Raw genomic sequence first — 60,948 nt, 5'->3', positions numbered from 1 at the left:
CTCCCCAGCCCCGGGCGCTCCCCGAAGCCGCCGCCCCGGCCCGGGCTGATGGTGTTGGTGGGGTCCCCTCGGCGGTGAGCACTGGGGCGGGGCCGGGGCTGCCGTTGCTCTGGTCCGAGGGGCTCGAGGGGATGGAGGGGCTCCCCTGCGGCCGGGAGGGAGCGGGGAGGGAGGACCCGCCCCGCCGCCGCAGGGGCCGCCCCGGGAGAGGCGGGGCGGGAGCGACGCGCCCCGAGCCCGGTGCTGCGGGGTCGGCACGGGCGGAGCCAACGCGGCGGGGAGGCCGGAGCGCGGAGCGGGGAGGCCGGAGCGCGGAGCGGGGAGGCCGGAGCGCGGAGCGGGGAGGCCGGAGCGCGGAGCGGGGAGGCCGGAGCGCGGAGCGGGGAGGCCGGAGCGCGGAGCGGGGAGGCCGGAGCCGGCGTCAGCCGCGGCCGCACCATGGGGGCCTGTCTCGGCGTCTGCTCCCTGCTCAGTTGCGTGAGTGCCCGCCCGGCCGGGGCACCGGGAGGGGAGTGGGGGCGCACCGGGTGGCGAGGGGGTGGGCACCCGGGGGGGGAGCGGGGCTGAGCCCGCTCCCAGTGCTGCAGCGGCGGGCGCGGCCCGGGGGCGGGCTCAGAGGAGGCCCGGGGGTCTGAGAGACACCCCGGGGCTGTGCCCCGGGTCCCAGTGGGGCGGAGGGGAGGCCGGGGGTTCCAGGGGAAGGCCGGAGGTGTGCTCCATGCCGCACCCATGGGCATGCAGGGACCCACGGGGGATGCACCCTCTGTGCCTGGGGGGATGGAGGGGACCCCTGGAGCAGGGCATCCAGCTGCACCTGGGGGTGTCCGGGGGAGACCCAGAGAACTCTGGGGCTCATGAATGTGATGGTCGAGGGGAACATGGGGTCTGAGGCACCTGAGTGGTGCACCCCAGCATGCTTGGGGGATGTAGGGAGCTGGAGGAGTGGTGCCCTGCCACACTGGGGGGACTGGGGGGGGTCCTGCCTCCCCTGTCCTGATGCCAAATACACTGGGGGGGTTCTGCGATGCTGGGGCACCAGAAGTCCTGCCTGTTTCTTACTGCCGAGCCCTGAAGTGGGGGGGATGGGCATGGAGAAGAGGAGGCAGGACAGGGGGTGCAAGTCTGTGGGTGGAGGGGCATGTGTGGGGTGCCATGGCCCAGGGTAGGCACAGGGTGCATGATTTGGGGTGCTGTGCCCAGTGACGCAGGCATCTGCCCACGGCCGGCGTTGCCTTCCTGGCGTTGCCTCACCTGCGGGCACGGGGCCAAGGCAGGGCTGTGGAACCAGCCGGGGAGCCGCTGGCCTGGAAATGGGGCCCATTTTGTAACTTGACCTCAAAGTTTTAGTGGTTTAACGAACAGGAGCTTTTGAAAGATCGGATGGATGGCAGTCTGCAAGGCCTCTGTCTGTAACACACATCTGATGCTTTTCCTTATGGGCATGTATTGGAAAAGCCAGGAGTTACTCTGGAGCAGGGCTGGGAACTTTGTGGCCTAATTCTGGATTTTTTTTTGCCCAAAAAGCTTGCCAGACCATGGTAACGGGGTAGAGTGGCTATATAGGTTTAATTCTCCTGTTCCTTCCTGGAGCTGGTTGACTAAGAGGGTGTCTTAGCTCAAAGCTGAACTGAAAAAACCCAACATGGAAAAAATCAAACCAAAACTAGACAAACCCCCTGATCTCTTTTTTTTTTTAATTTTTTTAACAAGAAAATCTGAGCTAACTTCTTCTGGTCAGCTTGTATCATTTGAGTCAAAGCAGCATCAGGTTGCCAAGCCATCCTTAATGCTTTCGCATTGCAACTCTACAAGCCGTTCCCGAGTGAAATTTTGCAGCACATGAGAATAATTTCCCTTTCTCTGCCCCCAGTGATTTGCCAGGCTCTGCCCACCACTGCCACGAGCAGTGTGGTCACCTTGAGCTGCCTTCCTTGAGGGACAGGGCTAGGTGTTGCCAGCAGAAGCCTGCCCAAGCCAAAGTGAGCGCCAGGGGCTGGTGCAGCCCTCCGGCATGGTTTGAGCACCCCGTGGGGACTGTCACCCTCATTGTGCCAGTACCAAGCTACTTGCCGGCCATGAGAGCCACCAGCCTCCCAAGCCTGTGCCAGACCCTGCAGGTTTGGTACTGATTAACCTGCTGAGTCATTAATTTAACAGGAGATAAAGACCAGTTGCTCAGCATTGCTTTTGGTTGACTCAGTCTCTGCCTTCCTGGGTTTGCCAGGGCAAAGGCAGCTTGCAGAAGATGTGTTGTTGGGGTTGTGGTGGTGGGCTGGTGTAGGTGGGCTAGTGTACTTCAGTTCATGTTGTTGTGTTTCCCTGGCTGGGTGGACAGTCCTTGTCTAGCTCTGGCCATGCTCTCCCAGCCTCCAGGCAGAGGAGGAAGCACAGCAGCCCTTACGGGCGAGTTGCACTGGAGGTGAGCTGGATTAATGAGGAAGTCGATAGTGAAACTGAAGAGATTAATCTTTCATCTGCAGTAGCTGAAAACTGATGCTTCCTCATTACTCCACCACTCTCGGGCTGCAGTCACTTCCCTTGGTTGGCTTTTTCCATCCTGCTGTTTGGCTGTTGGCCATGTTCATACCTATGGGCACCTTTGAGAGTCTTTGAAAGGAGGTGTAGCAGAGCACGTCCAGTGCTGCCTTAATGTGGGAGGATTTTCCTTGCTCTTAACCCACTTGCTTTTTAAAGAAAAAGGCTGAAATCAAGAGGTGCCCAGGCAACAGGCTGGGTTAGCGTGTGGCACAGGGTTCCTTGGCCAAGGAGGTTAGAGGGGGGGTACCCCAGAAGGGCACCAGGAGCCATGAAAAAAGGCTCCCAGTGACATGGGACTCTTGCATTACTGCTGCACGAAGCAGGTCAGTGGAACGGGGCTGCTGCACCAGTTACCTCAGCGGCTGCCTTCCTGTGGTTGCAAGAGGCTGTAAAACCTGAAATACAGCCACAGAGATTGGGCTCCGCAGATGCTGTGGGCTCCTGAAAGCCTCATACTAGAGACTAATTCATACACCTGCAGCTTTCCTAGAGGTCAGCCACAGGGTTTGGGGGCTGCACGTGGAGCAAGGGTTTCCCTTCAGCCCAGCTCCATCATGGCCCTGGGGACACCCCTTTACCCCCCAGCCACCTGCACCGACCCCCAACAAAACATGGTACCCAAGGCCATGCCTTCTGCCAGCCTTTGGTGGTGCTTGGATGTGGAGCTGAACCCCCAAATCCAACAACTTGCTGAACAACAACAAACCTCATGATTTGTTTCTCATCATGAAACAAACCTCAGGCCAGTTTCTGTGGGTTTGGGACTTGGTGCTTTTTGTTTCAGTGGGCAGTGAAAGGAGAGGAGCTGGAGGTACTGGTGTGCTTAAAGTTAAGGGTACAGTAAGGTGTTTTACTAGGTCAGGTCAAATAGTGCAGTAATTCTGCATTAAAAAGGATTTTTGTTCTTTTTTTTTTTTAAATATTTATTTGAAGGGGAAATACAGGAACGCTGGCACATTTTAAGTGCATTCTTGTGCAAGTGGTGCATTTAATGAGCCTGAAAGGAAGCAATCTTTACTGAAGGCCATTTTCTTCAGCTTTCAAGTTTAAAACATGAAGTGATGTCCCTTGAGCAGCTCCTGGAGAGGCGGGATGAGGGTCCCCGTGGGATGCAGGGGCTCTCTCACCTGCCCCAGGTCCTGTGGGTACCATCAGCTCAACACAGCCTCTGGTGGGGCTGGGATGTGGGTAAAGAGGAATAAATCAGGAAGGAGGTAATTTTTCTCAAATAATGGTGTGCTTATGTTTAAAAAAAAATTCAAGACCACCTCTAGTGACTTGGGGTCATCAAAGTGATTGCTTATGAGCATCCCTGATGAGGGGGCTGCAGGTTTCACGTCCTGCTTGCACAGCAGCTCAACATCTGGTTTTCTTTTCTTCCACATCCATTTCTTACACTACTTTTAGCAACGAGAAATGTATATTTACGTTGATACTGAGCAATATTTTAATTAATATTGATCGTTGGGCATAATTAGGAAGTCCGTAGCCATAATAAACACTTAACAAATGCACATCCCTTAGTACTGGGAGAGAGCTGAACCCTTCTGCTTGCAAGTGCATCTGGCTGGCTGATGTGTCTCAAGTGCGGGAGAGGAAAAGCTGTTCAAAGAGAAGGCGAAATAAATCAATGACGTTAGCTTGTAAATAGAGGGGAAAGCAGTTTGTTGCTAGGGCCTGAGGTGGTCGCAGGTTTCCTAGGAAGAAGCTGTCTCTGATAAAGGAGTGAAAAATGCCCAGTGCTGTAAATTTTAAAAGTGGATTTGGGAATGCATTTTAGCTAGAGAGAGGTATTTGGAAAGCGAAGCAGTAGTATTTTAAACAAATTTCAGATATTTAATTCCCATTGGTCTCTAGGCAATACCTGTAGCTGGAAGCTTGCCAGCACCTGCCTACAGATTTCTCATTGCTCCCTGGGCTGGTGTGTGGGCCAGGGGAGGCTGTGGGCTTGTGAGAGCTTCAGTGAGGCATTTTTTTTTTTTTTAAAAAAAGGAACTAGCCTGTAGGTTCCTTGTTTTAGAGGACTTGAGGTATATTTTGCTGTTGCATTGCTTGGGCTGTCTGTCCTGAGAGCCCCGCTGTTCCCACTGTTCCTGCTTACACCATGGGGAGTGGGTCACAGTTGGGAATTTAGTTTTAATTTAGGTTTTGGGTCCTTTGAGGCTTTGTTTAGCACTTTAGCCCATCTGTTCACTTACATGGGGTCAGCGCTGTCTGCTGGCTCAGTGGCCGGGCGGCATTGCCACCTGCTTTGCCTTGATGTGAGATGTTGGTTTTACTTCCCTGGCCAACCCCAATAATTCCTGAGGGTGCAGAGTCTTCAATGCAAACCTGAGAGACACCTTATTCCCCTATTTTTTCCCCAAATATTTAACATGGGGCCTTCTGCTTGCATGACATGGTGGATTAGCGACCCAGCAGTGACAGGCCATCCCAAAAAGCTTCTTAAATTCTCTTGCCTGAATATGCCCTATTCATTTGCCAGCTTCACCCTCCTTTGGGAACATAGGGCTTTCAGAATGTGGCAGTGAGTCAGGAGATACCGGGGCTGGCATGGGTGATTAAGAGGCTGAAAATCTTTCCTATCCCGATCAGGGATGCCACAGTCAGGGCTGGCTATGGCTGTATCCAGCATTCCTGCCCCATCGTGGGCTTTAAAACCTGTTACGCAGAAGCCCCGCAGCTGTTCTTCCTCTAAGGCAAATGATGGCAGCACTCCCCCACCTTGTGGGTGTTAAATAGGTGGGTGAATATCCAAATTGTTGGACAGATTGGTGGGAACAGTGTACACCGGAGCAGCAAAACTCAACTCAGCCCAGCCCAGCCTGACTGCTGGGATGCGAACAGCATCTCCCTATTGCTCCTCTCATGGCTTACAGGAGCCAGGGAAGTCTAAGAATATAAATATTCTAAGAATAATAAGTTCCTTTTTCTCCTTGCAATCCTTGTGCAGGAAACCTCTGCCGATATTTTGCTAGGCAGTAAGGTTGGGTTTTGCTAAGCTGGGGTTTCCCTGGTTCCCTGCTCTGTACCCACCTCTGGCACAGCTATGGGAGCCTCTGCCCTTGGGCTGAGGGTGCACCTGGCAGCACTGCCAATGGTGGATTTGGAAAGCCAGGATCCATTGTGGACTCCCAGGGATGCCATGCCTCAGTTTCCCCACCTGTAAAGTGGTCTTTGGTGAGGGGAAAGGATGGCAGAACAAGCTAATTTCCACATAATGCTGACATCGGTGTTTTCCCCACACTGTATTAGATTGGAAAGGCAGCCTTAAATTATTTTGCAAATTATTATTTTTTTTTTTTTTTTAAAGAAAAGAGGCTCCTGCAGGGCAGTGCTTTGTTTTGACAGGAGCCTTTTTTTGCATGCAATTGCTGGGGAGCAAAAGAGAAGATGAGGGTGTCTCCAGAACTCTTGGTGTCATTTTCCAAGTTGGTTTGTTATTGCAGTGAACCCATTCCTGTGGCTTTTGGTCTTCAGCAACATTTTTGGGGGATTTAGAACCTTTTCCATGAGGTCTCGCGGGCTGTGGGTTTTGATATTGGCTGGTGAGAAGCTCTAAGCAAAGCCCCCAGTACAGCAGTATGGATTCTCGGGCAGATCTCCTTATGGTTCAACCTGGGCACGTGTTTTGGGGCCAGTTTCAACACCACCAACATGAGGATGCTCTCATTGCAGTTGTCCTGTCTCTGCGGATCTGCGCCATGCCTGCTCTGCAGCTGCTGCCCCTCAGCCAAGAACTCCACCATCTCCCGCCTCCTCTTCACCTTCTTCCTCTTCCTAGGCACTCTCGTGTCCATTATTATGATAATCCCCGGCGTGGAGAAGGAGCTGCACAAGGTAAGTAACTCCTGGAGATTGCTGGTTGGTCACCATGGGGGAGATGTTTAGCGCATGCTGGGTACATGAGGCTGAATCAGACAGTGAATTTTTGGAGCATGATGTTGCTTCTGTTCCTTTTTTCTGAGCATCCCACGGGCAGAGGGTGTTGTTAACCCTGGTTTTCTATGGAGAGGAAATGCAGTGGGATAATTTCATGCATTATTTAGTTTTGTCAAATGTCTCCCATGGAAAGTTTCCTACATCCCATTTTTGGGGTTCAATTGGCAAAGTGACTTGCAAGTGATGGAGGTGGGACTTCAGATGCAGAGACCTGAGATCTGCCAGCTGAGCTAATGTGAAGGCTGTGCTAAGCGTTTTGGGAAATGCTGGTTTCATCTCAGCTTTCCACTGACCTGCAGGGTGGCTTTAGCTGTGCCACTCCACTGCTGTCCCCAGGCAGGCCATCCGATTGCTTTACGGGTGGCATTGGAGCAACCATGGGCTGGCCCATCTTTGGTGGCACCAGGGCTCACGGTGGGTGTGGGATGCTGGGGTGATGCTCACCCTCCCATCGCTGTTGCAGCTCCCTGGCTTCTGTGAAGGCAGCGGATCGGTCCTGGGGGTCCAGACCCATGTCAACTGTGACAGCTTCCTGGGCCACAAAGCTGTGTACCGCATGGGCTTCGCCATGGCCGCCTTCTTCTTCCTCTTTGCTGTGATCATGGTGTGCGTGCGCAGCAGCAAGGACCCACGAGCCGCTGTGCAGAATGGGTGAGCACTTGTCCCTGGGGGTATGCTGGTGTGGGGACAGGCCAGACCCCCCCCTTCCCCACTGGGTTCCCTCTTGCAGACCATGCCTCCTCTCTCCTCCTGCAGCTTCTGGTTTTTCAAGTTCCTGGTGCTGGTGGGGATCACAGTGGGGGCCTTCTACATCCCCGATGGTGTCTTCACGTCAGGTGAGGAGCTGCCCATGCTCTCCTCTGCACCTCTGGGTTAACCCTCAGCACAGGATTAAACCCATGACTGGAGCTGGCATCCCTGCAGCTGTGTGCCCTTGTGCCAAAGTCCTGCTTTCCCTGCTCTTAAGTGGGTTTTCTTTTCCCCTCAAGTCTGGTTTTACTTCGGTGTGGTTGGCTCCTTCCTCTTCATCCTTATCCAGCTTATCCTCCTCATCGACTTTGCCCACTCCTGGAACCAGCTGTGGCTGCACAATGCGGGAGAGAGCAATGCCAAGGGCTGGTATGCAGGTTGGTATGACGGGCACTGCAGAGAGTTTAGGGACGAGGAAGGTCATCCTGCAGCTGGATGACGCTGAGCTGGGGGTACTGGGGGCTTTGCTCCAGCCTCCTTCCTTTTTGTTCTCTCCCCCAGCCCTTTGCATCATCACCTTCATCTTCTATGCCACCTCCATTGCGGCCATAGTGCTGCTCTACATCTACTACACCAAGCCTGAGGCCTGCACGGAGGGCAAGGTCCTCATCAGCATCAACCTTATCCTCTGCCTCATCATCTCTGCTGTGTCCATACTGCCCAAGATCCAGGTGAGGTGGCAGGGGACACCTGGGAGGCCGGCGGCCGTGTCACCGTGGGGTACAGGACCAGCCCTGAGCACCTGCCGTTGCATCTGCAGGATGCTCAGCCACACTCGGGGCTGCTGCAGGCGTCCCTCGTCACCCTCTACACTATCTACGTTACCTGGTCTGCCCTGGCCAATGTACCAAGTAAGCAGGATGCGGCCTGGGGTTTGGGAGGGGGTGCACAGGACAGGACCACACACTGTGGAGGGTGCTTTGCCCCCCTGGGTCTCAGGGCTGAGGAAAGGTGCTGAACCCCCTGCTTGTCCCCCCCAGCTCAGACCTGTAACCCCACGCTGCTGGTGAGGAACAGCACCGGCTCAGTAATGGCCACCCAGACACTGACAACCTGGTGGGATGCCCCGAGCATTGTGGGGCTGACAATCTTCATCCTCTGCACCCTCTTCATCAGGTGAGGACTTGGCTTGTGTCCCTGGGGACTGCACCGTCCCTCTGCCTGCCCAGAGCAGGGAGTCATCAGGAGGCTTTTGGGGAAGGGCGATGCTGGAGGGGAGGTCACAGCTTGGGTCAGGGCTTTTGTCACTAAGTGCCTCTTGCAAAGCCATCCCAGTCCCCAGGGACACAGGCAGGCTGCCCTGCAGGGTCACGCTCACAGCTCTTGGGGATTCCACACAAGCTGCATCCCCCAAACTGCCCTGCCTGTCATGGGGACAGCCCCCAGGGCATCCCCAGGTGGGCAGGCTTGGGGGGGCTGAGCTGGGACTGGGGGGCAGCCAAGGAGGCAGCAGGCAGGCAGCCCTGAGCCTGTGCCCCTCTGCCCGCAGCGTCCGCTCCTCGGACCACCTGCAGGTCAACAAGCTGATGCTGACGGAGGAGAGTGCGGCCGGGGCTGGAAGCGAGGCAGCAGCCACGGAGAGTGGGCTGCACCGTGCCTACGACAATGAGCAGGACGGCGTGTCCTACAACTACACCTTCTTCCACTTCTGCCTTCTGCTGGCTGCCCTCTACATCATGATGAGCCTCACCAACTGGTACAGGTGGGCAGAGCTTGCGTGGGGACAAGGGACTGTCCCCCTTCCTCTGCATCCCCTTCTCCTGGTGTCCTCCCTGCTCTTGCACCGGGAAGAGCTGTTTGCTGAGATGCATCTGTGTGCAAGTTCACTTAATGTGTACCCTAATCAGCGTTAATTAATTTTAGGTAGCATAGGGCTGCCTATGGCAGGTTGTGCCTGGGCTTGCCAGCTCCCTGCTGCAGCATCCTCTGCTGCAGCCCGGGATCCCTTAAGATGTGTGGGGAGCGGGGACCCAGCCCTTGGGGTGCTGTCAGCTGCAGTGGTGGGGTCACATTCCCTGGGCGACTGCAGGGAGCTGTGTGGTAGCAAGCATGTGGCTCCTCTGCTCCCTCCTCTGTGTTCCTTGCATTGCACCCGTGGCTGGGTGCTTGCAGCCTCCATCCCTCCCTGGCATGGTTGCTGCCCACCATGCTTGGGGCACACAGTGAGATGCCACCCCATGGGTGCAGCGCAGTGATGGGTGCTGTCTGCTTCTCTGCTGTTTCAGGCCAGATGAGAGCCTGCAGGTGCTGACGAGCCCCTGGACGGCCGTGTGGGTGAAGATCTGTGCCAGCTGGGCAGGGCTTCTGCTCTACCTCTGGATGTTGGTGGCTCCACTGGTGCTGCTGGACCGGGACTTCAGCTAAGGTGGCCCTGGGCATCCTCCTGCCAGGTTGGAGCCGTTGTGGCCTTGTCCCTTGATGCTGGGGACAGCCCCAGCTCTGCCTTAGCCTCGGGTTCTGCATGCAGGAGTGGCTGTGCTGGGTAGTGCCTTCTTGTAGGTCTTCTGTTTTAATTTGAAAGGGATGAAGTGCCAAGCAGGGAAAATCAGCCAGGGCTGAGAAAGACCTGAGGATGTTTTTAAAACTCTTGGCTTCTCCATGTCTGTGTCTAGTGCCTTTGGCAGTACCTCCATACCTTCTTCTAGTGGACACCACCACTTTGCCTTGGGAGGGTTTGGTTTTTACCAGTGCCCCAGGACTGTGGTGCCTTTTGGAGGGGCTTTGGGGACTGGCTGTATCCCAGGACCCAGGGCCAGGCTTATGTTGCGTCCACAAACAGCCTGGAGGGAAACAAATCCGGGGGGGTTGGGGCTGGAAGCAGCTGGCCAGCTGCATCCCCCCAGCCTTGGCGGTGGCCCCAGCTCCTCAAGGGCTCTCCTGCCCAGCTGTCCCCACAGGGAATGGGTCTCTGGGCCCCGCCAGAGCCCAGGTCACATTTCCTGCAGGCTGTGCTGGCCTGACCCCAGCGCCTTGCCTCATTAATAAAGTCTTGTTTGGAATAAACCTGGCAGATCGGTCCTTCTGGAGTCTTCTCTGATGCCTGTGCTGGGTGCATGGGAGGTGGAGAAAGGGGGGTGTGACAAACAGACCCAGCGCCAGAGTGAGGGCACAGTCGGCTGCCCTGTGGGTGCAGGCAGGGTGGCATCAGTCTGGGGCATAGCGGCTTGGAGCCCTGGACCCCACTGCCAGCCTGTGGCACCCTGAGAGCTGCTGCTGGAGGGGGCATGTTGCAGGGCAGGTGGTGGTTAGCAAAGCAGAGAGCAACAAGGTGGGGTGCACAGCACGGGGGGGTGCACAGAGCGTAGGGGCGCCCTGCATGCCCGGGGGCACCTGGAGCTGGGGTGAGCACCACGGGAGGATGTGCTGTGCTGGGGTGCAGGGATCACAGGCGGGGTGTAGCTTGCCGGGGGTGATCCCGGATGGGTGCACAGGCTGGCGGGGTGTGTGTGTGGGGGTTGTTCTGCAGCAGCCGCGGGAGGTGCCCGTGGCCCCTGCGCGCCGGGGAAAGTGCCTCCGGCCCGAGCCCGCTGCTGGAGCCACCGCGCAGCCCCGCGCGGCGGGGGGTGGCGGGGGGCAGGGGCGGGCGGTGCCCGCTCAGACGGAGGGGCTCGGAGCCACCAGGGGGCGCTGGCAGCCCGCGCTGCGGCACCCGCCTGCCTCCTGCACCCAGAGCCTGCTCCCTGCACCCTGCCTCTTGCACCGTGCACCCAGTGCCTGCTCCCTGCACCCAGTGCCTGCACCCAGTGTCTGCACCCTGCCTCCTGCACCCAGTGCCTGCACCCTGCACCCTGCACGCTGCCTCCTGCACCCAGAGCCTGCACCCTGCACCCTGCCTCCTGCACCCAGTGCCTGCTCCCTGCACCCTGCCTCCTGCACCCTGCAGCCAGTGCCTGCACCCTGCCTCCTGCACCCAGAGCCTGCCCTCTGCACCCTGCAGCCAGAGCCTGCACCCTACACTCTGCCTCCTGCACCCAATGCCTGCACCCTGCAGCCAGTGCCTGCACCCTGCCTCCTGCATCCTGCAGCCAGTGCCTGCACCCTGCCTCCTGCACCCTGCAGCCAGTGCCTGCACCCTGCACCCTGCCTCCTGCACCCAGTGCCTGCACCCTGCACCCTGCCTCCTGCAGCCAGTGTCTGCACCCTGCCTCCTGCACCCTGCAGCCAGTGCCTGCATCCTGCCTCCTGCACCCTGCACCCTGCCTCCTGCCTCCTGCAGCCAGTGCCTGCACCCTGCCTCCTGCAGCCAGAGCCTGCCCCCTGCCCCCTGCACCCTGCCTCCTGCACCCAGTGCCTGCACCCTGACCCTGCCTCCTGCACCCTGCAGCCAGTGCCTGCACCCTGCACCCTGCCTCCTGCACCCAGTGCCTGCACCCAGTGTCTGCACCCTGCAGCCAGTGCCTAAACCCTGCCCCCAGTGCCTGCACCCTGCCTCCTGCACCCTGCAGCCAGTGCCTGCACCCTGCACCCTGCCTCCTGCACCCTGCACCCAGTACCTGCACCCTGCCTCCTGCAGCCAGTGCCTGCCTCCTGCACCCTGCCTCCTGCACCCAGTGCCTGCACCCTGCACCCTGCCTCCTGCACCCAGTGCCTGCACCCTGCCTCCTGCACCCTGCAGCCAGTGCCTGCACCCTGCACCCTGCCTCCTGCACCCTGCAGCCAGTGCCTGCCTCCTGCACCCAGAGCCTGCATCCTGCACCCTGCCTCCTGCACCCAGTGCCTGCACCCTGCAGCCAGTGCCTGCCTCCTGCACCCTGCCTCCTGCACCCAGTGCCTGCACCCTGCACCTTGCCTCCTGCAGCCAGTGCCTGCACCCCGCCTCCTGCACCCTGCAGCCAGTGCCTGCCTCCTGCACCCAGATCCTGCACCCTGCACCCTGCCTCCTGCCTCCTGCAGCCAGTGCCTGCACCCTGCCTCCTGCAGCCAGAGCCTGCACCCTGCCCCCTGCACCCTGCCTCCTGCAGCCAGTGCCTGCCCCCTGCACCCTGCCTCCTGCACCCTGCAGCCAGTGCCTGCACCCTGCACCCTGCCTCCTGCACCCAGAGCCTGCACCCTGCCTCCTGCACCGTGCACCCTGCCTCATGCACCTTGCACCATGTGTCCTGCACCCTATGCCCTCTGCCCTGCCTCCTGCACCTGGCACCCTGTGCCCTGCATTCCTCACCCTGCACACTGTGCCCTGCACCCTGCATCCTGCACCTGGTCTGCAGAATCCTGCACCCTTCATCCTGCACCCTGCATCCTGCGGCCTTCAGCCTACATTCTATATACTGTACCCTGCTCTGGTACCCTTTATTCTGCACCCTGTGCTTGGCACCCCTCAGAGAAGGTTCTGGGGAGGTCTGAATTGTGCAAGGGTCCGCTACAAGATTTATTTTTATGTCATGCCTCCTATCCATTATTTATTTAAATAAGAATTATCTTTGCTCACTTTTCTTCAGGAGATATTTCAAACCACTAGCAAATACACCTCAATGTAATGATCATTGCATCCCCAGAATGGCTATGGAAACTGAGGCAGGGCAAGCTGGGGTGACTCAGGCTGTGCTGCTATGGCTGCCAAGCTGTGCCTCCTCCAGCATCCTTTGAGTTTGGAATTCAGCAGAGAAGACCGTCCCCATGGTAGGTTATTGCCTGTATGATGCGACTGTCCCTTCTGACTGTGTCTATCCACATTTGCCCAGCTGCAGAGCCATGGGGAAGCCTGGCTGCTATTGCAAGCCCTGACTGTATATTTTAATGCAAATCAAGGTGGATTGATGACAAAACCCCCCAGGCCTAAGCATGACATGAGTGAGGCTCATGGGCAGCGATGCCAAGTCCAGTCTGGGCCTTTGTAGTCCCCTCCCCGTGCTTGTCGTGGGAACAGAGAGCTGTGACTGTTCTGCATTTGCTTGTTAGCAAGTAAGATTCGTTTCTGCATCCAAATATCCTGTTGTCCGCAGGCAGGGAGGATGGGAAGCAGTATCCTGCCAGCTGGGCATCACCGCTGAGCTCTCCTGAGTCCATGGGAGAGGTGCAGAGGCATCCCGTGACGGCTGCCACCCTGCAGTGCAGGGTGACAACCTGAGGCACACTGTGCAGGGCAGCCCCACGTTATGCCCGGGATTCCCCAGCCTTGGCATTGCTCATGGCTTTGATGGAAAAGGGATGCATCAAGGAGAGCTTGCGTAGGCGAGGGGTGCGTGACTGGCATAGAGTCAGTGAGGGTTTAAAAACTTCCTTTTTTTGGTGTTTGTCACTTCCAAAGGGAAACATCCCCAGGCTGTGCACACACCCTGCAGCAGCAGCTATGCTTTTGGGAGGCTAGCTAGGTATTTTAAAAATATCCAGCAGGGTCTGGTTGCTCTCTGCTAGTGGTGATGAGCTACAGGGTCTCTCCAAAGCCTGCCCGGATCAGACAGTATTTTCAGCCTCCAGATCCTGGTGGCTTCAGTAAATGGTCTATTGGCAGGCATGGGCCAGCCCGTAGCACTTGCAGCCACCTTGTTTCAGAAGTGGAGTGGCCCTTTTCATTTTCATTTTCTGGGTGAATAATTCATCAGCAAACATCTGCCATCTTTCGCTCAGCAGCAAACACAGCCCTGGGTTGGGTCCCCTCCCTGCCTGTCCCTCCCCATGGAGCAGCCAAGTCACAGACCCAGCCTGGAGAGCAGGATCAGACCATGCACGTGCCAGTAAATGCACATGCCCCACTGGTACTATCTACTGATGTGGCTTTAATTGCGCTAATTTGTTCTCCCTGGGTGGGGGGCACCTCAGAATGATGGATACGTGGTATATGTGGGAATCTGGGGAACCCAGGCAAGTCAGGCAGCAGTTTGCTTTACAGAAGATAACCATGATCACTGTGTTGCTGAAATAAACTGAATTTAAACCCAGGGATGGGGACAAGTACCCTCCTGGAGCTGCTCAGCTCATCAAGGGGTTTTAGGACCACACAGAGCAGGGACCCCCCAGCAATGCCCAGGTCTAGGGTGACTGGGGGCAGCTGCAGCCCCATCCCACTCCCCTGCCCCCCAGGTGATACCAGTGCTGCCAGGGGCTCTGCAGCACCGTTTTATTCTCTTTAATGTGTGGTGTCCCTTGTTTTTTATTTTATTCATGGGATTAACACATCGGGCAGCAGCTGGACTGGCTTTTGCTCAAAAGAGGAGGGGAAAGCGTTTACATAATTCATTTAAATGAGGCACCCAGGGAAATCCAAATTGGACTTCCAGCATGTTTACAGTGCCACGCAGAGCTCTGTGATCCGCATCCGGAGCCATTAATGCCTCCCAGACAAACCACAGAGCATGTATAATTAATTGTGGAGTAAAGCCATTGCCCAGCCTCCAAAGATAATGCTCAGGGGCAGAGGCAGCATTGCCCAGCGCTGTGCCCCCTGGGGTACAGATTTATTTCAATGGGCTTTTTCTCTTTCCCAAGATGTTCAACCAAACTTCCTTGGGGTAGATGGATGCTGGGGAACCGGTGGGGTTAAAGCAGCAGGAGGAATAAGCCAAGCTGGGCTGTGAAATCATGGATGCTTGGCTGGGCTTGTGGGCAAGCACCATCTGCAAAGAGTTCTTGGCATGTGTTTGAGCCCAGCAGAGCCCTGTGGCAACAGGCAGGCATCACGGCTGAGCCCTGCCCTGGGGAAGGGGTGAGAGGACCCTTGGAGGGGAGAAAACCCATTAGTGTGGAGCAAATGGCCCAGGACCAGTTAGCCCCAAATATCCCTGCTTTGTTTTGCAGATGCATGGACCAAGCATCCCCTGGTCTGGTGCATGGTGGGGTCTGCTGCTGGCTGAGACAGTGGGGGTGCTCTAGGCTCCATGCTCAGCACCCTCCCTGCCCTCAGAGAATCGCTCCCTGCAGTTTTCACCCAGTGAAACGGGGCTGGTATCGCTCCCTTGGGTGCTCTCCAGCTGCAGCGCCTGGAGGCAGAGCCCGCACTGACCCAGGCTGGCTGCCAGCTGTGGTCTGGGGTGGCGGTTTGTGGGTTTCTGAGAAGGTGCCCCTGGCCTCACATGGGGACACAGGGGCACCTCAACCCACTCAAACACTTTATTTCTAAAACCTTGGGGTGGGGAATGACTCTTCTGCCTCCCTGCTGGTTTCTGGAGCTGCTTTCTCTACCTTCAGTATTGCTCTGAAGAGCAAAGGAGGGATGTGAAGGAAGACAGGGAGTAAAAAAAAATAAAATAAAAAAATCAAGCTTGAACCCTGCTGCTAAAGAAACATCTGTATCTATAAATATCTGCCGATGTGAGTGGGAACAGACTGTATCTCCAGCAGCTCCCTAAGGCAGTGGAGCAGCCTCGCCCCAGCTAACCTCATTCCAGCACATGCTCCTGTAACACACACAAGTCGCTGCAGCTTTGCAGGCTTTTTTCAGGGACAAAACCCCCCTGAAACGGGTCTTAAAAAAAAAAAAAAAGAAGAAATGAGTGTTGTCTTCTTGTCTGCATCTCAGTCACAGGGAGGGTGAGCCATGGCCCTGAGGGATGTCACTGGCTCTCTGGGGTGCAGCAGGGGTCCTGCTGGTCCTTGCTGGGACACAGTGTCCCACTGTTGGTCCCCAGCCTTCTGTCACCCCTTTCCATGACCTCCATCCCACCAGCCCAGCTCATGTATGCTCAAAGAAACCCCTATCAAGCGCAGACTCTCTTCATCACCACACACAAACCCTCCTGCAGTCATGGCGGCCCTGGGGCAGGGAGATGCTTACTCAGATGGGAAACTGCTGAGCTCCTGGATGGCTCCATCCCTGCCCTGGCTCTCTGCAGGAGCCCAGCACCAGCCCTGGGGCAGGCAGGATGGGATGGCAGCTGGGAGGACACAGTCTACCATAGGCTCGAACTGGCCCAAGGGCATGCCAGTGCTGGAGAACTTTCTCAGCAAGGTTTTGCTCTGCAAGTGCTGACCATCACTGCCCCAGGTTGCCCCCATGGGGGAGATGTCCCTCACTATCCGGCCACGGACAGGAGGTGGTTGTTGGAGGCCACCACTGCTGCCACCTGCATTAGTCGGTATTTCCCATCAGAAGTGCTCTTCAGACAGGTGCTTTCCACACCCCATACAGCTCACACCGTACAATGCTTTGTGGCTCCCAGGGGTCTAAGCCTTTTCCAGATGTGTATGTGACCTCCTGCTGCCCAAAAGCCATGTCTGCTGGTGCAAAAAAGGGAAGGAGACAGGGACCTTTCCCTGGTGTGGGAGCTGCTGAAACCTCAGCTGCAGAAAGGTCCCTGCCAGCTCCTGCTGGTGCTGTGGTGAGCGGTGGGTTTTCACCAGTGAGGACCATACCCTAGTGAGGTTTTGCAGATCCCAAACTAGAATTAACATTGGGCCTAGAGCCATGGAGCCAACTCTGAACATCCCCAAATCCTTGTTCAGACTACATGGAGTCAGCAAAGGTGGAGGTGATTTTGCCTGGGCTCTGCAGTCCCCCCTGTTGCCCATGCAGCTGGCTGGGGGAGAGGGGTGCATATGGGGCACCCCAGAGCTCCTCCAGGCAACAGCCACAGGGTTGTCCTGCATTGCTCAGTCCCACATAAAGTAAATCCCATCCTTCATTCCTCCTAGATAGTAAAAGCCTGCATACACATGCACTTCAAGAAGTTATAGGGTGTTTCCCTTCCTGTCTCGAGCAAAACTATCCTCTTCCAGCTAAATCCCGTGGTCCCATGCCTGTTCTGGAGCTGCCTAACTTGCTGTGACACCCCGTGGGGTGGCCCCACCAGGCTGCTCTTGGAAGGCTGTTTCTCCAAGCCACACAGCACTGCTGTTGTGCTTTTTTTCTAGGATCATCTATGTTATCTGTGCTTGGTTTTGGGCCATAAGACCCCAAGCATCCTCTCAAGCAGAGTGTCATTTAGGTCAAGGAAAGGGGGACTGATGCCCCCAGCTCGGAAGATCCTAGGGGGCTGAGCAAGGGGTGGAAACATTTGCTCTGACAGATGCTTGCACCTTTGGCTCTTTCAGCTGGGTCCTGTTTCCATTTTTTTTTTCTGGCTTCCCTCCTCCAAAAATACCAGTGAGGTGACACATCACATCCAGCTTTGCAAGGACTCAGCTTCCTCCAGGTTTTGGAGAAACCCCATCCCAGAGAGCGTCCTCCTGCCCGGCCTGCTGCCACCCGGCACGTAGGGCTGCCACAGATGACCCGCTGCCCCACGTGGGAGGCGCTGGGGACTCTCGGAGCTGGCATGCGTGTCAGTGATGGAGGCAGCAGTGTGGGAAGCACAGGCAGCCCTTACGTCATCCTCCTCCATGGGGTCTTCTTAGGAGCACCAGGGCAGTTCTGTTTTGTTTATTCCCTTTTTTTTTTTTTTTTTCATTCTTTTTTTTTTCCCCATCACCCTGTAACAACTAGGACTTCTCATAAGCTGCCTGCCTCCCCCTCTTTTCCTCTCTGACTCATTCCCTTCTGCCCTTGCAGCTGGGGATGTGCAGCTCCCCACGTCCCACAGCAGTACTTTCCCTCCAGCCAGGCAGCAGCAACAGTGACAACACGGCCTGGGAGGGGCAAGCCCAGGGCGAGGGACAACAAGGGACTCAATGCCACAAAGTGAATATTTTCTTCTCTTTTGTACTCATTCTAGCAGTGAATTTCAATGTAAGAAATAAACAACTTGCTCATCTCAAAGATGTTCATAAGCAGAAATTCTCCCGCCCTGGTGGCAGAGGGGGCTTTCATGGAGCACTGATGCTGCTGGGACACGCGGCAGCATGAGGACAGAACAGCCGGAGTCTGGCCATGGAGCCAGACTGCTGCTATGGACTGCGGTACTATCCTGTGCCATCCCTGTCATAGTCTTGCTGGTGGCTGGGGAGGGTGCGGGGTGGGTGACCCAGGGTCCCACAGTCCCCACTGGGCTAGGAGAGGGGTTGGCTGCTGATGCCTGGAGTGCTGGGGATGGCTCCTAGTGTTTGCCCCCAGAACGGCAGCCTGACCTCACTGGCAAGTGCTGTCACATAGCAGCCATGTGCTTCATCCTTTCCCCACACCAGCGACAATGACCCACAAACCTACCAAGTAAAAGCACCTGCAGGCTGCCAGTCCTCCTGTCCCAGGGCCCTCCTGTTGCAGCAATTTTACTCTGGTGAAACTGCAGGGAACTAACCCCCTCCTGCCACTAGCCCTTTCCATCTACCTCTCCTTGGCTATAAAGGATGCAAAGACCCCCAAACCCAGTTACCGCCTCCTTTTGAGCATCACCCCCCAACCCCACCTCTAATCCCAGCACCCCACACCAGCCCAGACAGACTAGCCCCACTGAGGGGAGTTCATACCCCATTAAAAGGGATTAAGCAGCCTGGAGACGTGGCCAGTGTTGCAGAGAAAGCCAGGCCAGTGCTGGGGTTATAAATGTGTACTGGGACACCCCACACAGGACACTCCTTGCTGTGGTGTAGCTCATTCTGGGGCTGTGGCAGTGGGAACACTGAACTCTGCATCTATGTGGGTCCATCGCTCCACAGCGCTTCAGTCCCATCCCAGCCTCCAAATGCAGGTGGGCTGTTAATCAGCACGATTTGGGTCAGTAATAAACAAGGTAATATCACAACTAGCAGGGCTGTCACAGGAACCCTTGTGGCTGGCAAACAGCCTGTGGTCAGCTCAGGAGAACATCTGCAGCACCGTTTCTTCATGCTGCTGCAAACAGCTTTGGTGCTGAAAAATCAAAGGGAATTGTTGCAGTTTCACTAAGTTGGAGGAAATGTGATTAAATAGACAAACAAAACGGCCTTTCAGCTGAAAGGAGTGGCTCCATACGCAGAACTTCTGCCAGTCAGGCCTCCCAGCTCCCCCATGCAAGGAAGGGAAGGGACCAAGCAAGGGCTGGTGGCAGCTCCCCATCCTGCTGTTCTCCATCACCACGTGGACCTCCGGGAGCAGGAATCCCCCCAAGTTGCTCACACTTGCAATCAGATGCAACCTGAGCTTGCATTTACTTAGCACAATTTGTTGCTTAGGCTGAGCAAGGCAGTGCCACTAATCCCTGCCAAGGAGCAGCTGAGCATGCACAGCTTGTCATCCACCTTCTCCCAAAGGCTAGTTATATCACCTGCAGGGCAAACCCCAGTGCAGGTGGCAGGGTTGTTCCAACGGCGGGAGATTGGCAGCTGGGAGACAACCAGTCTGTCAGGGGGATATCGAAGCACAGTGGAGCTGGGGTGGCTGCTGTGTGAGATGTGTATTAGTGCAGGAGGTTTGCTAGGGGCAGCAAGGGCTTAGCTTCCACTGCTCAGGCACCGAAGTGCCTTTGAGGGGCTGGGTGGGAGGGCTTGCATGCAATGGGGCACTGTCATATTGCTGCTTCTAGTGGGAACAGCTGGGAAGTGAGGGGGGATGAGGCATCCCCCAGCGATGCCCTGGGCTGCTGCTTTCTGTGTGCTGCAGCAATGCCCATGGTCCCTTCTGGGTGCTGTGAAAGGAGCCCAGACCTGGCTGCTGGTGGTGCTGGCTTTGCTTTGCTCTTTTTTTGGTGCCAGATCGCTTTGCCTCCTGGATTGTGGGGGAGGAGGACTTCTTGCCAAATTGCTTAAAAACCTGCAAACACACATTTGTGTGCTAGAGACCACAAAAGCCCCCAAATCTCTGCTGCTGGGACCCAGCCAGATGGTTGCATGACGAAGCTGTTGCCCAAGGAAATCAGTTGCTGTGGGAGCTGAGGTCCCAGAGGGGTGACACACGCAGTGCCCCTGGGGCAGCAGCAGGACCTCAGCCTGTGCCACCCCCTCCTCTCCCCTGCTGCCAGCTCTGGGCAAGGTGCAGGCAGCAGTGGGAGGCTGGGGTAGTGAGGGGTGCATCCCCACCCACAGCAAACCATCTGAGGCTGCAATGAGTGAGGCTCAGCTGATAGCGAGCAATGCTTCCAGCTTCCGTGGGTGCGGGGACTGGGGCGAGGATGGCTCATCTCTGCGTCCCCAGCTTCCAGTGATGCTGCTGGGGGTAGCTGGGGCTAGGAAATGAACAGATGTGTTTTTTTTCCAGGAGATAAGGGCTAAGGAGGAGGTAGGGCAATGTGCTTTATTAAACTGGTTGCTCCAGAGAAAGACCTGAACAGGGAAAGAAATCTGCTGGAAGAGCCTCTTCCCTGCGCAGGGGTGCCTGTCCCTGCATCTCCCTGGGGACAGCAGCTGCTCAGACAGCCTCTCCCTTTCTCACAGTCTTGCACTGCGGTTGTCATGAGGATATCAAAAATAAATGAGCAGCTCAGGCTTTCGCCTGGGGAGTTGCAGCCTCTGTGGCTGGATGCAGCCATGGTTGCACTCTGTCTCTCCAGCTGCCCATGGGGCTGGTCCACCACAGCTGGCATGGGAGCATCCGACTGCTCATGATGGAGCACCCTGAGCACACTCACACCCCTGGAGCAGATCGTTCTGCACCTGGAGCTGGTCCTGTATCATGTCCTGTGCCATGTCAGGGCTGCCATTGGCTGCAGCAGGCTGTGTGCATGCAGGGTCCCATCCTGCTCATGCTCAGCTGTCCTGGGACATTACCTAGTGTGTTAACTCTGGAAGGTGTCTCTCTATCTGTACTCAAGGGTGTATCTGTAAACCCACATGAGCCCACGTTAAGCCGTAAATACATGATTTCTGACAGATGTTTCTCTCTCTGGGCCTTAAATCCCCCAGAGAAAAGTTAAATCCCTCCAGCCCTGAGGATGCTGCCTCCTCCCAAGGCAAACGCCTCCAGCTCTGGCCATGGCTGAGCTGTGTTCTGCAGGTCCCTCACTGCAGCAGCCATCCCTGTGCTCCTGTGTGCACCTCTGCAGGCAGGCAGCCCATGTGCCTGCACCCCTTTACACCCACCACCGAGCAGCCTGGCACCTTCATGTGTCTTGCAGTTATTTTCCAGTTTGCACATCCCAAAGCACTGTTTATCAGTTGTGACAGCTTGACACCACTGACATGCTCAGCTTGTGATCGCCATTAAGCCCCAGCTCTCCTTGCTGTGCTCCTATCAGACCCTTGTGCCGTCCCGTGTTTGTCCCACTGTGAAGCTCAGCCTGGGCGTGGGGGCCTGTGCTGCTGCTTGTGCGGGTCTGCCTGGATCTGCACATCAACCTCTGAATCTGCAAACACCACCCCTGTCCTCCAACATGTAGGTGGGACTGCTTTGGTGCAACCTGGAGAATGAATATATTCCTTCTCTGTTTAGAGCCTGTGGTCACAAACAGGAGTTCTGAGTGGCACTATGTAATGAAGGGCATTAACGAGCATTATTTAATGAAGATATTTGACTTTGTCTTTTCTTTGTCATTATTTGCAGTCGGAGACACTGAGGCATGAAGGCTTTCTCAAGGACATCGAGGAAGCCCGTGTAGAGCAGGAAATAGTCGGGTTTGGTCCCAGACTGATGCTCTGCCCTCTCTTGCACGCATGCTGCCCTCTCAGTGCTCTGCTTCTTTTTCTCCTTCCCACACTGCACTTCTTGGACACAGGTAGGACCAAAAGCCAAACAAAACCCAACCACTGTCTGAGCCAGGGGGGTCTTCTTCTGTCATTCCCCTGCCAAGTAGCTGCGTAAACCCATTTCTTTACGAAACCAGACCAACAGGGTTTGCTGAAGAGAAATGCTCACCAGTGTTGAAGCCTGACACAGAAATGTTCCAGGTGAAGATGGTTTAATGACTGTTTTCCAGGATTTTCTCTATGCTCTGCCCTGTGCTTTGGTAACAGGCAGCTTCAGGGTGAGCACATGCTTGTTAACTCTCCCCTGATTTTAATGAATCAAGCAGCTCGATCTGTGCTGAATTGCAGCTTGCCATTTTCCTAAGCAGGTGTGAGCTGTAGTCTCAGTGAAGGAAATTGCAGAGATTCAGTCCTAGAAATAAACTACTGGGGCTGTGAGCATCAGCCACAGACCTCCAGCTCCCAGGCTGCAGTATTTCTGAGGTGCGTTCTTTTAAAAGAGGGTGAGGTGAGCCCTATCAAGCGAAATGAACCAAGCTGGCAGGCAGGATTGCTAGATCTGAATTGCAACTGTACTGTGCCCTGGGACGTTGTGAAAGGGGCAGAAATGTGGCCGTGGCAAAGCTGGTCCCCTTACAGGGGCACTGTGCGTCCCTGGGCAGAAGGCCTGTGGCTGGGCTGTCCAGCCTGAGGGGAGAAAGACAAGCAAGGGCTTGAGAGCAAAGGAGGATGAGTGGAAAATAAGACACAATAGGGACTGAGAGGTACGTGGGAAGAACTCCTTATGGATTCACTAGTTGATAGTTGGGCTCATTAAAGAAAGGGCTTCATTAAAAAAGACAGTGGAAAAGACCATAAAGACACTGCTTAGAAAAGCTGTGTAAAGGCCAAGTGTTGTTAAATGAGCTGAAGCAAGACAGAAGTTGCCCCTTCTTAGAATAATAAAGGGGTTTTCTATGTACAGAGGCTGTCAAGAGAAGCAGCAGGCTGGATCCAGTGGGATGGGTCAGCCCAGCCACGCTCCCCTCTAACACAAGCACACCTCGTGTTGGGGTGACGGTGAAAGCTGGGGTGCAACTGAACCTGCCAGGCTTTCCTGTGGGCAGCTCACAGGCCTGGCTCAGTTTGCAATCAAAATAATTTCAGTATTATGGCTTTTTTTGCTTCCTAGGAAATGTGGCTGCAAGATCTCCTTTGTTCACCACATATTTTCATGTTCTAAAGCACTTTGAATGTAAAATTTGTGGGTGAATCATATTTTTGCTTTAAATAAAACTCCTTCCATGCTTAAGAATGTTTGTCATCAATTGTGTGACTTCTGTGATTGAGCAGCGGTTAGAAGAGATAAAGCAGCCAATAATTATCCTTAAACTCCACCAAGGAGTGCTTTTTGAGGAAGACATAATGAAATAGGCAATATTTGTGGGAAGAAATAAGTTTTTTATTAAATCAAATCATATAGCTGGAAAATGAGGACTGACTTTTAGCCAGAAATCATAGTATGTCCACGGACAACAGCAAGTGTGTCCATTTTTTTCTCTACATGCTATTTAATCTAACAGTAGTTGTGACTCACCCCTGCAGACTTGCCTCCCTTCCATCCTCATGCAGGCAAAGCTGTCACAACACTGTTACACTGCAACAATAAAAGTCATGTTCTCATCTCCCAGGTGGATGAATTTGTTAAATGATTTTTGGAAAAGGTCTAGACACAGGGGAAAAAAAAAATAATGTTACATTTCCTTGTTGCCTATCCCACTTTTGTCTGGTCGTTTTTCTGCTAACTGCTCAGGATGCTGTGCCAGGAGACCAGGAGAGCGGCGGGTGGTCCCTGCAGCCGGCAGCTGGGGCTCTGCTGTCTCAGTGGCCTTTTTCTCCACTCAATGCCACAATCCTTTTTAGGCAATAAAAAGCAGTTAGGAGAGCTGGCCTTATGAGTCAGAAAACTTTCTGCAGGGCTTGCCTGTAGGATGCAGGTCTCAGCATCACGAAGTTCAGGCTGTGAAAGCCAGCCCCTGGGAGCTGGGTGCTGGGTGCTGGAGACCATGTCTACGGGAGACCCTTCTGCACGATGCTCTGATGGGTAGAACCTGTTTTTTCATTCATCTTCCCATTTCATACTGTCACTCCCTTCTTTGACACAGCTGAGCTGTGCCCGAGGGCTGTGCCTGGCTCCTCTGTCTCTGTGGAGCTGGAGAGGGCGAAGGAGGCAGGCAGGGAAGGAGGATTTTTGTGACACAGCTCACACACGGTTTTGGGACCCCTTTCTGGATCGCAGGACAGGGTCACAGTCCTGAGTGAAGCCTGAGCCAGAATGAGATCAAAACACTCTGTAGCTTCCCCTAAATCCCTGGAGTCATGGGCACTGGATCCACAACTACTTCAGGCTCTACATGATGATGGGAAAAAGCAGAAAAGAAAGAAAATAGGGAGAAATGGCTAAAGGTGCCTTGTCAATCCTGCAAGGACGCTCTGACCTAAACCCAGATTTCTCTCCCTGACCTATTTCTTCCACCAGCTGTTAGTAGCATGGACACCCATGACTACTGCAGCGAGATGGAGATGTGCTGGCTCTTTCCACATAGTGCCTGGCTCTCTTCCTAGCACTAGCTGCGAGCTGATGTGAGCCTGCCGAGGAAAGTGGACACATCCTGCCTTCCCACTGGGTTCTGTGAACAATGTACATGTGCTGGGATATGAGTGCTACATGGCCAAGGCATGACATGCTGTTGCAGGAGTAGCCCAGGGTTGAATGGAGATGTGCCTGTGGGTGCATTTGCTCATGCAGAGCTGAACCACATCCATGCTGTTTCGCTATGGAAAACTGAGGCACGCCCATGGTTACTTGCTGCATCCACAGGGACCCGAACTGCCCTCAGCCAGGTGGCCGATGGGGCAAATATTGTGTCCTACCACAGCTTACGGGACTCTAAGACATGCAGTAATTTAATAACTATCCAGTATCCCTCCCCTCACATCCCTAAATACATCTGTCATTTGCCCCTGCTATTGTGAGTTCATGTTGAGGGTAGACGACACACAGCCATGAATGTTTAGCAAAGCCAAGAAAATGACTGAAGTGTCTTTGAAAAGTGACTGGAATATGAACTGAAATTACAGCAACTTATTAGGTGTAAGCCTGGTGACCAGCAGGCTTGACAGAGCAGGGATTTACTATGGACACCTGTTGGGGAGCAAGGAAAGAGCAGCTTGGAGATCTCCTGACATCTCATACAGACAAACAGGAGATGCTCCACTGGCACGCTGGGACCAGCTACGTGGGCCAGATCCCATTTGCATGACTGTTGCTTGGGACATGTTAAAAAAACCTCAAAGAAATCTGTGGTTCCAAATTGAGGGAACATACCGTTTGTATTGGAAACATCTGGAGAAGCGAACAATGTCTGGACTCCCCAGGGGCACGGGCAGTGGCAGGCAACATCTATGCAAGCCTGCGTTTTGTTCCTTGGAAGAAGAGGTCATGGGGACCCTCTGGAGAGAGCAGCAATTCCCTTGAGGAAAGAGTGACAGCAAATATTTGGGAGCCTGCTGAGGTCTTGGCAGCTCCACACTCCAATTGCTGAGGGAAGGCTCTGGAGCTTATTTAATTAAGCGAAGAAGAGGCCAAGACGGGACTTTACAGCCATCTACAGCTCTTTGAAGGGCAGATGGAAATGATGGATGATGGAGCCAAATTCTTAGTGGATGGTAAAACAAGGACCAGTGGACACAGTCGCGACTTGGGAGGTACAGGTGGTCCTTCATTGGAAGGATGCTGCAGCCCTGCGGTAGACTGGTGGGGAACCTCCATCCCTGGAGTTTTTCAAGGCTTGGCCAAAGCCATGTCCAATCTGCTCTGAGCGTGGTGATAGTCCTGCTCCAAGGGGGTGAAGAGACTGGAGGTCTTAAACATCCCTCCTGGCCAAGGCCTCTGCAATTCTACCAGGAGGAAACCCAGGGATCCTGCACCTCATCCAGTGGCAATGCTGAAGGGACACCAACCCAGTGTCTTGTTGTGAGGTTGAATTCTCCAGTCTGAGCTATCCCTGTTTAAAAGCAGAGGTCGCCTGGGCCCTTCAGTAGGGGCCAAAGGCTGGCACAGCAGGAGTCACAGCAGGGTTACGGTGGGGCCGGCCAGAGCTTGCTGTGATGTGTAACATCCTGGGGACAAAGTTGTGCATGAACCTTTATCTCTGCTTCGTCAGACTAAGCTGCTCTGTGCCTTTTTTATTTCACAGCAAAGATATTTGTTTTGCATTTAAACACATTTTATTTTTAAAATTTTTTCCTTTCAGCTAATTTAAAAGCCTTTCACTCACCTTGGGGAGCTCTTGATAGGAAATGGTCCAGACAGAGCCCTTGCGAAGGCTTTCCCTTCCTACCACTGCAGTACAGGCAGAAGGAGTAGTAAGGAGAGGGAAGGAAATAGCTCCCAAACAGCCACCAAAAGCCACCAAAAGTCACAGCCTGGTGCAGGACCACACCTCCCTGCCTACAGGTCCCTAGAAATCCCTGGTACTTGAAGGGATACGGACCTGTCCAGCAGCAGGACAGTACTGGAAGCCGTGGACATGGCTGGGGATGCGGGCAGGACTTTGTGGGTACCAGGCAGGCATCGCACCCTGGACTGATGTCTGCTGCACTTGCCCTGATGTGGTGGAGCACAGGGTGCTGCACAGCCCTGCATGCTCAAGCTGAGGGGTCTCCCTCTGGGTGGGCAACCTTCACTTGGAGCTTTTCAAATTTGAGCAGGTCTTGTCACTGCTGAAGAGCGTTGGGGGGAAGGGAAGGAGGAGCTGTACCAGGGGATACTGTGCAGTCACTTGTACAGACACAGAGCCATAAATATATATATTTAAGGATATGTATATAGTTGTATATGTATAAAAAGCACATAGCCTGCTCCGTGAGCACATACTTCATCAGGAACATTCTTCCAACAGCCTCAAACCTGGACATTGGCAAGGGCTGAGTGATGCATCCCTGTGCCCCCCCATCCAGTAAGGGTGATGGATTTAGGGAGCACCTGCAGACAGGGAGAGGGGCACAAGCAGGATCATGGCCTGGTGTATTTGCAGGAGCTGTCAGGATGCACGGAGGTGATGCTGTGCCTGACCTTTGGGATAAAATGTGTTGAGACACAGATGTTTGTATTGGCAGTTCCATGGTTCCTTCCAGGGCCATGTGTGTCCTCTCCAGGCCTCCTCCTGCCTTCCAAGCTATGGGGTTGCTCCAGGAAATCTCCTTCTCACCTTCCACCTTCATGACTCCCAGGTTTTCCCCATATCTCCTCTTCCAGGCTCTCGCACTGTCCTTGGCAGCTTGCCAGCTTTCTGGTGAGGGTGACACCCAGGTTGTCCTGAAGCCGTAGCACAGCTGGGTCTAACCACAGGATGAACAACCCCCAAACTTGCCTGTAAACCAGCAAAAATGAATCCATTTGTTCTCAGCCAATTTTGGAAAGTGGGTCTGGAATCTCCACTGCTATTCTGTGGTGGGAAAGGCTTTGGAGTCTCAGAGAAGGTGGGAGGCTCATGACTGGAGTTTTTCTGCACCGAAGAAGAGTGTGTTTTTCTCATCCCTGCCTGGCATCACTCTGCTTATGGTTTGGGAAATAGATCGGACATGGGACCACCCAAAGCTCCCAGCAGCCTTGGTAAAGACTCTACTCAGCCCAGCGTGTCCAAGGCAGTGCCTTTGCCCCTGCCACCACCAAAGGGCAGCCAGCCCCATCGAAGCGGTGACATGTGGAGAGGTGGCTGGAGGAAGGAGGTGGCATCCTTCCTTACTGACTGTTTTCCTGCCAGCAGGCAGCTCAGCCCTGCCCTCACCTCTGTCCTGGCTCTGCTCAAGGCAACAAACTACTCATCCTAGGTTAACAACCACCTACTCATCCTTCCTCATCCTTCCTCCTCCTCGGTCCTGCCACCCATGACCTCCATCATAATGTGCCGCAGGCATCCCCCCATATCCCCCCAGGAGGCTGCCAAGCCCCATGCATTGCCTAATTAGTCCTTACAAATGGCATCCTAATTTCTCTCCAGTTTACTCTGCTTTTTGTCACTGACATGTTTTTCAGCTATTAATGACTCCCATTTGGGGTTATTCTTGGCTCTTCTCACGGGAGCTGGGCTCTCAGTGCACAACCAGCCCTCAGAGACAGTCATGCCAACACCATGCCATTGCCAGAGAGGAAATCAAGCAGAACCCACTGTTTTTAACAAGTTATTTGAAAAGCAGTTGTTTTGCCCCATGATACTTCTCTTCCTGCTTCTTCTGCCCCTTGAGAGGCTCTTCTACCATGCTGCAGGATAACCACCAACTCGGGGATGGCAGCTGCAGGGCTGGGGACAGCCCAAGTCCCTTAATTCCCTGGCCAGACCTGGAAGAAAATTATCTCCCAGCAATATACTTTTCAATATTACCTCAGTCAGGTTGTTCTGGGAGAAAAAAGAGGTATTTCTGTGACTGCCTGCAAGCCCTCTGCAAGCGACCTGCAGGGGATCTTCTCCTAACCACCGGTGGTACAAAGAAATGGTGGAGTCCCTGGTCCCCTGCCCTGAAGGGGGCTGTCACAGTGCAGCACGCCGGAGGTCACAGGGCTGCCCAGCACCTTTGCAAACACTGTCCTTATGCCTTAAAGCAGGGCAAATCTTTTTCCCCAGGTCAGTAGGAGAGAGTGGGTGGGTGGGAATGATTCCTCCCTGCCATGGCTCTGAGCTCTGAGCTCTGCCACAGACACTGTTCCTGCCCCGTAAATGGGGGGAAATCATGTATCCAAGTGACTTGCTTGACCTCCCCATTCCCTGTCAGCAGGCCTGGAATAGCAGCTTTCGATGTGGCAGAAAACAGCGTGGGACATGCACGGAGTTTGTATAAATGTGATTCTGCTCTGGCACGTGCCACAGGCACCTTCGTTTCAGTCTCTCTGGGCCAAATCTTCCCTGTGGAAGGGGCAAGGAAGAAAGTACACAGCTATTTTGCCAAAAGATGAACCGAAAGCTTGATGTCTTTCTATACTGTCGATCTCCATATATATCTTTCTCTCTCCATACTGAGCTACCCACATGCAATCTGCCACTCTGCAAGCTATCTAGGTTTTCGTGAAGTCCCTGGGGTGGTGGTGAGGGAGCTGTTCTAGTTTATGAGTGTGCCTAGAGCCTCTTTTATAGCTGGGTTAAAATCTCTACTGCTCCTTTTCCCTTCCTGACTCCCCACAACCTCCAGGGAGACTGGGGGAACCTTTCCAGTCAGTGAGGAATTTTCCACCTAAACACTTTTCTGACCTAAAATCACTTCTTATCTTTCCAGCAGAAAATACTATTTCCATAGAAAATGACTACTCACTCAACAAACAAAAACCTTGAGTTCTCAGCTTCCAGAAAAGAGGGGCTTTCTCCTGCTTGCTGAGCACCAATGAATAGTTTTAATCAAAAGCCTTTTTTTCTGCAACTAATCTTCCTCATTATCTGTCCTGAGGGGCCTGTCCCCAGAGTTTCCAAACCCCCCAGATGAAGGCTGGGTGCCAGCAACACATCAGCTTCCTGCAGAGCTGCTCAACTTCTTAAAACCACCAACACCAAGAAGGAAAGCCAACGAACCCATCAGACACAGCCAGCAAGACGTGGCTGCCAGATATGGTTGAATGCTGAACACACTTCTGACGCTGCTGTTGGCAGCTCTGCTTCCCTGGGCTTTGCGGACCCATCCTTGGAAAAGCTCTTGCTGTTTAATAGCAAACACGTGGGCATCTCGGCCTCTTCCCCTTCCAGCGCTGGGGTGCAGAGCGGAGGTAGAGGGCAGTGGTGCTTCATGTCTCTTAGCTGCTAGAGCAGCTCGTCCCAGCAGGCAGGACCAACTGTCCTTGCACAGGGCTTGGCAACGAACCCTAGCCTGGCGTTAGTGTTAAGCTGGCAGCAAAGGAGCCTCTTCCAGGCCAAATGAAGGGAGGCTCAGTGTCTTGTTGTGATGCTGAGGGCTACCACCGATGTGGGAGATAAACCTGGAGGAGGAAACCATGAGAGCCTTCCCTTTGCACTTGCTCCTCTGCTATACCCACCTACATGTACCCCCTGGCCTTAGAGCTCCTGGGTCTGGGAGCAGCTGGAGAGGTTCCCTTGCAGATGGCTATCTGCGCCATCAGTGCCTGCCCTGCATTGCTTCATTTTTCCCCACAGTCACAAAGAGCGGAATATTTCCAGGAAAACTGTTCCTATCCCAAGTGCTTGAAAAATCCCCTGAGGAGCTGCTGTGGGGCTCATGTAGCAACAGGGGCCATCCAAGGAGGGTTGGCCGAGGTGTGAAACCTGGCCACCGCTTTCACAGCACACACCCTGGCAGCATTCATAGGTTGTTTTCTGTGGATGCATCAAGGCAGTTTATATTGCTAAAACTTTCCAGTGTGGCACGACAGCAAGGACGGCTTCTAAAGTGTTTTGGCCAACCCTTTCCCCAGCTTGACTGTTCCCAGCCTCCCTCAGCTTGGCTGGGAAATCCTAGCACGGCACAACAGTGCTGAGGCTGCTGTTTCAGATGCCTTATCCCGCAGACCCAGATCGTCTCAGCAGGAGGTCTGTGACGTGTCACAAACACCAGGGACAACACAGGGGTTTCTGCACTACCGGATGGGCTCTTCAAAGGCAAACCGAGCCCTCAACCCTGGCTGCATCTGCACAAACCTTTGCAGCTGTGGTTGTCCAGAGGGTGAAAGTCCACATGCATTTTTCTCTTAGCTGCAGCCAGGTAACCTTTTTTTCCTAACACACCAACCTGTGATGCACTTGATAGATGCATTTACTGGCAGTGTTTGAAGGAGAAAAGGTGTAAGTGAGTTTCACAGGTGAATTTGCAAAGAAGACCCTATCTACAGGAATGGGGTAGATGAGTGCACCCCACAGATGGGTTTACTGGAAAAAGTGTGTTTCTGAGACTTGTAACAGCACACTGAGTGTGGAGTGGAACATGGTGGACGAGTTCCCTCTGGCAGCAACAGGCCATCCCTGCTTCAGCCACAGTGGGGTGACTCAGACATGGAGACAAGGAGCTGTACTCAGTCTGCTGGGACTCTGGGGAGGAACTGGGGCTTTTTCCAGTTAGGCTTTTTGCTTTGAAAACAGCTTAAGCAAAAAGCAGAGATGGCCCTGATCTCAGCTGGGAGCTGTAGTGGATGGAGCAGGGTGTGCAGATCATGGTGCTACCCACCAGCATCTGAATGGGTGTAAAGGACTGCTCCTTGCCCCACAGCGTTGGTCTATGCTGGATGAGGACCTGGCAGAGGATTTTCCAAGACAGGCACCCACATCTGAGAGTATTTGGAAAAATGGTTTTTCTTACCTGCCCCATTTATGTAGGAATTGTGCTTAGTTCCCATGGCATCACAACATTCAAATTTCTGAGTTATCCTTTTTCCCCAGGTAGCACTTGGGAAGGGGGAAAGCCAAGGCTGTAAGTGATAGAGAGTGCAGAACAACTTGGGCTTGGTGAAATGCAGGGAGATCACAGCTTTACTCCTGAACGATCCAAGGATAACTGGGCTGTGACAGGCAGGTCAGGCAGCCCTGCTTTGGCAAGCCCAGATGTCCTACAGCAGTGCAGGGTGCTGCAGAGGGAGATGTCTGTGGGGGGTAAGAGGGATGCCCAGCTGTCAGTGGGGAGAGAGCAGGCTCGTGGTCACAGGGATGTGAGCAATACCCACGTGGAAGCAGGAAGCTTCCCCTGAGCCTGAAGCTGTGGTGGTTTCCCTTTGCATACAAAAACCACAGAAGCAGCAAGACTTTGGGGAACAAGTAAGAATAGGTTTTTCACAATAATTTTTCTCTCCTGAGACACAAGGGCTCTGGAGAGCGGTCTCAGCTGCCCTGTCCTCTCTGAGCACTTGCAGATACCAGAGACAGCAATGATTCACTTAAACACATGACAGCCTGCCCCCTCAGACCCATCTTCCATGGCCATGGTCTCTGTAAACCCCTCCCAATGACACGGCAGGTGCTTAAGGGCTCTGTTGTGTTTTATCCTTAAAAACATCCATTGCCTTATCTCCCCACCTGTAAGATGAATCACTTCTTGCATGTCACCTAAACGGGCTGCTGGGTTTCTCTTCTGCTGCCATCCTGGCATCCTAAGATTGAGCTACACCCTTGGACATGGGATTATAATGATCATATAGCCATAGCAAGTCTATACATTAGAAGAGAAGATAGCTATGCTCATGCTCATCTTGCATGCTTATGCAGAAACATCTGCAGAACATACTGACCATGTCTTATAGGGATATAATATGAGACTGATTATTTGATTGGAAGCACAGAGATAATATGTTTAAAAGGTTGTAAAATCTGACCTGAATCACTTTTTGATTATTATTACAAGTGGATTTAAGCTTGGAGCTGCTGATATAAAAACATAAGTAACATAATTAGTAACAAACATCAGTGTGGTGAGGTTTCTTTTATTACTTCATAATTTGAAACAGAAACTGTTTGTGGTATCTTCTGGGATAAAAAAATTTGCACAGAATGTATGCTCCAGACAGTTTGAGACAAATATGCTGGATTTGATGAAAATGAAGGAACAGACTCCAAAGCCTGAAGTTTGTTGATTTCTCTGCTGCTGTTATTTCCAGTTAAAGTGTCATCTCACTTGAATTTTCTATCAAAACTTTTTTAGACGGATTTGGAAATGTGTGAACCTCAGTCCCATCAGGATCTGTCTTGCACAGTGTGTTCCGTGTAAGGTAGCAAACCCCAGCAGTGTGAGCGCATGTCTCACAGCTTTTCCTGAGACTGCTGCTGTAAGTGGGTACTTCGCACATCCTTTTTTTGCTAAGTGACCACCAGCAAACCAAGGCAACTCCAGACTCAGCACACCAGCACGTGCTCCTCCAGATGACCCCAGCCTTCCCCTGCCACAGCTGGCTAGTCCCTATGATGGCATTGGGTTGAAATGATCTCACACCTTTAACAGGGATTCCCATGTCCCATGACATCTGCAGGGAGATTAATTTGCCCTAATTTAGTGCCTAAAAATTAGACTGCCAAATGTTAACCGGTCCCTTTGGCTTCCTCTGAAGGCAGTGGAGCTCCTCCAAAGAGCAATTCATCTCCTCGTGGTGGCCTTCTAAGGCAGGGCAGATGACTCCCCATCTGGAGGTGCCTGCTGGTCTCTGCAGGCTGTCTGGGGAGTTTAAGGTGACATTTAAAGCTCAAAGTTAGGTCAGAGGACTCGCACTTTCAAGGTTTGTCAGTTACAGGATTTAGCACAAGGATCCTGCAGTTTCCAGCCTCTCTTGCCTCAGTGACCCAAAAGAATAGGAAGGAGGAGCAGGGAGCTGGCAGTTACTCCCATGTCCTTGCCAGAGTGTCCTGAGAAACATCCATATCAGGGAGTGAGAAATGGCTCTGAAGAAGATACCAGAGCTGATGAGCTAATTGTTGGCTCTTTTGATGGTTATAGAAAAATCCAGTGCCAGTGCATCCACCATGTGATGTACCAAATGTGGGCAGATTCAAGGGAGCTGGGAGGATGTGGAGCAACAGTTTCTTAGAGGACATTTCCTTGGGAGAGACACAGGCACTATAAAGCTCATTGGGACCAGGCCTGAAGACACTCTTGGAGAGTCAAGGGCACAAGTGCCTGGAATGAAAGCCTGGTGAAGCCTCAGTGAAGCCAGGCTGAGTGTGTTTGGCAAGGATCCTTTCCAGGAGTAAGACCAGTGGAAGACTGTATTTGGACAAATAAATGGTCTGTGCAACAGAAGGCAGCATGGATAATAAAGGATACAGCAGGTGGGAATGTGAAGCAGTCAGGTCATCAGAGCAAAACTCATCTAAAATATTTCAGCAAATGAGCATATTCCAGTAGTGTGAGCTGAAGTCAGCCCCCATGAAGATGTGAAAGGCCTCAGACAACTGCCATCCCTCACAAGGAAAAGCAGCAAGACCTGAAGGTGGTGGGGACTTGGATCTGTAGAGGAATGAAGCTGGGTTAATTAGCATTGATAATATACAACTGTGGGTTGGCTTCAGAGGCAGAGGGTTGGCTGATGTAGATAAGGTGCAGGTGTGGCTGGTTCTGTTAAGTGGTTGAGAGCCAATAAAGAGAGAGCAGGAGAGGAACAAGCAAGAGGAGGGAATATATGCCCTGGGTGAGAAGGCAGCAGAGGGACTGTATGAAGAGTATGCTGGTGTGAGATGGTAAAAGACGTTGTTGCAGCTTGATAGTTTGAAGAGTGCTGCAACATGGATCCACAGCTGCGAAGCAGTCACCTGAAGGAGGAGCATCTCGTGGAGTTTTGTGCTCTGAACAGTTTTTCAGGTTAGCAAAAGTATTCAGTATCTGTGAGTCACGTCAGGACAGCAGTAAGTTCAGATGCAGCTTTGTTTGCAGATCTAGCAGGGAACTTTCACTTCAGTAACGTTGATTTCTCTGCTGCTCACCAGCACCCAGAGGATATAATGTGTCAAACTGGAGGTGTTTGTAGATGAGAGATAACAACTGTTGAAAAATTAAATTTAGTGTCCTTAGAAAGTGTTAGCCAAGGTGCAGGAAAAAAACCAGCTATAACAACACCTGGGAAGTGGAGTGTGAACTCAGGGAATGCAGAGGGGTGATAATATCTTGCTGTTTCACCCAGAAACAGGTCCTAGAGGTAAATTGTCACCTGGCCAGGGAGAAGGAAGCAGCCCCTGGAGACAAGAAAGCATGCAGTCACGTTTCAAGAGGCACATATGGTCTTGCCAGTCCTTTTATCTGTGTTCCCAATGCATGTGCTAACAGTTACATTCCCAGGGCCGGTTATGCCTATTTAACCCTTTTGTTTTGACTCAGCTGCTTGAATCACATCTGTCAGTTCAGGTGGAGGGACCGGGGCACTGGGGAAGTCTCAGTGCTTGGACCAGTTCTGCTGGGTCCCCCCACCCTGGTCAAGACAGGGGGAAACTGTCCTCCATGTGCAAGCAAACACATGCCATATAATTTGTACCATTTTTCTGGAGTGGCTGGGGAATTGTCAGGGAATTCTGCTTCTGCATTCAAGCTCCCTGTGGCCCAGATGATGGAGGTATAATTGGGAACAGATGGCATGGGATGCTGTGGTTGGCAAGTACCACGATGCAGGATGTACTGGGTCTGTCTGGAGCCAAAACAGGTGCTGCAGACACAAGGCCACATCTTTGGGGGTGAAGGGCTGTGACAATGACCAGAGGGATGGTAGGAGTCTGAGTGGCTGGTGATCCTTCAGGAGTCTGAGATCTGGAGTGCTCTTTACTGTGGACCTGCCCACACTGCTGAAGACCTCTCCAGACACTCGCCCCTGTGATGCTGAATTCATGCCTGTCGGAAAGGAACTGGCACAAAGAACCCAGACAAGGTCATAATTTTTTTCTGAAATAGAAGCAGAAAGACAAACTCCTTCTTTCACTTTTTCCAGGCAGCCCAAATCAGGCTGTTTTAGCAATTTCAAGACAACCATCCTCCCAAGTGATTCTCAGCCTCACCTTCTGAGCTGAAGGGCCACACCACAGCCTATACCAGCGGTGGTTCAGGGAGCTGGCAAGGAAGCTTCTGTGTGCACAAATTGTCTCAGTTTTTAACTTCTGTGTTAAACCCTCAACTCAGCAAGGAATCATTACTTGGGTAGACAGCACAGAATGAGGTTGACACCTGTAAGTATGGCATGTCAGCTCTGTGCTGCACCAACACAAACACCGTGCCAGCTGTGTGTGGCCGAGTGAGCAGCGTGTGATCCTGCCCCCAACCAGAGGCTCATAAGCAACACGATGCTAGTCTTAGCTGGAACTGCAAATTCTGATAGAGCTGAAGGAGCCCATGATGTCCCAGCTTGGGATGTCTAGTCCCAGCTTGCTCAAGTGTTGTGAGATTGATGTGACACATGTGAGTGTTGTTTGCAGAGTGCAGATTTAGAAAAGAAATCTTGGAAAAGCTAAACCCAACACTGTCAAGAAAGAAGTGGTTTCCTTTCCATTTTTCTATCCATCACACCTGCCAAATAGTAAAGGCAACTCCAGGAGAACATACCACATTCACTTACGGAAAAAAAGTTTCATGTTTGTAAGGGTTCTCCACTCGCTGCTAGAGGAAACAAAGCAATGAGAGGACTTTTACTTTCCAGACAAGTGAAATGGGTGGCACAATGTGCCTTAATTCTGGTCATGTTGGAGCAGTGACAGAAGGAAGGCTCAGGTTTGTGCTGTGCTGGTGGATGGATGCTTTGAGTGGCAGCCCTGAGCACTAGGAGGTGGATGGTTTGTAAACAGGTCCTGTCTGTGCTGTCTTGTGCGGTCCATGGAAGGAGCAGATAGCCAGTGACTCCCATACTTCTCAGCATGCTCTGGCCAGTTCCCAGTTTCACTGCCACGTACAGCTACACCCACACCTGCTCCAGCTGGCCAGACGGCCTCAGTCTGTGCTCTGCTCCAGTGTGTCATCCTTGGGGAAGAAGTTTTCTCTTGTCCCTCTCCCACCCTTTGAGTCCCTCATCCACAGAGTCTATAAACCCATGAGGATGGAGCGTTTCTCACTCTGTGCACACAGTATACATCAGGGCAAAGCTCCCATCCTTGCTGGGCCCTCCAGATACTCCTGTAATTAAAGCAGCTCTTGAGAAAGCTGCAGAGCGGGTTCATGCCATGGTATAATGGGATTGATGAAGGAGCAGAGAAATTGCCATTCTGCAATGGCTCCTCAGCCCTCCCCACCCAGCTGGTGGACTCAAGGCCAGGCATTGATCTCTTGGGCACACAGCTCCTGCTTCTGACCCCAAGACTGATCAGCGCTGGAGCCAGTGACCATGTGAGGCTGCATCCTTGTTTCTCACAGTCTCCAGGTTGAATCTGGATATTTTTCTGGTTGAGATGCTTTGGTCAAATAGAGGTAACTGGGTGAAATTTTATGGCCTCTGTTTTCTGCCTGAGGCCAGAAGAGATGAGCTAATGGTCCCTTTCTGGCCCTGAAGTTCATACCTGCAGGGTGATATCATGCACAGCATCCCACCTCAAACACCACAGTGGGCAGAGATGCAGGTGCCAGCTGTGCAGTGTGTCCAGAGGAAACCTCTTTGGACATGATCATGCCATTTGGAGATCATTACACATTTGGAGAAAAAGCTGCGTTTCCCTTAGTGTAGAACCAGAGAGAACAACACTGGTCAGCGTCTCGGCCAGCCCCTTCTCAATCTGTGGTGTCTGGCCCTGGCTTCCACTGACACTGAATTTCAAACGTTGGATCCATGCTGTGTGCAGAATTATTTCCTGATACTTGAAGATTACTGGCAATTAACTGCCACTGTCAGAGATAAGGATAAGGGGGATTTGGAAATGATCTTCAGAAAAGATCCCTTTGCACTTTGTGTTTAACTACCAAGCAGAGACCTCCCAGGTGGGGAGCATTATGCCCTTGGGATGGCCATGCAGAGCCCCTCTGCTCTCCAGACCCTGCCAACAGGATCTATCTCTGCAACCCTAAATTAACTCTACAGAAATATTTGGGTTTGTAGTGTTGCATTGCTGTGAGGTAGGGGCAGGTCAGGTCCTGGAGCAGCAGCAATCAGTGCTTTACCTTTGCAACTCCCTCCTTCTCCTAAGAATCTCACTGTGGTAACCCCATTGGCATCTCTCTCCCCTGGAGCTCCTCTTCCTGAGGAGCAGGAATTGCCCAAAAAATCACAAGTGGTCCTGTCACCAGGTCACATCCTCTGCTGTAGGTTGGACCATGACATGGGCACTTGCCACCTTGTAAGCGAGAGCAAGAAATGAGCCCTTGGATTTTGTAAATATGAATTTAACAGAAATATGCCTTTCCTTCAAATGTTTATTTTCATGACCCAATGGGTCAAATGGCCCGAAAGTACAGAGATGTTTTCTCAGTAGGCTTTGATTTGAAGCAATCCAAGAATGTCGAGAATCTTGCACAGAGTCAAGCTCGACGTCTCTGTCCTGGGATAACAATGCAGGACACGGCCGAAGGTCTGCGTGAAACATCCACCCACCACATCTGTTTGGTTTTAATTGGAGATTTATTATGAACAAAGGCAGCTCTTGGAAGACTTACTCTTCTCTGACAAGCCTGCCTGGCCTGTTGGACCAGATGGACAGAAATAGTTTCGCATATTAGTCAAATTCTGGATGGCTATTCACCATAAACTACAGGCAGGCAGGAGAAGAATGGACATTATATTGTCATTGATTTATAGACAACCACAGAAAATAAATTCTAGCCTTGTATGGGGATGTTAGCCACTTAAGTTTCAGTATTGATCTCCAAGTCGAAAGACTGAAACTCCAGGTTTTTGTAGCCCCAATGCCAGTAGCAGTAAAAGTTTATATTCTCCCTGGTGAATTTGTGCTGCACATTGAATTGGAAAACTGATCTGAGGAGCAGAATAGCAGATTAAATTGTTACACTGGAAACCAGGGGATATATTTCCTACGCTGCAATTCCAGGGCTTTGTGTCTTACTACCAGGTTTTGAACAATAAATATTTAACAAGGCAAATTTATTCTCCTGCACTCATAATTAAGGGGAGATAAATTGCATTCCTAATTATTCCTAACAAAAGGAAAAGCAATTTCCTCCAAGATCAAGAGAATTCCCATATCTCCTTGAGTGAAATAAGAGCATGTAATGAATTGGGAGAGGTGCCAATTTAAAATGAAACAGGACATTTAGCATCTGATAGAAAATTAAAGGCAGTGCTCATCTCTACTAGGTAGTCTTACCCAGGGACACTGGGTTAACAGAAGGGATTTCTCCATCACTAACTTACTAATGGACTATGGGAAACTCCCCATCTCTGGGCCTCAGTTTCCTATTTGTAATACGAGGATAATATTGGCTGGAGCTCACAAGGACGTTGTTGCTGGAACACTTTTTTTAATGCCAAGATACGAATTGCAACATCTCATGGAAAAATACTTTTAGAGCATATTTGTTGTTGGAAAACATTAATATTTGAGTTTGGAATTTTCAAATATTGCTTCTTATTTTATGAGATATTTCCCCCATAGTTATTTTTATTACTTTTAAAAGTTTTTTCTTAACATGCCTCAACTATTAACAAAGTGGTTTATCAGCATGCCATCAACAAAGTAAAACACAGATGAACAGCATGCACGTCACAGAATCACAGAATTAGTACCCAGTTTCTCTCCCAGTGTGATGCTCGAGTAGTGCTGCCCCTAACAACAACACAAACGCTGCATGTTGGAACCTCCACTGCCCTCAGCTAGAGAAAGAGAATGGGCTTGGACCTTTCCTTGTCCTGGTGTGGCTCCCTGCAGCATCACTTGGGGAGGCCTGTCCAATTTCTCACTAAATGATCCCGGGAAGCTACAACCCCTCCTTCCCACGTCTGCCACGTGATGCCTGCCCTGTCCTCTCCCCTTGATGCTGGAGCAGGCCCTGCAGTCCTTGCACCCTTCAAGGTGCTCGGCTTTCCTCAGGCGCTCCCTCCCCATGGCCTAGCTCCCACTCCCGGAGCTTCTGCCAGCACACTGCTTTGTCTCTTCCCATCCCTTTGCACAGGTGATTGGAAACATCTTGTGACTTTCTGGGTGCAGCTGCCTGTTCCACCCCACCAGTTCCCTGTCCATCCCCTGCACCTTCCCCAGTTTCACATCCCTTTGGCTTTTCCTATCTCCTTAGCTCCTTTCTCAGTTCCCGTGCTCCAGCCTACCCCTGCCCCTGGCTCCCCTGGGCCTGACCCAAGAAGTTTTCACCTGCAAGACCTCAGGCTGGTGAATCTTTGAGGGCAGGGGCAGCCACGGCTTTGCTGTCAGCTGCAGCTTCAGCAAGTGCCACCAGAGCAGAAAGATGCAAACACAGAGGGTCCTGCTCAGTGTGCACCAGTTGGAACTGCAGTTGGAGCTATTGGGGCTGTATCCCTATAATCTACAGCTGAGGTTTGATATTAAACACAAACCAACAGCTGTGTGGACTGCTGGCAGCTTGCTTCCCCGCTCCAAACCCTGGCACTACACGTATGCCCCTTCCTGGCATTGCTCTGGTGGTGTAGCACCATGCGGCGGCTCAGCTCAGGGGAGGACCAACCCCAGCCCCACCACGGCTGAACCCAGCCTGGCGATGGTGAGCCCAGCACGGCGGCGGTGGGAGCTGGGCCATGGGCAGCCCGGGGAAGTGCCAGGGACACATTACCAGGATGTGGCACAGAGAAAAGGTCTCCCTGGGCCACCAGCATCCAGTCAATGCAGCAGATTAAACCAAACTGCACCAAGCTGCTTTGCTGGACCAAGCCCTTGCAGCGTGTTTTTTCCCCATACAGTTACAACTGGATTTTCTAGGTGGTAACAAATGACATAGGCTTCACCAAGAAACCACCCTGCAGGCCCCCATTGCAAAGCATGGGGAGGTCACAACTTTGTGAACAAAAGTTGGCCAGAATTAGCAGGCTGGGGAAAACTGTTTTTTCCCTCTAACTTTGTTCTTAGAAACTGCTGAATTGTTTTGGCTGAAGTTCACTCCCTCCTCCCCCCTTGCCCCTTAAAAAGAAATCAGCCTGAGGTGGATGCTGGATTATAGAAAATTTCAGCACAAATTATTTAAATTAAAATTATAACTCCAAGCAGAGTCTTACAAGGGGAGTTTCAGGCAGCCTTAATAGGCAATGATGCTATAGATGGGGCTAGTGAATCACTCCTTTTTACTGGATAGTATTAATAGGTCTCTTTGCACAATTATATCCAGACACAGCAATTAAAGTAAAAATCAAAAAGAGTATAAACTCCGGGCCAGATCCTCAGCTAGCACTAATTGGTACAGCACACGGAAACCAACAGACCTAAGCAGATTTACACCAGTTTAGGACTGCTCCAAGGAATTAGTGATTTCCTGCCACTCTCCTCTTGCATTTATCTTTTTTTCTCTTGAAAAGCCAAGGACATCATTAGTTTAACCCTAAGCATGGAGACAAAGGAACCTCTTCCCCACCAAAAATGAAAATTAAGGCAGGCCTGCCATAATTGCTGATTTCTTCCGGTTTGGTAGGTGGTGTGTTTGTTTTTTTTTTAAGTAACATTTGGCTTTTCTTAATAATTGTAAGAGTTACAATTACATGCATCGTCCAGGATGTTTTCTCTCTCTTCTATCCTTTCATGAAGAAAAATAAGATAATATCAGACAGTTTAAAAATGAGACTTTTTATACAGTTAAAGAACAGGCATAATGCCCTGGCTGCAGAGTGTTTAGCTCTGGGGAAAAAAAGGACTTCACTTGCTGCATGTGTAGACAGATGGGATTAAGGCAGGTAAGAAGTGTCCCACCAAAAAGTGAGTATTTCACTGTGTATTAGGGATGGTACCTGTCTCTCTAAACTAGGGATGGTACCTGTCTCTCTCTAAACCCTTCCCTGAGCACATACAAGCAGAATCAAGAGCAAAAAAAGCAGGCATAGCTATTTTTCCTCTCCTTTTTCCTTCTTTGGGTCCAAAATCTACATCTGTATTTAATCCATTACCAGAAGACAAACAATTTGGGAATTTCTTATGAAGGTGTTTTTCGTATTCTGTGCCACTTTCTTAGCAGGTGTTAGATAACAATGTCATGTCATCAGCAAATCTATATGGCAGTCTTAGCAACTGGGAAGATAAATGGCCCCTAAAGTGCCTAAAAAAATAATTTTTTTCCATCAAAACTGGACTACATAAAAATGAGCCTTTTTTTGCATCTTCTAAAGAAGATGACAAACAAGCACTGGGGAAATGAAGGGGAGGAAGAGAGTTTTAAAATGCATATCTTGAAGTCGACATCTGGATTTGGAGGTGCCTGACAGACCTGTCTCTTACCTACAGACACCCAAAGAAAGCTGCCACCTTGGCCAACAGATGAAGACCTGTGCCAAGAACTGCCTCGCTTCCCCTCAGTGCCCAGGAAACCCCAAATACAAACACCTCCAGAGAGTTAACCTTGGGGTAACACCTCTCTAAGCCCACTCTCAATGTGTACATTCGTTAATTTTTCTTATTCAATGAGCTAGTAATGACTTGTAGAAAGCCTGGTAGTCACATCTGTGAGGGAAAAGGAACCATTTGAAGCTCATGTGCTTTGTTGAATTGCAAAACTTGCAGGGGAATGTAGCTGTCAGGGAGAGTCTGAGGACCTGCAGCTCTTTATCCTCCTGGGATGGCTCCGGTTTGATGCCCCAGCCCAAATTAAACCCCTGCCTTGACTTCGCAGGCTGGCAGGGTGGGGAGAGGCAAGAGCCTGTGGCGCTCAGAGGGTTGGAGTGGAGGGAAAGCAGGAAAGGTGTGGTTTGGTGTCACTGTCACCTGGGGTATTCACTGGTGCCAGCCAGCAAGAGGGACTTCATGCCTGCTCTGTAAAAGGCTGCTTCTTGCCCAGGGTCCTGCCTCCTCTCTGTTTTAGTGAGGATGAAAACAGCCCCTCTTCAGCCTGTCAGCTAAGGACATGAGGCTCTTGCTCTTGCAAGATGCTTTTGGCCATCTGCTTCTTGCTAGCCCCCCTGCAGCATGGGACCCCAGGGAGCCTGCCTGGGCAGTGAAGGCCAAGGATCCGAGGTCCTGAAAACATCTTGAGAAGTCAACAGGGGAGGGAAGAAATCCTTGTCAACATCCTCAAGAAGGGAATGGCAGCAAGAGCCACCCATCCCTACAAATCCAGCCTTTACTATCCCTACTCCTGCGGTGACAGTGCCACCACTGTCCCACAAAGCCACAGCCTTGGAGTGTCCATGTCCTGTGCTTGTCCCCTCCTCATGCACTGTCAGCTTGGCTAGTCCCAGCTGCAAACTGCTGCTGGGATCAGTGCAGTGAGGCAAGGCTGGGAGCAGAGCCCTGCAGTTGATGGATCCTGCTTGACCTGCTGGGACCATATTATGGATGGCCAGAGATAGCCGCTATGGAGATCTACAGCTGTGCACAGGCACTGGCTGCTGCCTCCAGCCAGCACAATTCATGCCTGTGAGCTGTTCCCTTGATCCTCATTCGATGCACAGCTGGAAGAAATGCCAAAGAGAGGGACAGTCTCTTTGCTTTTTTTTATTTCTTGTTGAATAAATGATTAAATATAAGTTGAGACAGGGTTTTCATCCGTGTTACATACCTCTCCACAGAGACTGTCTGTGGAACTTGTCTACAGAGGGGGATGACTTTAATGGGACAGAGCAAGGATGACAACAAGCCTTGCTGCCTTCTGCTTAGAGAAAGAGGTAAAACCAGCCAAAGCTTCAAATGAGACAGAGAAAAGATTCAATCTCAGGTTTTTCAGTCCCGCTGGGTTTGCTTTCCCCAAGCAGGGAATGGGAACAGTTCAATGGGAACAGGATGAAGAATGACCTGGTTTGGAAAAGGGCCATATCTTCTGGACCCAGCTGGGGAGGGAAGCATGGCTATGCCCCATTGCAGGATTTCTGCATGTGTTTAGCATGCATAACATCACTGCACGGCTGCAAGGCAGCAGTGCCAGGCTCTGCTCATGTCCATGGCATGGCTGGCAATCGCGAGCCAGGCATCATCCCCTCCTTTTCATCACAGCATATCGTAATTCCATGAAATACAATGCTTGGCTCTCTTGCTGACATTCTTAAAGCCCTCTACAAAGCACCGAAGTATGTAACCCTGCAGTAATTTCACACCAGGAGAGGAGTTATGAAAATTATCCTCCTATTGCCTTTTTGGGGCAGAAAGAAGCAAAAATTCGATTTTTAATGCCAAAAAATTCAGAAGTAATGAGTAAGGCAATCCCCTTCTCCTCCTTAAATACAGTAGGATCAACTTAAAAGTCAAGATCTTTGTCGCTGTTAAAAATAGCTAATGAAGTGACAGTATTTGCTCAGAGGCTGGCTCTCCCATGTGAGCGCACTGCCAGCCACCGCCAAATCTCAACTCATCAGGAAGTTTAGAAACGACACATACAACGGCAGCAACCAAGTTTTGTAAGCACAATCTGGGAGAAAACAGTGATTATGCAAGAAAATATGGCAAAAACAACCATCTGTTTTATTTTCTCCTTTTGTTTGTCCATTGGTTTTTGAGTCTGTAGGGCTCAAGTTTTCCACATTTTCTCCAAAACAAATAATTGGCTTTTTCAATAAAGCTTGAGATTATCACATAATCACCTGCTTCCTAGAGGTGAGGCTGGGAGGCAATGGCACAAGCCCCAGCATGGCCAGAAGACCCAGTGGTGCTCCGAAATGAGGTGTCTCTGGACACATGGAGAAGGGAGACTCCTATCTTCCCATTTCTAGACGTGTGTGAGAACCAATGAACCTTTCCCCTCTCTCACAAGACTTGCAATTGTGGAGACTTGCCATATAGCCTCATAATTAATGTAGTGGATCCAGGGAAATAAAAAAAGGCCCTGGAAAAAAACCCAACTGTTTTCTCTTCGCATGCCAAAACATATGCCTTTTGTTACACCTCTGGCTTGTTCACCTCCCATGTGCTGTGGAAGGGGAAATAAACTCCAGTGATTTCACTGCTGTGACCAAGACTCCTGTTCATGTTTGAGGAATAATCTCCACACAGATAATGCTGGCTTGGAAAGCATCATGTGTGCTAGAGTGAGAGGAAAAATCCAGCCTAGCTGTTCACTGGTACTAAATTTTTCTTCCTGGGAGGTGCCAGCATTTTTGGGTGCTGTTTTTCTTCAAGGCATTCTCTTTTCATCTCAGAGGTGCTGGGAGCAGCAGGCAGCATCGGCTGTTGCCTGGTGAGGGGCTCCCCTTTGTCAGGCACAGCCACTGGGAGATTCCTCTGCTTCATTTTCCTATAAATCATATTTAAAGACCAATAGATCATCCTGCGTGTGCACACACACACAGAGGATGCATGCACGACAAGTGGGAGTGTGGAAAAAGAGGTTGCATTAAGAAACATGTAGCCTGGGGCAGCTTTTTAGAGGTTTTCCCATGAAGTGGAGGTTTGGGTGTTATAAGACTGAAGAGGGTTTTTCCACAGGGCTTAGACAGGGTGGTCAGATGGAGCCTTTTGGACACAGGGCTGCTGGGGAGACCTCAGCTGTTGCAGAGAAGGGAGAGGAAGGGGAGCTTAGCAGTGAGCGAGCCAGGTGGGACCTCTTAAACCAGAGCAGCAGTGTGGTGGGAGGAAGATGGCAGCTGCCCTGCAGGCAGAGAGCTCAGGCCATGCTCTCCAAGCCCTGCAGCAGCAGTGGGAAGAACAGCCTGGCTTTTTTGCTTCTTTCCTTTTTAGCCTCTCTGTCGCCATCTTGGTCCCTCTTTCCAGCAGCCTGCTCCTCTGGCTGTGCAGGAAGCTCTCGGTGAGGTGTTAATTCTAACTCTCCATCTTGGCGGGTTCCATCCTGCTGAAGAACAGGTGAGGTCCTTGCTGCATGCATCCCTCAAGCTCTCTGCCCAAAGACAATTTTAACCCATCCTTGCACCTATAAACATGCTGCAGAAAGGCAGGGAGTGGATGTATGCCCAGAAATGTGATTTTTTCTTATATTCACACATCAGAGTATTCCATCTCCCAGGCAAATCTTCAGTGTTACTGGGCCTAATCCTTCACCCAGCTATCTCTATTTTGAGTCTAGTAAACTGTATTTAACAGGGTCATCTTCCCCAGACTATAAATGTGCTCTGAGGGAAGGGGTAGCATAGTTGATCAGCCTCTTTCACTTTTGCATCTGTCAGTCAGCTGAGCAGAGCTACACAAATAAAAAAGGTCCTGTGAGGTCCTTTAGAATCAGCAGGGAGACAAAAGAGAGAGACTCAGGCTGATGCTGCCACTGGGGTAGATGCAGGTGAATCAGGACAGTAACTCATCTAACCTGGCAGCAGACGACTAATCAAGCACCTTGTCTTATCCCCAGAGAAAGGGAGGGTGAATGATTTACACTGCAGCTCCTGGGCACAAGCAGCCACCATCCTCCCTGCTCCACCGTGTCCTTCCCAGGCCAAGGCAGCCTCAGACTGCACTCCTCACCATGCCCACAATGACTCCAGGGCTTTGGGGATGGAGATGCCCTGGGATACAGAGCTGGTACAAAGCTGAGCCAGAGGGCTGTGGCCAAGTCTACCCTGAGGCAATGTTTTACTGGCCATGCTGGTGGGCATCATCCCATCTGTGGATGAGGGTGTGAGGAGTGGAGGCATCAAAGAAGATGCAGATAATAATCACAGAGGGTTAAATTAGTAACCTTTTAGCTTTCAACTCTAACTAAAATTCCTCAGGTTGCTTCTGGCAGCCTCTGAGCCAGGGGTGGTGGGGAATAGTTCTTCATCTTTTACTGGAACTGATCCTGTCCTGGCCCACTGCAGAATTCAAAGTCTATTAGCAGCCTCTGAAGAGCAGAAGCAAGAGGGAGAAAGAAAAGGTGTCAAGGAAATGGCTAAGTAAGGACTAAGACATCTGCCACTGGTGTTAATCAGCATAAGTCCACAGCCCTCAGCAGAGCTGGGCTCATGTGGAAGTCCTGAGCATCCAAACCTCCTGGTCCTCATTGTCAGTCAAACCACCACAAAGCCTTGTTAAAATATACCTGAGTGCCCCCATGGCCCTGATTGATTGGCAGCAGAAAGTTCAGGGATGATATTCCTCTAAGATGTCTCTTCTGGAGGCAGGCTGAGGATAATTAACAAAAAATTCCTCTGGGGACTCATCGCCTGAGCCGGCTCTGGGGCACGAGGGCTCCCAGAGCTGAACTGTTTGATGGGGGTGCTGTGAGGACATGGGAGATGTAGTTCTATGCTAACAAACAGTCCCACGTGCTAATCAGAGAAGTGGCTCAGCCCAGGGATGGGCTCCTCCGTGCCCACTGGGTCATGTGCCTTTACTTGCAAAGACAACCCTTTGTGCTTATGCAGAAGAAACAACTGCTGCGTGCTTGTGAGCACCAGAAGCCATGGCTGTATTGATCTAATTAGCTCTGTGAAGTATGGTTTGGCAGCCTGTGTCAGTGTCCCCCACAACAATACGGTCATCCTGTGACAGGCAGCTGTGGCTGAGAACTGCGGGAGGAGGCATGGTCACAGTGCATGGTCTGCAGGCTGTTCTTCATGCAGAGATGCCCAGGTGGGACAAACTGCATCGAGCTCACTCCACTACAGCAGGTGGCTGCACTTTATTTTTGCCAGTTAAGGACCACTTATTAAACCAGAGCAGCCAAAGAGATGAGGAGAGGAAGTGGAAGAAAGGCCCTGAAAGGAAAAATCCCTGCTGATGGAGCTGAGATGGGAGTGCTGCCCAGGCAGGCTCCTGATGCTGTGCTGGCGGTGTGTTGTCCCAGCAGATCTGGGATGCTCACAGCCCTGCCTGGGGCCAGGGATGCCGGGCAGGACACGGCAAGTGCCAAAACTGCATTGGGCAGTTTGACAGTTTCTAGAGATGACTTGGAATGTGCCTGCAAAAATGGGACAGACTGGGATAGAACCCAGGAAAGCCACAGCTGTGACCTTTGCTCATACCCTGCCAGTGCCCTTTCCAGAGCTAAGAGCCGTGACAGCCTGAAGACATCTCTCAGGGCACAGTGTTTTACTCCAGTCTGAGCTCCTCAATCTGGTTCCCAATGCCCCATGCAGAGTGGGAGGGGAGGGCGGAGGTTTTGGTGCATTTACAGCCCCAGGGGTGCCTGGTGGTGGGGAGGAAGTGGAGGCAGGTTTGGCCTCTGCTCCCTGCTACCCCTGGGCTGTGCAGTGCTCAGAGGCGGGGGGGAAGGACAGCAGGGACAGCTGACCTGTTGACAACAGGTTGCCATCTTCCTTGTTTTATGGTGCAACAGCAATGGATGAAAAAGGATAAGGAAGGTTACTCTAGTTATTCCCCCAGTAATTAAACTGTAGAATTTATTCCTTATTCCAGTGAACCTCATGCAGAGAATGAAACACAAGATTAATGAGGTGCCTAATGGTTTGTGCAGCCCCACTCAGAAATAAAGCAACTGTTTGCTCCTTGTGTGACTGGGTGTCTGAAAACAGCCAGTTTCTCTCCAGATGATGTGCAGTGCTACCAGTGACAACTGCAGATGGATGCTTGTGCTGCTTGCCAAGGGTAAAGCACTGACGCAGATCTGAAAGAAATGCACTCAAACTTGCTGCTTTGAGCCATGGGTCTGAGAACACAAGCTCAGGGAAGGAGCAATAGGCAGGACTCGGCTGCAGTCAGGCTTGCTGGGCTTTGCTTTCTCAGCAATGTTACTGTGATCCAGCTGGGATTACAGCTCTTAAATTGAGTGCCACAAAGCTGCCTGTGACCCAATGCCCTTTGTCACCCATAGCCACAGATCCTTGGGTGGCTGTGACAAGCAACGTAACCCCCATGAAGGTCTGTCTGTGTCTCTGACCGGCAATAAAAACTTCAGCTGTCTAACCACGGCGTGTGCTCCAAATGGATGTGTTATCTCTCACTCTCCCTCATTTTAATTTTTTTTAAGGACCACCCAGTTAAACTTTTTGCTTCCAAAGCATTTGGCCTCCACGTCAAAGCCACGTGCTCTCCCCAGGCCTCTGAACACAGATTCTCTGTGCTGGCTTCAGACACTGATGCTTTCTCCCATTGAGGGCTGGGAGCAAGCATGGACCCCTGGAGGTGCCCTACCACGACCGGGACTGAGAGAGATGAAGGAGGAGTTAGAAATGCCAGCCTCTCCCCTTTCCAGAAAGGTCTGAGGTTTTTGCTTGCCAGTGTTCTGTACAGCTAGCCAGCATGGCTTCAGCTGTGCCTGCCAGGACACACATGGTGATACGCTCTTCCTCTGCAGCCCCTGCTGCCTTTCCCCTGTTGGGACATGTGGTGGGGCTGGGGCTCGCTGGGTGCCTGGTCCCTGTTACTTCTCTCAGTCCCTATATATCTGTTCATAGGAGGAGTGCAGGGATTTGTGTCAGTGATCTGGTACTGGTGGGCATCACAGTGGTGCCTTGTGGGGTTCACCTGCCCACCTCTCTGAAGAGGAACCGTGGGCTGAAAGATCTTCATCTGAGAGCACAGGGCTGGAGAGACACACGGAGGTGGCATCAGCCATGCCCTGACAGACCATGCCACCCCATGTCCCTGTTGGGCACCAGCCTGGCCGGGCCCCCCAACCACAGGTAAGAGCCCAAAGCTCTCCCATCTGGGTGTTCTCCTGAAATTTTTCTAATTACCCTTCTCTGGCACCCAGCGACATGGAGATCAGTTTATTTCCTCCTCTCTGCAGCAGCTTCTCACATAGCTGAGGGCTGTTATCACGTCTCCCCTCCATTGCTTCTAGACTAAACAAGCCCAGTGCTCGCAGCCTTTCCCCGCAGGTCGTGTTTTTGAGACCTCTGATCACGTTCGCTGATTGCCTCTGGATTGTCTCCTGCTGACCGTCATCTCTTTAAAGGCGATGCCCACTGGATGCAGTTCTCTGGCGAGGCACACGAAGCAGAAGGATTATTTTGCATTTCTTATGGACAGCATTTGGATTTATACCTCCCAGGAGAGGGGAGAGAGAGGAGAAAGCCAACCTCTCCTTAGCAGCTCTGCTAATCACCCATTTATGATACTGCCTTACAAATCAGGCTCCCAATATACAAGAATCACAAGACAGAGAGTTTCAGGCATTTTCTTCCTAATTCTGGTGTCTCAGAAAGCTCTGGGTGGACTCGTTCTGGTGTTCCCTGCACCTGGGAAGGCTGGAAGCCCCATGATTTCCCTCAGCATGCAGCACTGAGAGATTACAAATGGGTATATAATAAAGCTAGGCAGAAAAATTACAACTCCCATCCCTTGGGAGTGGATCAGTAGGAACGTTTTCTTCATAGAAAATCAAAATTCAGAGAGTTCTGGACTGAAAGCTAATAGGTTAGGGTTTTTTTCTTCTTTTTTTTTTTTTTAATGCCAGAAATGCTCTGCAGTGTCTCGTGCATCTTTATGGACCTTTCTCTCTGTTCCCTAGCCAAATTCCACCCCCCCGGACACTCCACCGCCTGCCTTCAGCTGACCACGCTATTCCACCATGGAGGAGTCTCCATCTACCCTGAGCCATCAGAGATGTCATTCTTTGGCAAAAAATGTCATCCTTTTTTAAACAGACAAAGCAATCTGTGATCCAAAAAAACCCCACAGTGTCCCAAAGGTGTCAATAAACCCAACACAGAAGACACAAGGCTCAGCAATGGATAGCCAGATGACATGACTTCTCTGCAGCAGGTCTCACAGCTTTCTCATGAGAGAGGGATGTGCTGATCTCGGAGCTGGGTGCCCAGGGAGGACCAGGCTTCACGAAGGACCAGTTGCAAAGGCGGGAGAAGGGCGAGCCCATGCAGACCGGTGTCCAGCAGCGAAGGAGCATGAGCTGAGTGAGCTGTTGTTTGTCCCTCATTTGGGAGCTTAAAGTGATACAAGAACTGGGGGCTCAGCTTTGCCACTTGTCCAAAAAGCTTTAGGGAAGGCTTGTGGGACAGGACCAGGCACGAGCTCAGATGGAAACACATCTCCCAGTGGTAATCAGCATCTTATCTTGTTCCTCCTCCCAAAATGCAACCAAACGGGAAATGGCCCATCCAAGCACTCATGCTGTAAATCCACTAGAAGCTGTATTTCCTAACCAAGGGGCTTTTACAGTCCTTACAGTAAGTAGTAAAACTTCAGGAGGATTTTCTTGTGGTTAAACAGTGAGGCCTGTTTTGGCCAAGCAAAGTGAGCTCTGCTCTGTCCTCCGGATGGAGTGGAACTGGATTTATTGTTATTTATGTTTCAGTTTAAGCATTACTCAGAAGGTAGCATTAGTCATAAAGCTGGCTCCCTGCACAGCTACCCTTGTTTTCCTTGTGTTTCTCTTCCTGCCTTCAGCTGAATTCTCTTTGACATCAGACATCAAACATTAAACTGCACATAGATCACATATTGTCAGGGGCTGGCAGGGTTTCCAGTTTGGCCTTTCTCTGCTCTACAGCTGTTTGGAGAGCTCACTTTGCTGGAAGGAGGGTGGTCTGTGTCTCCTGTCCTTTGAAGTCCGAGGAGCCCCTAGACACATGCACAGACTCTGATGTGCTCTCAGCTCATCCATGTTCAAACGTCAGGTGGACTGTGGCTGCACAATTGTCTTGTTGGATGAGGCTTTGCTCTGTGAGGGAAGGAGCAGAAATGCAACACCCACCTTAGCTGCTTCATCCTCGGGCTCTACCTGTAGCTAAGGGAGAGAAGCAGGGACCCCCGGGGAGCCTTTCCTTCTACCCAAAGCATGGCAAGTGAATCACCTGATGGACCACTCAGGCTTTTGCCTTGACATGCAGGGAGCTGAGGGGGCTGGCTCCAACACAGGAACCTAGCTTTGAGACATCTAAAATCAATAGTGCAATCCTACCATGTGCTTCTCGCTGTGCACCTCCTTCCATTTCCTACATAATTTCATCCTCCTGACCACAGTTTCTGCTACACGCTGACAACTGTGCCTGCCATCAATGCAGTTTCAGGTCATTCCGTTTTTTGTTTGCTGACCTCACTAACATTTACCTTAAATTCAGTCTTTCATCACCTCCTCACTCAGAGCTGCCCATGTGGGACCACTCCTATAGCAATGCCACCGTCTCTTCTGGTGGGTGCAGTCACGCCTTTTCATTAACCACAGGTTTGCTCCTATGAGTGCAATGGACATGGCAGTGTTGGTGGATGGAGGCCAAGGGGAGCGATGTGCCCACCTGCGATTCACTCTGCAGACTGAAAATGCCCCAGAAAACCTCTGCCTGCCACCATTCCCATCAGATGAAGGGCCCTCAGCAGGTCCCAGGGGGCTACGATCCAAACCACGTGGCTGGAGGCTGCCTTGGAAGTGTCTCCAGCTCTTCATTCCCAGCAGCATTCCCAGCCTCAGACCTCCTTGAAGCTGAGCTCAACGACTGTGTCCTTGCGTCTGCCTTGGCAAACGTGCTCAGGCTTTCCTCCCGCAGCCTGTGCTAGACAGTGTCTCTAAACACATTTTCCAAAACAGATTATTATTTACTTACCCAAGGCAAAGAAAAATATTCCAACACGAGGTGGCCTCCTGCATTGCTCTTAACCAACCCCTGGCTTATTCCTCTCTGGGGGCTGTAATTTAGGATGGAGAAGGCAGACAGCCTTGATGTGGTTTTTCTTTCTCTCAGAGCTTCTCCAGCACACTCATCCTCTCTTCCCCACGCCAAGTAGCTCTCCTTCCCCTCTCAGCCAACATACAATTGTCCTCTGATATTAGGAAGCTAAATGAAAAAACAGTTTGTTAAACTACTTGGAGCTGGGCAAATAGTGGTGTTTTTTTTTAATTAAGGATCCCAAACCTGTGCCGTGCTTGGTGGACCAAGCTGCCCTTCACCGTTGTGACTGCTAGAGATTTTGGAGGGATCTGTCCTGCAGTTTAAAGGTAACTTTTCATGCTGCAGCACTGCTGATATCCTCAGGGGTGTCGGGCATGGCAGTGAACTGCACAGGATTAGGAGGTGATCCTATTTTACTGTCTTCCCTCTGCTAGCTAAAAGGCCTGATCCAAAATACTAGACAAATCCCAGTGTATGCTATTATTAGTTTTCAATTATAAGTTAATAGATTGAAAAGTCATGCTGATTAATTGCAACAGGCTAAAGCAGTCACCTGGCTTTACAGCAATGTTAATATGTGATCCAAGAAGTAAAAGCAATGGGACGAGGGCAGGGAAATGCAGAGAGAGAGCAGACAACATTGGAGGGTTACAGGGAAGGAGGTTGTCATCTCTGTATTTTCTGCTGAAAGCTGTGGCTCCATCAGCACGGACACTGTGATTTGGAGCCGAGGGCTGGAGCTCCCATCCCACGCCAGTTCCCAGAGGACCTGGATGCAAACCTTGGCCTGAGAAAGCAGCAGGACCAGCCACGGTGCTGAGGCGGAGGGAAATCGCTTCCAACACCCGTTCACAAAAGCCATTCTGTACTCTGTGGCTGCCCACATGTTTTATAATTGTTGATATCAAACTACAAATAAGCACACCCCAAATTAACAGTGCTCTCCTCTGGCTTTAAATTACTTTCATGGATTCTTCTCTCGAAATCACAGCAGACTTTTGGTTCAAAGCTTCATGGAAAATAAATCATGCAGGGAAAGAGATGGGACAGGCTAAAGTCTGCACACCTGCAGCTGAGTCTACAAAACCCTGCTGTGCCACTTGCACACATAGTGGTTTCTGAGTGGGATGGGTCCTTCTCTCACAGATGTCTGCAAAAGGCATCTCGCCCCTTGCAGAGCAAGCTGGATTTGGCCCACGGTTTCTCTAACACTTGCCTAAAAAAGCAAGCCCCAGCAAATCGAGCAGTGGCATCTGAGTCATTAACAACCCCTGTGGTGCCTTCTGGCCTGTTCTTGGGTTTCAGCACATCTAGCAGAGGTGACTGGTGGGGACATTGGGCTGTGGCTCTGTGTCCCAGCACCTCCAGGAGTTTTGCATGAGCTTAAGCCCACCCCTGAAGGCTGGGTTGCACTTGGGTGACCAAAGTGTTGGGACAGTGAGTGCAAAGCAGCACCAGGGGATGCACAGAGAGGAATTTCCCCTTCATGTCTTATGGAAAGTTGCTGCCCTGGGGTAGGACCATGCCTTCCCAGTTAATGGTCTCCCTTTGGCTGCATCAGAGCTGGGAATTGCCTGGAAGAGAGAGGCAGGCTGGCTTTTTACTGCTGCTAGTGAAGAGTGATCCCTGCCTGACCCTCGCATCACATGGGTCTTGGCATGGTAGGTCTGGCTGCATTTTACAGGGCAAAGCCCATTAAAGAGGAGAGACTGAAGTTTATTGCCCTGTTTGAATTCCACTTACCTCCAGATGAAAAACAAGCCACTTAAAATGATAAAAGGGCCTGTTTTTTATTTACTGGAGTGGCAACAAAACTCCTAGCTACATCTCTTTTGTAGGCTGCGTTCGTGCAGGTCAGACACTACCAGTCACGTGGTCTTTCTTGATATAAAGCAACTGCCTGTTTGCAGGAGGGATGTGGAGGGTGCTGCAGAAGTGCCTGCCCGCCTGCTAGTCCCCTGCATCCATGGCTGAAGTTTATCCACCCTGGAGTCCTCCCCTACTGGCACCCCATCTATGGCAGCATCCCTGTGCTGTGCAGAGAGAGGCAGGGATGAAATCAGTGGAGGCTGTCCCAGAGGAGCAGCCATACAGGGGAGGGAAGGTGATGAAGAGGATGGGAAGAGACAAGGTGTGCTGTAAAGGGTCAGGCTGACACCTGAACGGGGTGGAGAGAGTCTGAGACAGGGAGAGACTCCAAAACACTGAGGAAGATGAAGGTAGAGAAGGGGAGGAAAGAATGGTGAGGACCTGACCTTGAGCGAGGAGAAGAGGGGATGGCAGAGAAGGGACAGTGAAGCCACAGTGAGGGAGCAACAGACCTCCCTCAGCCATCGGTGGGGTGGGACAGGAGAGAGGGGGCGACATGCTGGGGCTGGGAGAAGCAGCCCCTCCTGCAGCCCCAGCTCTGGCCCCACAACTCCTTCCCAGTCAGTCAGAGACCAGGGAGGGCTGGAGGGCAGTGGTGGCAGGGTCTTGGGGGAACGCCTGCCCAACAGAGCAAATGCAGTCAGCAAGTTTGAGACAAACCACAGTCTGAAAGTTTTACCAGCTTACCCTACATGAGACACTGCTTCAGATCTGGCGAGTTGCAAAAAGCCCCATTTTTAATGGCTTCCAGGCTCCCAAGCCCTGATCTGAGTGTGTTACAGACAGACTGTGAGATCCACAGTCCTCCAGGGGCAGGGGCTGCAGGAACAGGCAAGGTGATGGTGTCTGAGCGATAAGCACTTTACAAGGCAGTTCACCCCCCGCTATCCCTGCACGTGTTTGCGTGATGCAGATGCAGATGTCTCTGTCGGTACATGTGCTCTCTACAGCATTACCTCATTGCAGTGAAACAGCACCAGGTAGCAATGCAGCATACTGCGATCAGGGGCCACGGCAGGCTTCTTGCTCCTCCCTCCAAAATAAACCACAACAGCACCTGGTGGGAAAGGGGAGGCTTTTAAGTGGAAAACGTTGGGGTTTTGACCAGCCCCGTCACCTAAACATTTGTGCCACAGTCCTTCAAAGGGCATATGTCCACCACATTTAGCAACCTGGCCGGACACAGACGTTGCAGTGATGGGACCCCACAGTGCAGCTGGCTACTGTGATTTAGGGGCTGCTGTGGAAGAAACAAAAGGGTCCGTTCAATGTGCCATTTTTGGATGGAGAATAAGCTGTCATGGCAACTGTATCAGTGTGATTCCGGTATCAGGACATATGTTACAAAACAGATATGGCTTAAGGTGTCACCCCATGGAACCAGAGGAGCCTGATGAGAGCTTGTATCTGGATCCAGGGGACAGGTTGTCCCCACTGGATGTGGCACTGAGTCACCTTTGGGGCCAGAAACAAAGGTGGCCACGTATGAGCCTATTTGCATCTTATCCTTGTCTGTATAGAAAGCATATAGGAACGTCTGTCAGTCCCAGAGGATAGGTAGGCTGAAACTCTGACCAGGAGGAGTTATATTAATGTCTGAATGGTGAGAGATAATGTCAGCATTTGGGCCAGAGCTCTGAACTGCAATATTCGTGTTGGTTCACAGATCACACTGGTTGCAGAGAAGGTTGTGTATCTGTTTATAGACACTTCATTAGCAAAGTGATGCTGATAAATTGGAGCAAATTCCCCTGGGGATTTTTTTGAGACACAACTTTGCAAATGAAGCTAAAAGGACTAAATGTGCTTAGGATTTACAAAAGGACTCAGTTAAATGACAACATGCTGTCTGTCAGGTAGAAAGAGGCAGCAACGATTTGGATGGTTTGCAGTGGTAAAGCTTCTTGGGATGAACCTAGGCAAATGCAAATTAGGCTGGGTGTTGGAAAGTCTAAAAGGTTGTATCAGAAAAACTTGCAGAGGTTTTTTGAATGGGAACTTAATGGAGGACTAAAAAGTGACTTTAAAAGGCAATAAAAGGACTGCCTTGTTTTCAGATGAGTTATATGCTATCACTATGTATTTCCTTTCTGCAGTCTTTAATGCAGCTACAGTACCTGCCCTGTTGAATGAAGGGCTTGGCTGTTCTTCTAGACCATCATTGTTCCACACGCATTTTTACTCCTATGAAATTTAGTCAGGCAAATAATTTGCTACGTGCAGCTTATTACAAAACCAAACCCCTTTTTTCCTGTTTCCGTACTGTAAACACAGAGCAGTTTATGTGAATTTCTTCACTCCTCATTTATTTGGCAAGTGCAAACAAAACTTGGTTCTTGTGTCACCCACAAAATTTTTCCATGATTATTCACAAGGTGTGTGTCAGGCAAGATGTGTAACTAGTTTGCTGAAATCAATAATACTATTTCTGATTTTTGGCATGACATTTTGGCATCCTTATGCAGGGATTTGCTTTCTCCAAAGGACAGTCAGATTCCTACAAGGAAAACACCCCTTGCTTCCATAGATGTATGTGTACAATGAACCACAAGCATCAGTGCTATGTTCAAAGAGAACCGGCTTCAGAAATCACTGAAAGATTTATGGTTCTGTACTGTTTGTCTGAGAATCTACTTGCAACCTGGGAACAGGAATGCTGCCATCCTGTGCTCAGGACATGGTCCTTTCCAAGTGTATGATTGTATTACAGCTATAGGCCATGCTTGCATGAACAGGTTAGCATGACTGGCATGACAGAGGAGTTTGTTCACTGAATCTGGGGATGACACCCACTGGGAGAAACCGCAGACGTGTTGGAGCACAGTATTTGAATTAAAAATGATTTTGACAAGTTGGAGAAATGGTCTGAAAAAACAGTCCTCAATTCAGCAGGGACAAGTGCCAGGCACCATAGGTATGTGGTTGCACCAATAAGGCATAGACAGAACTGTCTGGGCAACAAATGCAGAGGAAAAGGAAAAAAAGAAAAGTGGGAGCTGGTGGATTGTAAGTTGAACACAGGTGGCAATGCAATTCAAGAGAAAAATAAACCAAAGGCAGAAAGGATGTGAACAAGAGAAAAACAGAAGTGTAGAGAACTTGACCCACAGGGAGGGAGTGGGGGACTGGAGCTGCTGGTGCCCCAACACAGGACGCCCAGCAGCCTTCAAACATAGTAAATGCCTGCTGAAGGGAGGGAGGAGCAACCTGCAGCCCGTGGTGAAGAGCACACAGATGATCTCAAACTGCAGCCAGAAGATTCAGAGCCACTTTAGGACAAACATGAACGGCAAGCAGGCTGGAAAAACAGGTATCAGGGAGAAACCTACACCAGAAAACTCCTCAAGGTCTCTTCCTGGCTGACTTTTTCCTGTATTTCTGCAAGCTGATTTGAGCATCAAAGCTACTAGTATGTGGTGCAGTTAGAAAAGGCAATGCAGTGTTACCCCAGCTGCAGCAAATTCCTCCTTGGATAAATCAGGCAGTAGGCTCAGAGTTTCCACTGCCGGCTAATCCATGCCCAGCCTGCACTGGGTACAGCTGCCTCTCTGAGATTAGCTCCAGGATCATGCCCTGACCTTTACCTCTCCTCCCTTAGCCATTTTTGTTTACTTACTAAAATGATTTAAAATTCCTGAGTATGTGAACACCTTACTGCATTGACAGTCATGCAGTACCTGGCAAGTAACACCAGCAACCATGAACGCAGTTGTACGGATGCAGAAACTGCTCTCCATTGCTCAGTAATCTCAGCTGAAAGGAAAAACAGGTGTCCCCCATGAAATCTGCATTGCACAGGACAGGAACTGGCCATGCTTGCAAAAATTTTCCAGCATGGTGTGAGCAATTTGGTTTGTTAGGTCAGTAAATATTATGTCTTGGTTTTATAAGCTTTTTCTTATTAAGGAGTGTAATAACTGACGAACGTACAGTTCACTGAGGGATATTTAGATGAGTTAAAAAGAAAAAAGCAGGAGTGCACAGTATTAAACCTCTGGGAAAACATGTGCTGCAGCCTGGGAAAGTATCTCACCGACCTGAAAATGGACCTTTTTGATTTTCATGTCCCATTCTGTATTCTCAGGGGGAGAGGTGGTGTACGGTTCCCTCCAGAAAAAGATTAGGTCCATCTTAACACGAGTTTATTTTGTTATTTTCTCCTGCTTGTCTTAAGTTAAAGCTATTTCTGCTCTTTGTTCTGAGAATGGCTTCAATCTGAAGCATAATTTTTTTAAGGGAAAACTTACAACATCTATAAACACCCACCAGCAGGACTGGGAACAGTTTTCTTACGTTACCTCAAAGTGTTCCCAGCTGATTTTCCCACTCTCTTGCCCTACTGAAGTTCTGGGGGAGGACATGCCCTGGATGCTCAGACATCGTGGCCTTAGTGAGCAGCAGTCCAGTGTGTGACAGTGACAGCACAGTGACAGGGGCTGCTCTGTCACCCTGTGCAGAGAGCAGGTGAGCAGGGTGGCAGAGGCTGGGCTCATGGAGATGCTGTGCTCATGGAGGCATTTTACTCCCGTAGGTTGTTTGGTGCTGAGCTTTTGGGCTGTTTCCAGCTTCCTTGAAGCCCTGCTTTCCCCCACTAACCTTGACTGTGGGACTGGGGATGGTCCCTATGGTCAGCGCATACAAGAAATACCAAAATTTCCTCTCCTGCCTTCTTATCAGACATTGTGAAGGTTGCTGAGGTAGCGTAAGTGAAATATCTTAAATATCAGGACCCCCAAAACTTATTGTGAATGGAAAGAGCAAAATATTTGGCCTGTAATTCCTGTATAAGTACTAATCATCCACAAGCTGTAGGACACCAGAGTAGATGTAGGGTCTGAGCTGTCACATCATCAGAAGAGTTTTACAAGCTGGAAGTGATCCAACAAATTTGTTTTGAAAATCACTGCTGGCATTTAATTTTGCCAGTGCAAGTGCCTAATGGGGGCTGTGAGCAGCCAGACCATGGCCTGCACTGCCCTGCCTGATGGGTGATCGTGGTCCAGAGCACAGCCTGGTGCATAACCCATATGTTTAGGGTGCTGTAAAAGAAAAGTGCTGTGTTAATGCAGCCTCAAGCTGAGCTAAATAGAAATTAAAAGTTCAGAGACAGACATGACTCAGGAAGCAGATATTCTTCATTTATTTCTCCCAGTGGATTCAGAAGAGGAGTAGGTAGGGGAAATGCTGTATCTTTTTCCCCAGATGTTAAGCCATGACTTCCTTGCACACAAGTGGACCCTGAGGGACCCGGGCTCTGAGAGACCGCAGCACAGGTTTGCCTTGGCATGAACTTGCTGTGTAGTGTTTGCAAAGATGTTTCACCTCCATCCTGTGTGTCTGCTTTGTCCGACTTGGCAGAGCTTTATCAGGGCTAGTTGCTACCTTTTTGTGCAGCATTTGGGACACTGGGGTTTCCAAAGCCCTGGCAGATCCAGAGGATTATGGAAATTATCAGCATTTTCTTAGAGGGTCCTGCAAGGTTTGGTGTTTCCTTGAGTCTCCCTAGTGGAGAGCAGGGTAAACTGGCAGCTTCTTACCCCAAACTATGGCTGAGTCTAAGGCTCAGCACAAGAGCAAGCAGCAAAACGTAGGCGTTCCAGTCTGTCTCACCTGGAGCTCACTATCCTCATGAAGGTCTAATTTCTTCAGCCACACGAGTGGGTTTCTGGGTGTGCCAACTGGAACAGCTTCACAGCAGCAGCTGCCCTGAAGTTGTTGCTTTTTCTTTCCCTCACCTTCCCCTCCAAGGGAGAAACAGCCACTTCTCACTCAGCTAGAGCACTTTGATCTCCCGGGCTGTGGGACTTTTGGCTCTGCAGCCCATCTGGTAGGTTCCAAGTGGGGTGCCCACAGGCCAAAGGGTTTCCCATTGTCCTGCAGTAACCACCAAGCTTTGCTGCAGGGCACCTTATCGGTTTTCCTCCCTTTCTCTGTTCCCCAACTTGGATATACAATAAACATCCCAGCAATCAGGCCAGCAGGACCAGAGCAGTGACTGTCCCTGTGCTCGGCACTGGCACCATGACCCCTGGGCTCAGCGTTGGGCCCCTCACGGGCAGAGAGACGGCGGGGGGGGGGGGGGGGGGGGGGGGGGGGGGCGCAGCTGGGGGAGCTGGGGGGAGTCAGCCTGGAGAGGAGGGGGCTTGGGGGGGCTCTGATCACTCCCTACAGCTCCCTGAAAGAGGGTTGTAGTGAGATGGGGTCAGTGTCTTCTCCCAGTGGACAAGTGACAGGACAAGGGGAAACGGGCTCAGGCTACGCCGGGGGGGGAGGGGGGGTGTAGATTGGGTGTTGGGAAACATTTCTTCACCAAGGGGGCGGCCAGGCACTGGCACAGGCTGCCCAGGGAGCTGGGGGGGTCACCGTCCCCGGGGGTGTTGAAAAGCCACGTAGATGCAGTGCTTGGGAACATGGGTCAGTGGTGGGCTCGGCAGTGCTGGGGTAACGGTTGGACTTGATGATCCTGAAGGTCTTTTCCAACGTAAATGATTCTGTGATTCTATGATGCTGCTCTTGTCCCATACCCTGAGCCACTGTGCTGGTCCCACCTGCTCCATTTTGCCCTCTTTGGCTCTGTTGTTTTCCTTTTTGCCCCACTGCCCAGCCCAGGTACCGGTAGGTGTCACAGGGATGGAGACCAGTGACAGCAGGGCTGTTAAGTGTGGCAGAGGAGGGACACATTGAGAAGGATGGATCTGAGGTATCACTCTCACCTTCTTCTGCAATGTGAAGCATGGAGGAGGACCCTCTGTGCCCCAGCAACCCCCCGTTCCACTAGCACAGCAAAACTCACTACATTGCACAGGGATTTTCTCCAATGACCATGAGGTGGCCCACAAGGAACAGTGAGATGCTGAGCTGAATTGCTCTGCCTCCCAAACCACAGTCACCTTCATGAGCAGCAGATCTTCCCATGCAGGTGACACATGGGGACAGCCTACCCAGCAGGCCATAATGTGATGTTCCCATTCCCTTTTGTAGGACATATTTTCCAAGCAATCTCCAAGTGCCAACCATGGTGTTTCTTATATGTAATATTGGTGGGCAGGAGCACGGCAGAGCTGAATTTAGTCTCATAGCTCTCCCGATGTGTCACTGATGAAAGGTCACCGCATCTCTCCTTACTCCACTGGCGCAATGCCCAAGGGAGCAGGCGGCATTATATAACCGAGCCTCATCAGGATCTTTTTGTACTTGGCAGGGCAGCCATGCCTCTGATTATTATTTCCTGCAAACAGTCTGGGTGCTTTGCAGCACCCTCAGAAACCCTCCGTGCCATGGGGCTAGTGTGTAGCTGAACCCAACACGGAGATGCTGCTGCTGCTTGGTTGCTCTCCATCTTCTCCACGTCTTGGCTGCTGTCACCATGCTCCCACAAGGCCAACCCTCTCGTCAGTATTTTCCTCTTTTGACAGCTGTTGACATCAGACCTTGAACATGGACAGCTGTGAAAAGAAGAGCCA

The 60,948-nt window shown here is 51.4% G+C and overlaps 1 protein-coding gene across 2 annotated transcripts; it reads left to right on the top strand.

The window, feature by feature from the left end:
* The first annotated feature begins 325 nt into the window (after positions 1 to 325).
* Positions 326 to 10,240, top strand: SERINC2 (serine incorporator 2). Of its 2 annotated transcripts, none has more exons than XM_056333219.1 (10): positions 326 to 477; positions 6,217 to 6,378; positions 6,944 to 7,131; positions 7,237 to 7,316; positions 7,470 to 7,607; positions 7,732 to 7,901; positions 7,991 to 8,081; positions 8,211 to 8,346; positions 8,720 to 8,932; positions 9,456 to 10,240. In XM_056333219.1, exons 1-10 carry the CDS (start codon positions 439 to 441, stop codon positions 9,592 to 9,594), a joined length of 1,356 nt encoding a protein of 451 aa, XP_056189194.1. In that variant the 5' UTR covers positions 326 to 438; the 3' UTR covers positions 9,595 to 10,240. The 2 variants fall into 2 exon arrangements, with proteins under 2 accessions (XP_056189194.1, XP_056189195.1); XM_056333220.1 differs by having other exon boundaries at positions 340 to 472.
* Positions 10,241 to 60,948: the final 50,708 nt, after the last annotated feature.

Source organism: Falco biarmicus, chromosome 3 (assembly GCF_023638135.1).
Source record: "Falco biarmicus isolate bFalBia1 chromosome 3, bFalBia1.pri, whole genome shotgun sequence".
Classification (NCBI taxonomy): domain Eukaryota; kingdom Metazoa; phylum Chordata; class Aves; order Falconiformes; family Falconidae; genus Falco; species Falco biarmicus.
The sequence above is the reverse complement of the archived record's forward strand: the minus strand, read 5'-3'. Positions and strand labels throughout refer to the sequence as shown.

Bases quoted from the DNA above. Each gene is read 5' to 3' on its own strand.
- SERINC2 (XM_056333219.1), top strand. From the start codon at position 439: ATGGGGGCCTGTCTCGGCGTCTGCTCCCTGCTCAGTTGC. The intron at 7,317-7,469 runs GTGAGGAGCTGC...TTTCCCCTCAAG, and splicing joins CGATGGTGTCTTCACGTCAG to TCTGGTTTTACTTCGGTGTG. The intron at 8,082-8,210 runs GTAAGCAGGATG...TGTCCCCCCCAG, and splicing joins TGCCCTGGCCAATGTACCAA to CTCAGACCTGTAACCCCACG.